The sequence below is a fragment of the Anolis sagrei genome, chromosome Y, assembly GCF_037176765.1.
Source record: "Anolis sagrei isolate rAnoSag1 chromosome Y, rAnoSag1.mat, whole genome shotgun sequence".
NCBI classification, from domain to species: Eukaryota; Metazoa; Chordata; class Lepidosauria; order Squamata; family Dactyloidae; genus Anolis; species Anolis sagrei.
The window spans coordinates 54,663,769-54,735,390 of NC_090035.1; the positions used below are offsets into that span (position 1 = coordinate 54,663,769).

At 42.6% G+C, this 71,622-nt stretch overlaps 1 protein-coding gene, 1 long non-coding RNA gene and 1 pseudogene across 2 annotated transcripts; 1 reads left to right on the plus strand and 2 right to left on the minus strand.

Annotated features, from left to right (window-relative positions):
* Positions 1-5,310: 5,310 nt before the first annotated feature.
* LOC137095122 (uncharacterized) lies at positions 5,311-5,656 on the plus strand. The gene is made up of 2 exons (XR_010908794.1): positions 5,311-5,419; positions 5,501-5,656. It is a non-coding gene; the product is annotated as an uncharacterized lncRNA (long non-coding RNA).
* A 19,728-nt stretch (positions 5,657-25,384) lies between these two features.
* Positions 25,385-42,662, minus strand: LOC137095627 (GPN-loop GTPase 2-like). The gene is made up of 7 exons (XM_067462389.1): positions 42,434-42,662; positions 32,851-33,087; positions 31,356-31,416; positions 30,820-31,243; positions 28,192-28,348; positions 27,518-27,678; positions 25,385-25,459 (listed from the first exon to the last, which is right to left on the minus strand). The coding sequence occupies exons 1-7, from the start codon at positions 42,660-42,662 to the stop codon at positions 25,406-25,408; spliced, it is 1,323 nt and encodes a 440-aa protein (XP_067318490.1). The 3' UTR covers positions 25,385-25,405.
* Positions 42,663-53,444: 10,782 nt separating this feature from the next.
* On the minus strand, positions 53,445-53,924 carry LOC137095628 (large ribosomal subunit protein uL4-like; annotated as a pseudogene).
* Between the last annotated feature and the right edge of the window lie 17,698 nt (positions 53,925-71,622).

A 71,622-nucleotide genomic window follows, 5' to 3' on the forward strand; every position in this document is an offset into this window, starting at 1 on the left:
GGTTAAATTTAGTCCTGTCTGTAGAGTTTTATTTTGGAGGTATTAAAGTACATATAGGGCATACCGATGGTCACTGGGCAAATAGCCAGACATGTATAGTTTTCTCATCAAACCTTCCCGGCGTGCCATTACATGAAGGAAGGGCCAAAGTTGGCCCATGCTTGCTCTAGGACCTATAACAGGAAATTGTAAGGTGAAGGAAGATAGAAATTTAATTCCCATTATCCTATATCGGTTACTGGAGGCAGCCTGCATTCCCTCATGCTTATTTATTTATTGTATCAGAAGTGAAGAATCCTAGAGTTGGAAAGGACCCCAGAGGCCATCTTTAATTAATAGGGACTTATCTATTGTATAAATCCCAACACTTGCTACCAAATATAAAGGATAGGGGATTATTTAAGTGTAAATCCCACCAGTTGACAACTACTTGAAAAGGAACATGGCTTCTTTAATTAAAAATCAAAAGCTGAATAAGCTGGAACTATCTTCTGGCTGAAAAACCCTTCAAAATAACACTGACTACCACCACAAATTAAAAGTAATGTTAAGCCCTTGACTTACTTGAGACATCTTTAGGCTAGAATGTGCGGGATTCACACTCAGGCTGAGGTAACACTGAAGAGATTGCTTTTTAAAATATACGCTGCCACTATTTAGCCTTTGATTTCTTTAGTAAATTGCTTTAAAGCTTCTCACACAGAGGCACACATGAGGCAGATGTTGTGAACAAATAACAATGGTTTATTTGAGAGAATTTCAACAAAACAGGCATTAAGCTTAATTGTTTTGATGTTGAGTAAAGTGTGCGGTTTCTTTAAACAGTTCAAAACTTAGTTGCACATAACACTCCTCTCTCCCTCCAGAAATTCCTTACAGGATTCCTCTCTGTATAATATAAATGGGTTCCTGAATATATACACACAACAAAAATACCACTTATACATAAAGTAAACAATAATAGAATTCAGCAAGCAGTTATATAGATATGTTGTACTGTTCAATTTCACAGTGATGTCGAACAAATAGAATGTAAATTTTGGTACACTCTCTTTAGAATAATATCAATGTTGTATCTTCTTATGTTGAGTAGCTTATGGATCAGCCGCCCAGGACCGGTTTCAGCCTTATTTCAGGCCTTCTTCTGGTGGATTGAAATTAATGTATAAATCAATATTTTGCTACAGTTACATACATATTAAATATCATATATTAGAATGCGCTCTAAGAAACTTGCTAAGTCTTCACACTTGTTATTAGAACAATATTTGTTGAACATATCTGTGCAGAAGTTATTAATACTTTGCATGTTTTGAACTGTATATATATGTGTTTGGGTTAGCTACAGTAACACTGGAGCAGCCTATTTCAGAGATCCTCAGTCAGCATTACCATGGAGACCAAGGCAAGCTGGCAGAAGGAGGAGTTGGAGGAGCCAAGTGGAGAGAGTTTTGAAAAAGGACAGTTTGAGAGTCAGTTAGAAGTTGATTTGGTATCTGAGAGGAGTAAAAGAGTGGACGTGAAGAGTAGAGTGGGAGAGAAAAGTGTGAAGCAAAGAATTGTGGCTTTGGGAAGCCTGAATAGCTACTGGAGGTTTCTCAGTCTAAGGATGCTGAAAGGAGAAACATAGCCAGTTTTCTTTAGTCAAGCGAAAGGCTAAAGGACAAGCTTGTTAATTTATTTGATCAAGGAAAGATCAAATAGGGAAGATAGTCCTGTACTGAACATATGTAAAAGACTGAACTTTGTAAGTATTTCTAAATGCATTTTATTTCATTATGTTCAACCTATACAATTGTAAAATGTATTTATGTATGTAAAATTACAGACCACCCGAAGAAGGCCTAAAGCAAAGGCCGAAACCGGTCGTGGGAGGCTGATTCATGAACATACAACGACATCACTAAAAGACTATACAGAACTTATTTCATATTGCTTAATTTTGTGACTACTGTGAATTGAACAGTCTAAGTTTCACAATTTACCTATTTGTTGGACTTATTCATTATGTTATCTTTATAAGTGGATTATTGGTGTTTAACCTGTTTACTAAGGAACCCATTCATATTATATTGTTCCAAAGCATTGCTTTGTTATGGCAGAATGGCTACAGGAATTAAGTTTTGATGATAAATTCAAGGAATCTTTAATTAAAGACAGATCACTTTTTGAAACTGGGGGATCCACCCCCAGTAACTCCAATAGGGAGACAAATATAAGGGAGTATGAAAAGTTGAAATGTAGAGAAATTAGGCTGGACTTGCATGCAACAACACAGGCGGAATATATTAGAGCCAATAGAATACCCAGGGGACTATGCATTTTCAAACCCCCAGGGATGTTTCAAGATGATGAGTCTTTTCATCAAAAATGGGTGGCAATTCTCAACAAATGTTCACAGGACTTGATGCTCCTGCTAATTGCACGTTCGAACGAGGAAATTGCCATCGTAAAAACTCAGTCTCAAGGTGTGCTAGAGAAACTCAACTCTGATGCGCAATTTAAAATTGATTTGGACACCCTCACAAATAAACTCAAGGAATTTTCCACACAACTTAGATCTTTTAAACTGAAAAAGTTTGAAAGGGACGAAAATGATTACAAGAACAACAAAGTTTACCAGTGGCTATACTCCAAACACTACCACTCCAGAAAACAAGTAAGGTTTAGTGAATTCACTTCTGAAGAAGACACAGGTTCTATGTCGGATAGTTCAGGACATAGTGTGGCCTCATACAGGAGGGACAACAGCCACATACCTAGACGTACGGGTCGTATCAGAAACAAACCTAATCGTTTTTTTCAAGAGGCTCCAAATGTGAAACGGAAAACTTAATAGTGAATTTATCCAACAGAGTTTTAACCCCTCAGAAAAAGCATGTTATTAATAAAGGACTAACATTTGTCCCTAAACCCAAATACAATCCATTTAAGATGCGTATAGAATTAGCTAGGCTATTTCGTACCATCAGATTAAGACAGCATTTTGGGACCACAATAAACAGCACTAATTCTACCTTCAAACCTCGTAGTAACTTTTTTCCTAGCACAGACCATATAGGACTTAGAGTTTTTGAAAAAACAATATGTGAGGAACTCTGTCACACATTCACAAAAAATAAAGGGACACACAGTAAAAACTTTTCTAACAGTGAGTGGAACACGCTTCGTAGTTTAGCCAATGACAAAAACATCATTTGGAAGCCGGCTGACAAGGGTGGAGCCATAGTGTTAATGAACCATACTGATTATATTAATGAGATCCATAGACAATTATCAATAAGAGAACACTATCTTAATATAGAACGGGATCCCACACATCACATCCAATCTATTATAAAAACGGTGACAATGGAAGGACTGTCGCTTGGATATATATCAGAGGATGTGTATAAGTATCTACACACTCCATGGCCCAGAACCCCTGTACTGTATATTCTTCCGAAAATACATAAGAACATCAGACCAGTTCCGGGCCATCCTATCATATCAGGATCAGGCTCCATTCTAGAACCATTAGCAAAATTTGTGGATTACCATTTACAACCCTTTGTAAAACAGACTTCATCTTATGTTAGGGACACTAAACACTTTATCAATATCATTGAACCCTTGGTGATTCCAACAGATGCTGTTCTGATGTCCATAGATGTAACTTCATTATACACTATCATTCCAATAGAAGAGGCACGCACAGTATGTGAGTCTACTCTGAACAGGAGATCAAACTGTCACCCTCCCACTTTCTTTTTGTTGGACCTCCTTGATATCATTCTCGAAAAAAATTTCTTTAAATTTGACCAAAAATATTATTTTCAAATACAAGGAGTGGCCATGGGCAGCCCTGTTGCACCTTCAATAGCAAATTTATTTATGGATAATTTGGAAAACAATATAATTCTGAATCGTGCATATAACCCTGTAGCGGATAGCATAATCAAATATTGCAGATTTATTGATGATATCTTCATCATTATAAACTCACATCATGAGGCAGAAACATTATTATCCTGGATCAATACAGTACACCACAATATCAAATTTACAGGGAACATCAGTGCCACATCCTTGGTTTTCCTGGATGTCATGATTATAAAAGAAAACGACCGATTGAGGGTGAGAAACCACCGTAAAACCACGGATAGAAACTCTCTGTTACACTACAATAGTTACCATCATTGGGCATTAAAAAATAATCTACCGTTTTCACAGATGCTCAGGATTAAACGTAACTCCTCGACCCAACAGGATTTCACTCAGGAGATTGAGGTAATGAAACGACAGTTTAGAAACCGGGGATATCCTGAACATATAATACAATCATCTTATCTAAAAGTAGCCAATATTCCCAGGTCTAAACTTCTAGAGAACAAGACTAGACCTAGAGTAGAAAGATTAATATGGCCACTTACTCTCACTAATATGTCCAGTTTAGCCATCAGTACAATTAAAAAATACTGGAACCTAATAAGGGACATCCCGGGCTGTGAAAGACCCCCATTAATAGCATATAAAAGAACCAAGAGCATCGGGGATTTTTTGGTACATTCAGATTTAACACATAATGTTCGGACCATGAAATCAAATCTGATTGGCAATTATCGGTGCCACCATTGCTCAGTGTGTAACCAATTGGTGGAGACAAAAATTTTTACACACCAACACCCACCATTGAATATTAAATTCTCCCATTTTGCTACATGCACAACTAAAGGAGTTATCTACATGATTATTTGTGAATGCAATCTGATGTACGTTGGTCAAACTCGTCGAGAAGTGAAATCTAGGATTATAGAACACCGGAGCAAAATTAGAACTAATTCCAGAGACTCCATACTGTATAAACATTTTGATGATCTACGGCACAATCCTGAATCTTTCAAATACCACATATTAGAAGTAGTCACACAATCCAAACACATGGACTTTAACATTAAACTCCTACAAAGGGAAACATATTGGATCTTCAGATTATGGACGGAACACCCACACGGTCTTAATGAATACAATTCATACAGTTGCTATATATAACCTGGAGATTTTTTGTATTATCCCTTATATACTACACATCCCTGGGGAGTACATTACTCACAACGCCATCTAGTGGTGACTTCCTCTACACCTATAACTTTAAATGAGCCTTTAATTAAATTCTCTGTCTCCTCTACATCTGATGTGCATTTTCCTCTTTAAATAGAGGAAACCCCCAGATCCTGTTCATACTCGCAATTAGAATCAAACTTAGAAGCAGAGTATCTTGTGAGTATACACCTATTTGGTGAAATATATTGGTAAAAGATTTATTTTGATATATGTAACGTTTAAATGTTAATAGCCACAATTTGTTCCTTTTACCTAGATCCCATTGCAAAAAAACTTAAGTATCTCTTATGAGAACATATGTAAAAGACTGAACTTTGTAAGTATTTCTAAATGCATTTTATTTCATTATGTTCAACCTATACAATTGTAAAATGTATTTATGTATGTAAAATTACAGACCACCCGAAGAAGGCCTAAAGCAAAGGCCGAAACCGGTCGTGGGAGGCTGATTCATGAACATACAACGACATCACTAAAAGACTATACAGAACTTATTTCATATTGCTTAATTTTGTGACTACTGTGAATTGAACAGTCTAAGTTTCACAATTTACCTATTTGTTGGACTTATTCATTATGTTATCTTTATAAGTGGATTATTGGTGTTTAACCTGTTTACTAAGGAACCCATTCATATTATATATGAAGCAGAGGAATACCCAGGAGAAAGTTCAGATTCTGAACATGAACAAGACCCTGTGCCTGTGTCAGAAATGGCTTTTAAATATAAACTGGAGATGAAACGATTAGAAATGGAGGAAAGACAAAAAGTTAGGGAACAAGAATTAAGGCGAATGGAACTAGAGAAATCCAGTCAGGCTCAGGAACAAGAGAGAGAATTAAGGCAAATGGAAATTGAATTGGAAAAACAGAGATTAGCCTTGTCTCAACCACACATTAGTAACCAAGAAGGGAGCTCTAGGGTGGACGCCACAGATATGTTTTTAAGGAGATTCCCTAAGTTCACTAAGGATGATGATGTGGAGAAGTTTTTAATTTCGTTTGAGAGGTGTTGTAGAGACTTTGAAATTGCTGAGGAGAAATGGATAACTTTCTTAAGACCTCAGATAAGCAGAAAGTTTTTAGAAATCTATGGAGACCTGCCTGAGGAGTCCCATAGAGATGATAGTTTATTTAAAAAGCAGGTTCAACAGAGACTCCAATTGATGCCTGAGTTTTACAGACTAAAGTTTAGAACTCTGAAAAGAGAAAGGAACCAGAGTTTTGCTCAGGTGGCCTCAAGACAGTCTCAGCTGTTCGATAGTTGGCTAAGAACGTCTGAGGTAGAAAATTACCAACAATTAAGAGAGCTAATGAAATTGGAAGTTATTTCATTTGGTGCCGGCAGATTATCGTTGTTTGGTGCAGGATGAAAAACCAGCGACTGCTGGAGAAGCAGCTGTCATGGTAGATCAATTAATTACCTTAAAGGAAGTATTTAAATAGAAGATGTGCCAAATGATAAAAAGCCAAACAAGCAGCCATTTTATCGTTATAAAACGCACCCACAGCAGGGAAGAGGTCCTGCAGTAGAAAACGCCACGTGGAGGAAGCAGAGTGTAATAAGTCAAACTGAGCCTGAGGGAAAAATGAGGTGTTTTCAATGTGGAAAATGGGATCATTTAAGATATCAATGTCCCCTTTAAAAAAAGGATAAGACATCCCTCTTTGTTAGCAAAGTAAATGAAACAAAGAAGGCAGAACCAGCTACTGTGTCTAAAGATAGCCTGGAAGCAGTACCCCAAGAGAAACAATGTCTGTTTATCCTGTCAAACACACCAACTGAGGAGTACTTAGAATCCATTTCCATTGACAACAAGTACATGAAGAGATGGAGAGATACAGGATCATACATCCAGATGTAATCCCTCAGAAATTTCGACATCCTACCTCAGAAATAAATTTAAAAGGCTTGGGACCTGCAATACCAACTGAAGTAGTTTCTCTGCCTCCACTATACCAGTTGGTGGCAGAATTCAGAAAAATAAACAATAATTCTCCCTCTACTCTCCTGTCACACGACAGCAGCGTGTGCGTTCTCTCCACTCTGATCACCTCCTCGCAAAATTGAACATATCCATTAAACACCCTGTGTTACAACACATTTAAGTTACTTACAAAGTTATATACTTGAGAATTTGTTCTCCTTGGGAGATACAGGTTTTTGACTCAGTGGTATCTAAATCAAAGGAACGAAATGTGGCTATGAGTGTTTGAAAATTGCTATGTTAAAAATAATTATTCTGTAAAAAATATTAAAGTGTTTTACAAATTAGGAGGGTACTCACATGATACTCTGCTCTATGTTGAGTTCTGGCTGCGAGTATGGAAGAGGTCTGTGGGTTTCCTCTATTTAAAGGGGAAAGAACTACTTCAGGTAAAAAAGAGAAGCTCATTTAGAGTCATAGGAGCAAGGGTTGTGAACAGCAAACACCAGATGGCACTGTGGATGCTCTCCATGTATTCAAGTAGGGATGTATAGTATAATTGATTGAGGTCCAGAGACTATGTGTACAAATTTAGTTCATTCAGACCATGTGGGTATTCCGTCCTTCATCTGAAAATCCAGTATGCTTCTCTACGTAGAAGTTTGTTGTTGAAATCCATTTCTTTGGAATGAGTAACCACTTCAAGGATATGAAACTTAAAGGATTCTGGGCTATGTTGTAAATCATCAAAGTGTTTGTAAAGTTATAGACTCCCTGGAATGATTTCTGATTTTACTCCTGTGTTCAATTATCCTAGATCTTATCTCTCTACGAGTTTGACCCAAATAAGAAAGATGCAACTACAATTAAGTAAATAAACTAATCTATTCGAGGTGCAGGTTGCAAAATGGAAAAATTTGACCGCAAATGATAGGTGCGGGTATATGAGAATTTTAGTTTCCACCAATTGGGGACACACTGAACAATGTTGGCAATGATAATTGTCCACCAAATTGGACTTGGTGGTCCAGGTCTTGTGGGTTACATCTGAGAGTACCGATATATCACCAATATTTTGAGTTCTTTTGTGTGCTATTAATGGGGGTCTCTCGCATCCCGGAATGTCTCCTATAAGATTCCAGTATTTTCTGACTGTTCTAATGGCCAAATTAGACATATTTGTGAGAGTAAGTGGCCATATCAATCTATTAACTTCTGGTCTAGTCGTGTCTTCTAAAAGTTTAGATCTGGGGATACTGGCAACCTTTGAAAAAGATATAATTTGTTCAGGATATCCTCTGTTTCTAAACTGATGTTTAGTCACTTCAATCTCATCATTGAAGTCTTATGGGATTGAGGAGTTACGTTTAATCCTGAGCATCTGTGTATAAGGTAAGTTATTTTTTTAAGGCCCAGTGTTGGTAACTATTGTAATGTAACAAAGAGTTTCCATCAGTGGTTTTACGGTGGTTTTTTACTCTCAATCGGTCATTGTCTTTTATAACCAATACATCTAGAAAAACAAGGGATGTGGAACTAATGTTACTTGTAAACTTGATGTTTAGATGAATGGTATTAATCCAAGATAATAATGTAACTGCCTCATGGTGTGAATTTACAATAATGAAAATGTCATCAATAAATCTACAGTATTTAATGATACTGTGTGCTACAGGGTTATTCATATGATTCAGAATTGTATTATTCTCCAAACTGTCCATGAACAAATTTGCTATAGAAGGCGTGACAGGACTGCCCATGGTTACTCCTTGTACTTGAAAATAATATTTTTAATCAAATTTAAAATAATTTTATCAAATTTAAAATAATATCAAGGAGATCCAGCAAAAAAAAAAAAAGTGGGCAGGTAGCAATTTAATATCCTAATTCACATATATTTCGCGCCTCCTCTATAGGAATATTGGTGTACAATGACGTTACATCTACAGACATTAGGACTGCATCCGTTGGGATCACCAATGGTTCAATAATATTGATAAAGTGTTTCATGTCTTTGACATTGGATGAAGTCTGTTTAACAAAGGGTTGTAAATAGTAATCCACAAATTTAGCTAGTGGTTCCAGAACGGAGCCTGATCCAGATACAATAGGATGGCCAGGAACTGGCCTGATATTCTTGTGTATTTTAGGAAGAGTATACCATACAGGAATTCTGGGACTTGTACACATCCTCTGATATATAACCAAGCGAAAGCCCTTCTAATGTTACCATTTTAATGATTGACGGGATATGATGTGTGGGATCCTGTTATATATTAAGATAATGTTCTCTGACCATTGTCTATGGATCTCATTCATGTAATCAATGTGATTCATTAATACTATGGCCCCACCCTTGTCTGCCAGCTTCCATATGAGGTTTTTGTCCTCCGCTAAATTCTGCAAGATTTGCCATTCATCTTTAGAAAAATTCGTACTGTGTGACCCTTTGTTTTTAGTAAATGTGTGACATAATTCCTCACATACTGTTTTCTCAAAAACTCTAAGCCCTATATGGTCATTAGTAGGGAAAAAAGTACTACTCGGTTTGAAGGTGGTGGTAATAGGATTTAATGTGGTCCCGAAATGGTGTCTTAGTCTAATTGTACGAAATAATCTAGCTAATTCTATACGCATCCTAAAGGGATTGTATTTAGGTTTGGGAACAAATGTTAGACCTTTGTTGATAACATCCTTCTCCTGAGTGGTTAATACTCTATTGGACAAATTCACTACTAGGTCTTCCGTTTCACATTTGGAGCCTCTTGAAAAAAATGAATAGGTCTATTCCTAATACGACCTGTACGCCTAGGCATATGAGTGTTGTCCCTCCTTGTTGAGGACATGCTGTGTCCTGAGCTGTCAGACATAGACCCTGTGTCTTCTTCAGAAGTGTACTCACTGAACCTTACTTGTTTTCTAGAGTGGTGGTGTTTGAAGTATATCCCCTTGTAAACTCTGTTGTTATAATCATTTTCATCCCTCTCAAATTTCTTAAGTTTGAATGCTCTAATTTGTTGGGAAAATTCTTTAAGTTTACATGTAAGGGTATCCAAATCAGTTTTAAACTGATCATCGGAATTGAGTTTCCCTAGCAAATCCTGGGATTGAGTTCTTACATTGGTAATTTCCTCATTTGAACATCAAATAAGAAGAAGCATTAAATCCTGTGAACATTTGTTGAGGATTCCTCTCTGCCCAGCAATCCCAAACTCCACACACACAGACAGTCCATTTTTCCCTTGGATCAGTCACTCCTCTCCCCCAGCTTTCCCAATAGCTGTAAATCTTCTCACTAACTAACTCTGCTGGCTAACTGACCAACTTCAGGCTTCCCTAACTTTTCTCTTCTTTACACCAAACTCTAACTCTTTTCCTCTGGGTGTCAGAGAAGAAGGAGATTGGATCTGGGTGTCAACCCAGATCCAATCTCCTTCTTCTCTGACACCCAGACCCAATCTGAGCTGTCAGATTTTAAAATGTCCCCTAAAAGACATTTTTTCTCAAGTTGAGCTCCGCCCATTCTCTCCCAGCCAATCACTAACTCCTCTCATTTCTCTCCAAGCTGCTCCTAAACACCCCCTTCAGGAAATGAGTATCCAAGATGGATGCCCCCAGGCATCCTTCTAAAATGACTGCTGGACTTCCTGGGCCTACTTTTCAGGGCTTTTCCTAGCCTAACAGGTAGGGAATTCACATCCCTCCCTCACCCAAGACATTTGCGGAGTAAAGAGGATCTTTTTCCCTCTTTCGTAGCAAAGGAACCTTGCTCCAAGCTATAAACCTAATTCCTAACTACCTCTCCTAAAACAAAACAGTTTACATTCCCACAGTAAACATTGCAATGCAAACATACAATACATTAGCAAGTTATTTTGCCAAAATCATCAACACATACAATGCATGAAATACATTACACACAAGAAATGCAGTTCCTGTAAAAGAAAAAAAAAACAGGTTAAATACAGTACATACATACAATTACCTATCCCCTGTGTTCTCCTGGACTCCTTCACTGTACTTTGCCTATATGTGGCAAGATGGTTCTTCCACCTTAGGAAAGATCCATTTCAAACACACCTTTTCCCTTTCTATGTAAGAAACCTCTCCCTTGGAAACCTTTCCTTACTAACTTTACCCTGGAGTAGTAAGATTTCAGCATGTTTATGTGCAATATCTTGCACCTTCCTCCCCCAGAATCATTTGAAACCACATAGTTCACCTCTGACACTTTAGACATAACAGTATAAGGACCCTTCAAAGCTACTTTGAGCTTTCTCTGGGATCTAGGTTTCAAAACACTTGGAATTATACTAAATGTCCTTTGACCAGTAGCTGGCCACTTGGAGTGCCTCTGGTGTTGATGTAAGAAATTCCTCCATTGTGCATGTGGCAGGGCTCAGAATGCATTGTAATAGCTGGTGTTTGATTTCCTCTTCTCCACAGTCATATGTTCAACCATTGCAAAGTTCCTTGCTTGGGCAGTAATGACATGGTTGACAGCATAGATGAAATTCTCTGTCCTGTCTGGCAGTGGCTAATCATTTGTGTAAATGTTAAACATTGATAAAGCAAGCACGCTCCCCTGAAGCAGGCCGTTCTTCTGTTTTCACCATCTGCTTCTCTGGCCCTGGGTTCCCTCATGCTTTTTATTTGTCGTGTCAGAGCAACCAGTCCATTATATTACATTTCTAACAGAACAAAGCCAACAAACAGAAAAATACACAACTTGTGAGTTTGGTAGCTGGTTAAATGTCCTTTGACCAGTATTTGGCCACTTGGAGTGCTTCCGGTGTTCCTGCAAGAAGGTTCTCCATTGTGCATGTGGCAGGGCTCAGGTTGCATTGCAGCAGGTGGTCAGTGGTTTGCTCTTCTCCACACTCGCATGTCGAGGATTCTACTTTGTAGCCCCATTTCTGAAGGTTGGCTCTGCATCTCGTGGTGCCAGAGCGCAGTCTGTTCAATGCCTTCCAAGTCACCCAGTCTTCTGTGTGCCCAGGAGGGAGTCTCTCATTTGGTATCAGCCATTGGTTGAGGTGCTGGGTTTGAGCCTGCCACTTTTGGACTCTCGCTTGCTGAGGTGTTCCAGCGAGTATCTCTGTAAATCTTAGAAAATTATGTCTAGACTTAAGTCGTTGACGTGCTGGCTGATACCCAAACAGGGGATGAGCTGGAGATGTCTCTGCCTTGGTCCTTTCACTATTGGCTGCTACTTCCCGGCGGATGTCAGGTGGTGCAATATCGGCTAAGCAGTGTAATTTCTCCAGTGATGTAGGGCGCAGACACCCCGTGATAATGCGGCATGTCTCATTAAGAGCCGCATCCACTGTTTTAGTATGGTGAGATGTGTTCCACACTGGTATGCATACTCAGCAGCAGAGTAGCACAGCACAAGGGCAGATGTCTTCACTGTATCTGGTTGTGATCCCCAGGTTGTGCCAGTCAGCTTTTGTATGATATTGTTTCTAGCACCCACTTTTTGCTTGATGTTCAGGCAGTGCTTCTTGTAGGTAAGAGCATGGTCCAGAGTGACTCCCAGGTATTTGGGTGCGCTGCAATGCTCCAGTGGGATTCCTTCCCAGGTGATCTTCAGAGCTCGGGATGCTTCTCTGTTCTTGAGATGAAAGGCACATGTCTGTGTTTTAGATGGGTTATGGATCAGCTGGTTTTCCCTGTAGTAGGCAGTAAGAGCACCTAGAGCTTCGGAGAGCTTCTGTTCAACCATCTCAAAGCTCCCTGCTTGAGCAGTAATGGCACGATCATCAGCATAGATGAAGCTCTCTGTCCCTTCTAGCAGTGGCTGGTCATTTGTGTAGATGTTGAACATGGATGGAGCAAGCACGCTCCCCTGAGGCAGGCCATTCTTCTGTTTCTGCCATCTGCTTCTCTGGCCTTGGAACTCAACAAAAAAGCTCCTTTTTTGTAGCAGGTTTCCTATGAGGCGGGTGAGGTGGTAGTCCTTTGTGATATTATACATTTTTCTCAGGAGGAGGCGGTGGTTCACAGTATCATAGGCTGCTGACAGGTCTATGAAGACAGCTCCTGTGATCTGCTGCCTTTCAAAGCCATCCCTCATGCTACCCTCCAAGGACTTGGGGGAAGGAAAAGCCTTGCCCAGAGACAGGATAATACTTGAAAAATAAGCTTCCTACCCTTGCTAGAAGTGCTCTCAAGGGGAGGAGGGACCATGCATGAAATTTGGGTCAAGTATTGCTTGAGCACAACTGAGACTTGTGCGCCAGCTGCGCCCGTACCTCGCTAAGGCTGATCTGGCCGGGGTGGTCCATGCCTTAGTCACTTCTAGACTGGATTACTGCAATGCGCTCTACATGGGGCTGCCCTTGAAAATGGCTCGGAAATTTCAATTGGTCCAATGGGCAGCAGCCAGGATGTTAACGGGGGCCCATTACAGAGAGAGATCAACCCTTCTGTTTAAGGAGCTCCACTGGCTGCCGTTTATTTTCTGAGCCCAATTTAAGGTGCAGGTGCTTACCTACAAAGCCCTTAACGGTTTGGAACCACCCTACCTGCGTGACCGCATCACAGTCTACGAACCCACACGCTCACTCCGGTCATCAGGAGAGGCCCTGCTCGTGATTCCGCCCGCATTGCAGGCGCGTTTGGTGGGGACGCGGGACAGGGCCTTCTCTGTGGTGGCCCCCCGCCTCTGGAATGCCCTCCCGAAAGATCTCAGACATGCCCCTACTTTGGCGGTTTTCAGAAAGAACCTGAAAACCTGGCTGTTCCAACGTGCCTTCTCAGATTAGGAACCCCACTACCAAAGCCCAGAAGCATTTTAGTAGAGTCAAGATCACCCTCACCGCACACTGCACTTATATTTTAATCCCATATCCCTCCGACACTTCAGCACTTTTTAATCCTGTACCCTACTCCGGCCGGCTCAGTTTTTAATAATGTCCTGTTGTACTGCTTTGTTATTGTTTTCTGCTTTAACTGTTTTATTTTCTATGTATTGTATTGTTGTGTTGGGCTCCGGCCTGTTGTAAGCCGCATCGAATCCCTTGGGAGATGCTAGCGGGGTACAAATAAAGTTATAATAATAATATAATAGTAATTGAGGCAATATTAGCAATGTCAGGAAAAAGCCTATTCTTCTACTCTGCACTTGGTTTGAAGCTGTCAGATCATGTGAGGAACATATATTTTTCTGCCTAATTCAATGGCAGGAACATATACTTTGCTGCTTATTTTAATATTTGTGCACTGTTATAAAATTTGTGCACTGTTATAAAAATCTTTTATTACCAGAGCCATTTCCTGATGGGATAGCTAAGAGGAACATGGTATAGCCCCGTCTGCACATAATCAAAGCTGCCAGACCAGTTGTGGCAGCTAGTTGTGATGAGCCTTGACCAAAAATCAGACATAGTGGAAATTTCTAGGAGCTACTTCAAACTTGAAGTGCATCCAGGTAGGAAAGTCTGTATAACACTTCAGCTTTCTTTTCTTCAATAAGATTTCATTATTTTTTATGTTTTATTATAAGAACTTTTTTATTGCTAAATCAAACTATACAATTCTGGACATAAGGTGGCAGGAAAGGTATAACAAATGCATATACAACAGTGGTTCCCAGCCTGTGGTCCATGGACCACCAGTGACCGCAAGAAAAAAAATATGGTCTGCGGCCTCACCATTACTACACTGTTGCCTTGAAACTATGTGTCAATGAGATCGACTGATCTTGCGAAACTCTCTTATTGTGCCAAGGCCATGAGGATGTTGGGAGGGGAGAGTGGTCCCTGGTCAAAGTGGAGAGTTGTGTCTGGTCAAAAAAAGATTGATATACAATGATATACAATGACTCCACTAAGGCTGAAAAATCCACTAATTTAAAGACCACTGTGAAGTTATTGAATGAATTACAATAAGAGTTTTTACTGGGACCAATAGTTAAGACTATGTATTGTCGAAGGCTTTCATGGCCAGAATCGCTGGGTGGCTATAGGTTCTAGAAGCATTCTCTCCTGACGTTTCACCTGCATCTATGGCAAGCATCCTCAGAGGTAGTGAGATCTGTTGGAACTAGGAAAATGGGTTTATATATCTGTGGAATGACCAGGGTGAGACAAAGAACTCTTGTCTGTTGGAGCTAGGTGTGAATGTTTCAACTGACCACCTTGATTAGCATTTGATGGCCTGGCAGTTGTTTGGTATGGCTTGTTAGTACCTGGAGAAATCTTTTGTTGAGACATGATTAGAACTCTCTGATTCTTTCCTCTCTGTTGTTTTGCTGTTGTAATTTTAGAGGTTTTTAATACTGGTAGCCAGATTTTGTTCATTTTCATGGTTTCCTCCTTTCTGTTGAAATTGTCCACATGCTTGTGGATTTTAATGGCTTCTCTGTGTAGTCTGACATGGTGGTTGTGAGAGTGGTCCACCATTTCTGTGTTCTCAAATAATATGCTGTGTCCATGTTGGTTCATCAGGTGCTCTGCTATGGCTGACTTCTCTGGTTGAAGTAGTCTGCAGTGCCTTTCATGTTCCTTGATTCGTGTTTGGGCGCTGCGTTTGATGGTCCCTATGTAGACTTTTTCACAGCTGCATGGTATACGGTAGACCCCGTATAGTGAGAGTATCCCTCTTGCCCTTTGCTGAACGTAGCATTTGTTGGATTTTCTTGGTGGGTCTGTAGATAGTTTGTATGTTGTATTTTCCTCATCAGCTTCCCTATGCGGTCAGCAAGACAAGTAAGTGTAGAATAAGTCTTTTATTGCACCACTCTTATTGCAGTTTTGTTATACTACCTGCCTTCAGATCATTCTGTAAATTGTTTCTTGGTTCTCAGCAGACTGGAAGTGTCCACACCATATAACACAGACATACTAGATTCAGACCACTTGGTCTGTCAAAGGCACATCCCAGAAAATCCTGGGATATGCCATTCCATGAGACACTAAGGGTGGTTCCATACAGCATTTTAATGTGAGTGCAATTGAGTTTTAAAAACGCAATTGGACTTGCATTGAAGTTTGCACACACCCCAAAAAGTGCGTGTTTTTTGGGGGGGTGGGGGGAGTGTCCACATGCTCTGCAGGGCATCTAGACACCAAGCATACCAAGAATACCACCCTCAGAAAAGCCCTAAAAATGGTGAACAACTTACCAGGGCACCATTAGACCTCAGAGCACACTTCCTGGAACGTACCATGATGTGAGGAAAGCAAGCGGGGACCCAATTGCTTCTGCCCACCTTGCTTTCTCATGCGTAATGGTACATTCCAGTAAATGTGCTCTGAGGTGTAATGGAGGCCCAGAAAATTATTTTATTTTTAAAGGGATTGGGGGAGGGGGGAATCTGGGGAGCGGTGTGAGCAATCTCAGTTTTCTGGGCTGATTCAGCCCCAAAAAACACAAGAGGGCTGTCTGGACTGTCCGCTCAGAAGGGAGCAGTGCAGACAGTTGCCAGACTGGATTTAACTTGGGTCTTTCAGGAAGACCTGTGTCTTTCCAGTGTTAAAATAACTCACCACAAAGCAGGGTTTTCCTGCTTTATTTATTTATTTATTTCTGCTACTTATACCCCGCCCTTCTCACCCCCGAGGGGGGACTCAGGGCGGCTTACACAGAAGGCACAATTCGATGCCCTTATACAAATACATACAGATATAAAAACAGTAATTAAATAATTAACAGATTAAAAACATCAATATATAGCACCATAGCACAACAGTAAGCAATCTCATGGTCAGTGTTTCGCGTTCCGTAGGTCCAATAGGTTGAAATAGGTTCCTACAATATTTGCCCTTCATGCCGAATGCAGTTGTGTTTACCTGAGGCGTTGCCCTGGGATGCCCCAGGGGAAAATGTGGGAGGGCGCGCATTTTGTGCCCTGTCTGGATGGCTCATAAACTAATAATTATCAAACCGCAATCCCCCCAGTGTTCATGATTTCAGTTCTCAGAAGACCTAGTGAGCTTGGTTAAATGTAAGGGATTTTGGAAGTTGAACTCTAAAACATCTCAAAGAACAGTCTAAGACAGGACCAAGTCTAAACATCTAACTTCCAAGTTCAATGTTGCTCCCTGAACTAGAATATGATATGATAAGGGGTGTGCACCGAACCTCATTGTGACACAGGCCACTCAACACTTTTTTCCCATCCAAAGTAATCTGGTGTGCTAACTTCTGTACTTAGTTTGTACATATCTCCAATGTGACTTGGGCGTACAAAGACACCACATTGGTTTTTCTTGGCAACATTTATTAAGAGGTGTGATATTGCCTTCCTCTAAGGTCGAGACTATAATGTCCAATGAGTTTCAGTGGGTGAGTGGATATTCAAACTCTGATTCCCCAGAGTCCCAGTCCAATGCTTAAACCAGTACACCATGCAAACTCAAGCCTGGAGTGTTTTCAAAATTGTCTTCCCACTATTTTCCATCTTTATGGCAGCTGCTCCTCTTACTCTTTCAGGCTCAATTCTTATTCTCATAGGATAAGAGGAAACACTGGAATTGTGTATGCAAAAATCTCCCCTTCAATAAATGTCCTCCACTCTCCTAAGACCATATTGGTAAAGAAGGGGACAAATGTAAGCAAAGACACTTCTAGGAGATTCTCTTGCAGGGAAAGCCAGTGTTGCTTCCAGTGTCTGTGCCCTTAATCCAGTTTAATCTTACTGGATTAGAAGCTAAGAAGGGACTGATTGGGCAAATGCTCTTAAAAACCTCTGAGTCCCACTTGTAATGTAAGATAGAAAACAACTATATTCTAAATGCAAAATGCCCAGAATAGTTGGGTTGCTGTGAGGAAATGTCTATTTCTTGGGAAGAGAGCAATGATCAATCTCGATAAAATAGTGAAGAGTACAAACATCATACTGGCAACCAAGATCCGCATAGTAAAAGCAATGGTATTTCCCATAGTCACCTACGGATGTGAGACCTGGGCCATAAGGAAGACTGAGCGAAGGAAGATAGATGCTTTTGAACTGTGGTGTTGGAAGAAAATTCTGAGAGTGCCTTGGAGCACAAGAAGATCCAACCAGTCCATACTCCAGGAAATAAAGCCCGACTGCTCATCAGAGGGAAGGATATTAGAGACAAAGTTGAAGTATTTTGTTCACATAATGAGGAGATAGGAAAGCTTGGAGAAGACAATGATGCTGGGGAAAATTGAAGGAAAAAGGAAGAGGGGCCAACCAAGGGCAAGATGGATAGATGGTATCCTTGAAGTGACTGGTTTGACTCTGAAGGAGCTGGGGGTGGTGAAGGGCCGACAGGGAGCTCTGGCGTGAGCTGGTCCATGAGGTCACGGAGAGTTGGAAGCGACTGAACGAATAAACAACAACAATGGCCATGTTCCAGAAGCATTCTCTCCTGACGTTTCTTGCACAACTATGGCAGGCATCCTTAGGGGTTGTGAAGTCTGTTGGAAACTAGGCAAGTCGGGTTTATACATCTGTGGAATAATGTCCGTCCCCCCCAACCCCACCAGTATTCAATCGATATCTATGCCAAATTTTGTCCAATAAATGAATATACATCCTGCATATCAGATATTTACATTACAATTCACAACAGTAGCAAAATTATAGTTTTGAAGTAGCAATGAAAATAATTTTACGGTTGGGGGTCACCACAACATGAGGAACTGTATTAAGGGGTGGCGGCATTAGAAAGGTTGGGAACCACTGGTCCAGACAGTCAATTACTTGTCTTTGGGACTAACTTCAACATAAGACACACCCAAAAGAGTCCCACCTGTTCTTTGCATCAATAGCTCCTCCTTGTGGCACCTTGGAAGCAATGTCAAATTCAGCAAAGTACTTGTTCTTCCATTGTCACATGGATGTATTGATACATGAGGACCCCATTATGTCATAAGGTGTTATTAGGCAAGGAATACTCAGAGGTGATTTTGCCAGTTCCTTCTGAAATATAGCCTGCAGCTCTGGCGTGGGCTGGTCCATGAGGTCACGTAGAGTTGGAGACGACTGAACGAATGAACAACAACACCTGGTGTTTGTTGTTGGTCTCCCTGCTTAGCTTCTGAGATCACACAGGATCTCATGCCCTTTAGGGTATACATAGGCCTCGCATTCATTAATAGTTCTGTACAATAGGAGTGTAGTACAGCTAGTGCTGCCAGGCATTTAACACAGCAATAAGGAAGTCAAAATTCATGATTGTACAGGGATTGCAATAAGGAATACTCTATTAATAGGTTTGCATTTTGGCTAAATAAAGGCAGTCCCCAAGTTACAAACATTGGACTTAGAAATGCCTTATAGTTAAGAACGGAGCTGAGACAACAGGAAGTGAGAAAAATCTACATCTAGGACAAATCAACTTGTCTGAATTGTGGTGCTGGAGGAAAGTTCTACGGATACCATGGACTTCCAAAAAGACAAATAAACTGGCCCCAGAATTCTCATTAGAAGCCAGCAGGAATAAATTGACACTTTCATAATTTGTAAATATCACAATACAGTGATTATAAGCAATCAAGATCAACTGTCACTATTTGGCAGGTATTACAACATTATGTTGTTGTTTCTACCTGATGGCAACCCTATGACAAACCTATCATTGTTGAGGGCAAACAAGATTTGTTCAGAGTGGGTCTTCCTTTGAGGCTGGGAGCATGTGACTTACCCAAAGTCATCTCTTGAGTTTCTATTGCTGGGTGGGGATTCAAACGCTGGTCTCCAGAGTCCTGGCGCAATACACAAACAATTACACCATGCGGACATGGTTATTGAAAAGTGGATCCCTAAAGTAATTAAATAATCATTAATGGATTTATATTAAATATATTTTCCAGATAATCTCACAATGCCAGTAGATTGTCTCCCTATGTTTTGCCATTTCAATAAAGCCAAGCAGGCTATGTCTACTCCCCCCACCCCCCACCCCACCCCCACCCCCGTGACTGTGGAAAACTACCTAGCCCCTGCACATGTGTAACAAATCCTTTCATAATGGATCAGGAAAAACCATTTAATATATGCATAGATTCCAAGCGCACCCCGGCGCCATTGATTAAATCTCTTCTGTATTCATGAACTGAAACTTCTATTGACAGACTCTTATTTATTTGAAAAATTTCCCACAGTCATTGTGAGGGGTTTCCTGGCTTCCATTGATTAAATTGGGATTTGTTTGCTGCTGGGCATTAATTCTTGAGTTACGGGCAAGCTTAGTCAACTGAATTGTTGATTACTCCCAAACATCCTTTGTGTTTTCTGGACTACTTCTTGGTGTTCACCTGAACTAGATGCTAAGTGAGTCATGAACTCATTTACTGTTTACATCAACACATACTGTGCCACGTTTTAGCACAGCAGGCTAACCACCAACTGCAGTAAATCTTGCCAACTGAAAGGTTGACAGTTCAAAGCCCGGGTCAGGGTGACCTCCTTGCCTCTAGCCCAGCTTCTACTTACCTAGCAGTTTCAAAAACAGCAATGTGAGTAGATAAATAGGTACCACTTAAATCGGGGATGTATTTAAAGGCACCCATAAGAAAATATCAGAAAAATGTCAGCAATTCGATCAAGGCTCTTCGTCAGGCAAAGTGAAGCAATAGCACACCCTGTGGCCAGAACCAAGCACAGCCTCCAAGATGCCAAAGATGGGAAAGCCTATATATACCTCTAATATCTCTAATCTCTAATACCTTCGTCACAGAAATAAGATTTTGATTTAATACAAAGAAATTGGACAATATAAAAAGGAAGTATATAAAAAAGAGAGAGAAATTAACAAGAAGGAGAAGAGGAAGGAGAAGGGGAAGGAAGAAGAAAAGACAAAGGCCTCAGGAAGATACCAGGAAGTCAAGCTATCTTTTGTTTTTAAAATTCACATTATTAGTATAGTTTAATCAACTTACATACACATCTGTAATAGTAATTTCATAGTAATTTTCCCCTTTCTTTCTCTTTTCTCACTTCCCTTCCCATCTTTCTATTCCATCTCTTTTCATCTTTAAACACATCAATTTTTGCAGATACAAATCAAAGTTATATTATTGATTATTTATTTTGTTAATTGTTTGTTTTTAATTAAAATTCTAATTTTTTTAAATACCTCTATCTATGTACAGTTGTCTGTCTTGTCAGTGTATAATGGCATTGAATGTTTGCCGTATATATGTTCTTTGATCCACTCTGAGTCCCCCTTTGGGATGAGAAGGGCAGGATATAAACACTGTTAATAAATAAACAAATAAATAAATACTGCTGTTTGGACCCTTCACAGAGGTGAATCTTTAAACGGACCCACACTTCAAACCAGCAAATGACAACTCCTCAAATTTCCCACCACCAGGATGACCGATCACAGAACTGCTGCATGGAGCTCCTGGCCAACAGGAGCCTGGATCCTAGCCAGGGCGGTTTTCAGCCAATCGGAGGCTGGCATAGGTATTCTGAACAGCTGTCGAAGTGAATAAATATGCTCTGTATTTTCCAATGCTTTGTCAGTACTTTGAGCTAGCTTTGTTCTTTGGCCACTGAGAATTAAAGCCCTCTGTGTTTGCCTTCACACCTGTCTGGGCTTCTTTTGACCTTCTGGCTACTTAGCACTCGGGGCTCACGAACCTGCGGCTTAGCAGTAGCTGAAATCATTCAATGCTATCATACATGTCTTGACAAGCTGGTAACAGCCGATCGGCTGTTAGGAATTGTGGGACTTGAAGTCCAAAACACCCAAAGGACCCAAGTTTGCCCATGCCTGATCTATAGGCATACACATACATTCATACATATATAAATCAATAGACAGAGCATGCACAGTGGACAAGTATTGCCTGAACAATACTATGGAAGGCCTGTTAAGGAAATAAGCATTATTTACCTTATTTGAATGGATTTTCTCCGTAGTTTTGAGCAGGCTGTGCTTGGCTGCCCTAGCTGACACCAAATGTGCATTTTTTAAAATGTGTGCTTCACTCACACAAACACACTTTTGTGGCGTAAGAAGTGGAAAAGCAAATTGTACTGCTTTGCGGTGACGGGACTGGAGACTCCTTCCCATGATAATTAAGAGTTTCCCCCTCTCGTTGAAAGCAATCTCCATGTGACTTGCTGTGGCTGTCTGCCTCACTCTCCATTGTCTCTTCTTATGCTCTCATGTGCGCGTGTAACATTCATCCACTTTTGTTTTTACACTGCTTTTCTCCCAATATAGAGATCCATATTGCTGTTATATACAGCATTATATACTTCTCTCGTGCTCTGCCTTGGAAGGTGGTTACAATGGAAACATAACACCGCATCTGTGAACTAAAAGTAATATAAATAATATATGAATATATTCTGTATTCTCAAACTCAAAAGAATGAAAATAATGGATGTGTTAATATTTCTAATATTGTAATAGAAATGGGTATAATTATATGATGTAGATTATATATACATATATATAGGGCTGAGGTGGCACAGCAAGTTAAACTGCTAGCTGAAGGAAAGCTGCTGACTGGAAGGTTGGCAGTTCGAAGCGTGAGTCAGGGTGAGCTCCCTACTGTCAGCCCTAGCTCCTGCCAACCTAGCAGTCTAAAAGCATGCAATCCACATTATCTGCTTTGAACTGGATGATATGAGTCTACACTGCCATATAATCTGGTTCAAATGAGATAATCTCGATTTTATATGGCAGTATAGAAGGGGCCTTAAAGAAGATGCTGGAATATCCGAGATGGACCCAATGTTTGCATTACGCCACAGAGAGACACATACATATGTGTGGAATACATTTATTCAGCAGTCTCCTCATTAGAAGACAACTTTGAAAAGACTCAGTTCAAAGCCCTCGCAAAGGGTGGTTTTGAGGCCGCCTGTTTTTGAAAAGAGACTGGCATCACTGATTTTCATCTTCAAATTTGAAAACGTTGAAGAGGAACAAGTTGTAGAAGAAATGATGGTCTCCTGTGACAGGTAGCAAGATAAAGCAGTCTCCTCAAACTTGCAACTTTCTTATGCATAAGATTTCCACTCCTATCATCCACAGCTGTTCTGTGACAAGAGGGATTGAAGACCAGCACGTTTGAAAGGCAGAGGCTGTCAGGATCACCTTATCATCCTGGAACTGGCTGTTTTAGTTCTTTGTCATAGAGAAGATAGGTTGGGGAAAGGGAGGCTGGGTACAGTAAAGGTAATGTAAATAAGACATCTGTTTTGTGAGGGGAAATAGAAATTGCAGTTAACAGACTGTGGGCACAGTGTTTGGCCACTAGAGGGCAGATGGGAGTTGGGCTGTTATATTAAAGGGTATCTCCCTTTATGAACAAACGCGCTCCCTTTGTTCATCCGGAGAGGCCCTGCTCCCGATCCCACCTGCGTCGCAGGCGCATTTGGTGGGGACGAGGGACAGGGCCTTCTCTGTGGTTGCCCCCCGACTTTGGAACACCCTCCCCAAAGACATTAGACTAGCACCCACATTGGCAGTATTTAGGGAGAGTTTGAAGACCTGGCTATTCCGATCTGCCTTTCCAGAATAGGATGACTCCCAGCACTATGTCCCAGAAGCACTTTATCAGAGTTTAATGACTCTCTGCACAATGCACTTGCCCAGAATCCCAACATACCACCTGTCACACCCAGCACTTTTTAACCTGTACCCATCACTGGCCCGGCCCTGGTTTTTATTGCGTAATGGTGTAATGTTTTGTTATTATTTATGTTTTTAATTTGCTTTGTATTGTATTGTTATTGTTTGCTGTTGTTGTGTTGAGGCCTTGGCTTTTGTAAGCCACATCGAGTCCTTCGGGAGATGCTAGCGGGGTACAAATAAAGTTTAATAATAATAATAATAATAATAATAATAATAATAATAATTTGAGTGGGAAACTTTAGAACTGTCTTTCAGGAACTGAGGAAAGAAGGAAATAAATAATTTGTCTCCATATTGTTGAAGTGAGCTTGATTTCAACTCCAAGATCTTACAGAGTAGACTAGAATGGAGAATCCCAATGACAGAAAGGCAGAGATGTCAAACAGGTTTCCTCTAATGGAAATGTCTTTCAAAACAGTACTTATTATTTCCATTTTTGGGAAGATTTGAGCTCAAGTGTGACAACACTCTAGTTCTTCTGACTTCTGATCCACATGACACCACCCATTTTTCTTTAGCCAGACACAAATCAGGCAGAGGTCTATCATCTTCTGCAGGAAAAGCCATAGACTCATCTGTCTCTCAGCTATGGTCTGCAAGTGGGCTCACCTAAACAGGGCTCTCCAGGCCAATGGATACTCCATCTCAGACATCAGAAGAGCTGCAAGACCAAGAACAAGCCACGAGAGTAAAGATGAAGATCCACCCAAGGAAAAGTGTTCCTGCCATACATCAAGGGAACCACTGACTGCATAGGGAAGCTAATGAGGAAACACAACATACAAACAATCTACAAACTCACCAAGAAAATCCAACAAATTCTACGTTCAGCAAAGGACAAGAGGGATCCTCTCACCTCTGCAGGAGTCTACCGTGTACCATGCAGCTGTGGACAAGTCTACATAGAGACCACCAAAAGCAGCGCCCAAACACGAATCAAGGAACATGAAAGGCACTGCAGACTACTTCAATCAGAGAAGTCAGCCATAGCAGAGCACCTGATGAACCAGCCTGGACACAGCATATTATTTGAGAACACAGAAATGCTGGACCACACCAACAACCACCATGTCAGATTACACAGAGAAGCCATTGAAATCCACAAGCATGTGGACAATTTCAACAGAAAGGAAGAGACTATGAAAATGAACAAAATCTGGCTACCAGTATTAAAAAAACTCTAAAATTACAACAGCAAAACAGCAGAGAGGAAACAACCAGGCACATCTTAACACCTCTCAACAAAAGATTTTCCCAGGCTCAGCCAGGCCTTCAAATGCTAATGAAGGTGGTCAGTTGAAACATTCACACTTAGCTCCAGCAGAGAAAAGCTCTTTGCCCCACCCCAGCCATTCCACAGATATATAAACCCATTGTCCTAATTCCAACAGACCTCACTACCTCTGAGGATGCTTGCCATAGATGCAGGTGACGTTAGGAGAAATACCTCTAGAACATGGCCCTATAGCCCAAAAAACCCCACAAGAACCTAGTGATTCCAGCCATGAAAGCCTTCGACAATACATAAAACAGATCTTCATGTACAGGAATTACCTGTAAATGATTTTATTCACAATTTAATGATCGATTCTCATTGTCCATGTGCTGGCTTTTTAAAAATTGAAACATGATATTGAAAACACAGATTTTGAATATTTTGCATTATTGATATATGTATGAGCTAGGTTCTATACATGAAAGAGGATCTGTGGAAGAACCATGGAAAGGATACAATGGGAAGTGGAAATCTGCCTACTGCGGCAGACATTAGTTTCTGTGCTCCATGTCTCTGAAAGACTAGCTATTGGCTTTATCCACTGCCTGCATCACACGCCTCATGCTCTCCTTATCCTGGCAAGAGGAACAAACGTTAAAATCACATAATCCAAAAATGTTGGTCCAAAGCCGTTCCAAATATCAAATATCTATTAGAATCATAGAATTGGAAGAGACCTTATGGGCCATCCAGTCCAACCCCCTGCCAAGAAGCCAGAAAATTGCGTTTTGCACATAACTCTGATCATTTCTTGTATTGCTTACTGTCCAAAGACTTGGTCCCACAGACAAGTTTTTACTTTTTTCCTGAAGGCCAAGAGGGAGGGTGCTGATCTGACTTCATTGGGGAGGGAGTTCCATCGCCAAGGAGCCACCACTGAGGAGGGAGGTGGGACCAAGAGCAAGACCTCCCCCGATGATCTCAACCTCTGAAGTGCTTCATAGGGGGAGATGTGTTTGGATAGGTAAGTTGGGGAAGAACCATTTAGGGCTTAAAGCAAGCACTTTGGATTGTGTTTGGTAGCAAACTGTCAGGTAGTGGAGGTGACGCAACAAGAGAGTTGTATGCTCCCTGTACGCTGCTCTGGTGAGCAACCTGGCTGCTGCCTGTTGGACTACTTGAAGCTTCTGAACAGTTTTCAAAGGAAAACCTATGTAGAGCATGTTGGAGTAGTCTGTTCGAAATGTAACCAGAGCATGGACTACTGTGGCCAAGTCTAACTTCTAGGCCTGGGTAACAACGCAAAAATTTGTTTCTAAAATCGATTTGTAATTGGGGTGTTTTTTTGTTTCGATATTTAAAATAATTACAAAATTTTCCCTTAAAAAAGTTCGGTATTTACGAAATTTCGTAAATATTTACAAAACATTTTGTAAAGATGGCGCCCTTTTTTTTTTCAATATTTTTAAAATATTTTTTAAATTTAATTATTAATTTAGTAGAATAGGGAGGAGAAATTATTATTGAGGGAAGGCAGGCACTCACTCTGGCGGGCCCTCTCGCTCGCCGCTCGCTCGCCGCTCGCCCTCTCGCTCGCCGCTCGCCCTCTCGCCCTCTTGCTAGGATGGGTTCCTTCCAGGAGGGGCTCTTTTTCCCAGGCTGCCAAACTACAACTCCCAGGATGCTACAGCATTGAGTCAATGTGGTGCCAAACCTCATCCAGGCTGCAGTGTAGATGGCTGCAGGATGGAGGGGTTTCCTGCCTCGAATTGAGAGAGAGAGAGAGAGAGAGAGAGAAGAGGAAGCAAGTGAGACGTTTCCAAGGCTCTGCTGATCTGCTTCTGCCATGGCTGAGAAAGAAGGGCACAATGGGGGCTGCCTTTCCAACCAGGAGGGAAAGAAAGGGGAGCCTTCTTTGGAAGAGAGCTCAGAACCCCCCTGCGAAAGGTGAGAGAGAGAGAAAGAAGAGAAAAGGAAAGAAAGAGAAGGAGACCTCCCTCTCGCCCTCTCGCTCGCCCTCTCGCTCGCCCTCTCGCTCGCCGCTCGCCCTCTCACTCACCCTCTCGCTCGCCGCTCGCCCTCGCCCTCTCGCTCGCCCTCTCGCTCGCTCTCTCCTTCGCCCTCTCGCTCGCCCTCTCGCTCGCCCTCTCACTCGCTTGCTCAGTCGGCGCCGAGAGAGGAGAGCTCCCAGCAAGCCAGGCGGCCATCTTACGTATTTCCGAAATGGACGGAAATACAAAATTTTTTGGCGTCTGCCGTTTCGATATTTAAAAACACTTCCAGGTTTAAAAATAAGTTTTGTAATCGTTTTGTAATTCAAAAATTAACGAATTTTTTAACGAATTACGAATTAACGAAACGAATTGCCCAGCCCTACTAACTTCTCAAGGTATGGGCACAACTAACGCAAAAGCTCCTATGATATTTAATAGAGTTGATACTTAATGATACTTAATAAATTTCAACCAAATGCAAGTTCCAATTGATGTCAGGACTTTTAGCCAAGGAGTTATACAATATTTCTGCTTCATGTCATTTAGGGAAAATAATAATAAAACTTCAAGAATTCCCTGGTCAGCACGGCTGTTCTTACATGGTTACTTGAAACATTCCAAAGTTCCAACTAAGATGTATCTTAAGCATCTTGTGGGTGTCTATTACCAAACCATAACCTGCAAACTAGATGTCAGTACCTGGACATTGAGAGGAACAAAGGAGACCAAGCTGTAGTCCTCAATCACTCCCACAAGTTTCTCATTCAAGCGACGGTATTTCTTGAAAAAAGGATCTGAAGCCAAGTGATCTATGAGGTAAGACAGATCGAGAACCTCGGTGTAGTAATCTAGATTGAAAGCTGAAACAAAAGTGAAAGAAAATGTTGACAAAATTTCAAGACATAAGTTCACATCAAGTCAAATCACCAATGATACAAGACAAATGTCCCCATTCTGGCTGGAAAATTCTCAGAACTGTATCCACCAAAGATTTTTTTACAAGCTCTAGCTACAGAGAATGTTTAAATCCAAGATCCTGTTAACTGGAAATAAAGGGATCTAGCATTTGGCTAGACATCTTCAGGGAATAGATCATGATCTCCACATCTCTTTGCTGTTGTAGTTGTTTCCTTCAAGTTATTATGACAACTCTAAAACAGTCCTATAGTGGGTTTTTCTGGAGTTGAGAGTTTGTGACTCACCCAAAGCCAACTAGTGGATTTTCATGGCCATGCAGCAAATTGACTTTTGGACTCCAAAGTCATAGTGCAACGCTCAAATCACTACACTACTCTGGCTCTATTGGCACTTAATACAGGTCTAGACTTACCTACTTCACAGCCTTTTATGAACCCACCGTCACTAGCTTTTACCCAGTTTTCCATATTGTTTTATCAGATCCATTTTTGAAAGGACGTTGACATGGGGCAGCTCTACGTATAACATGGTGGTAAGGGAAGTGCAGAGAACAGAGATGAATTTGCCAGGATCTGTGCAATAATGAGAATCCACCAAATGAACTGCAGCCATCTGCAAAGAGCAAATGAGAAAAAAAGGGTCAAATGCAAAAAGAGATGCCACAAATTTTGCTTGGATTCTGTGCTCCTGCATGGCTTCTGGTGGTGCAATGGGTTAAACCCATGTGCCAACAGGACTGAAGTCCAAGAGGTTGGAGGTTCGAATCCAGGGAGAGCATGGATGAGCTCCCTCTGTCAGCTCCAGCTCCTCGTGTGGGAACATGAGAGAAGCCTTCCGCAAGGATGGTAAAACATCAGAACATCTGGGTGTCCCTTGGGCAACATCCTTGTAGACAGCCAATTCTCTCACACCAGAAGCAACTTGCCATTTCTCAAGTCGCTCCTGACATGAAAAAAGGGAGGTGGTTTGATAGCCCTTGTGGTCTCCTCTAGCTCTATGACTCTATGATTTGGGGCATTTAAATAGGTGAACATATTAAAATAGCGAAGTGGTTATGATAACGTCCTTTAACAGTTCTTTATACCAGGGAGTTGTTTCTTGGACTGCAACACTGGCTCTGTTGCCAAGGGCTGATGCAAGTTGTTTGCCTGAAACATGTAAAGAATCATTGTTGCCTATTCTTGCTTTACATCGATGCTTCTTTAACTGATGGGGATAAATACTAAACGAGGATGTCTGAGTTATGCTTCAGGGACAAGGAGTCTTGCATTGTTTCTTCTGCTCAGGGGCACTGATGCCCACAACGACCCACAATATTGTGTTAAATACAGTCAGTCATTTGTATTAGATGAGGTTAGGGGCACAGGACCATGTGAAAGGGGGAAAAACATTTTTAAAACCCACTACTTGTTTTAACAGAGGGGCTGTCTAGACAGTACCTTTATCCCAGGAGCTTCCGCAGCACACAGGAGGGTGGCCAGATGCTGTTGCCTGTAAATATGGAAGCAATTGCTACAAAAGGCAAAAAACACAAGATCTCCAGGTGTGGGAATATCGCAACTTTGAATATCTGGATCTTTGCATGCCTGTATGTTCATGCAATTGAAAATCATGGGATTTTTGTTTGTTTGTTCCTGGGTTTTAGATGTTTGTTCCTGATTGATCAGTTCCTAAAAAGAAGCGGACACTTGAGTAGAAGTCAACAACTTTGTTTATGTGCCAAAAACTTCATGAAATGTGTGGAGGGCACATTTTCTCTGGCCAGGACAAAGCTGTGGCCTCCTAATCAACATTGTACATCTTTTCACAAGAAGAGAAATTGGCCAGAGCCATGAATAACCCAGGAACAGCACACTGTTGTTTGATGCCACAAGTACACAACCAAAGCTGCCAGGCAGCCAGCCTCTAAAAAGTGTCAATAATGACAAAGTTATGTTCCTGGCTTAAAAGTGTGTGTTCCTGTTTGATTGTGCAGTGCTGACTTGGGCAGAAGGGGTCCTATCTCGTAAACTTTGTTTGTGTGGCAGATGTTTCATGAAATGTGTGGAGGTCATAGTTTTTCTGGCCAGGACAAAGAACAAAACCGATGTAGTGATTCTCCATATATCTGCATCTTGAGGCCAAAATTTCCAGTGAAAGTCTTGCAGCGGCCATCTTGGGAGCCTCTACATCTCTCTACATCTTGCAACAAAGCACGAAGTCTGGACAACGGGGGCAGAAATCCTGGGACCAACAGGTCTGTATGTGAACCTCTTCTGAAGTCCCAGGATTTTTTGCCCCTGTTTAAAACCCAGGATTTAGTGCTGTCAGGAAGCAACCTAGAGAATTATGTCCTCTAGCATGACTCTATGGTCAACTTCTGGTATAAACTGAACATAGAATTGTGCTACAGGACTTAGCAATTCTTAGAAAGAACATATCAAACAAATCCACAAATGTGGAGGGCCGTCCTGATATGAAAAGGGGAATGCACGTTTTAGTAAAGCAGTCCCATCTGGAGATGCCTCAAAAATGTAGCTAATCATTTAATCACTTCTTAGTGCTGTTCTTCATTTCTGAGCACTCAGCAATCTTACAGACTGTCAGAAAAATAAAACTTGATGAATTGCTATGAAAAACTGCCCTTGTATGCTCTGATATTGATATTGATAATAATGTCAGCAAATGGCCCATGAATTATAATTTAACAACCTCTTATAGTGGCTCTTCCAACCAATCTAATCCATGAAGATGAGGCTCATGCGTATGGCACAACTTAAATTACCTGAGCCACATACTCAGAATGTGACGTTTCATTCAAAAGGCTGTAATGGCACACAGAAGCTCCGTGAGATATTACTGCTTGCTGCATCAGCTTAACCCCACAGAATCTTCTCACTGGAAACCCATTCTTAAGCAAAGCCTTACTATATGATATGGTTTCAATTCTTTAGGCTCAGAGAAGACAACATGAGGGCCTCCAGATGTTGCTGACCTGCAATACATATGATCCTCCCCCACTGGCTTTGCTTCCTTAGGATTGATGTGGCTTGCAATCCTTCAATACTTGTCAGGACACAATTTGTTCTCTCTGCCAAACATACCCTTAAGTTGCACTTCGCAAACTGAGCAAAAAAGTTTCTCAAAGAACTGTGGTGGGTGCAGAGCTCCACTTGTCCTGGGCAGTCAAATAAAAAGTAATGGCCCTTAAACTGGGCCAGTTTCTCCTGCAGCCAGTCCAAATTAGCTTCCAAGTACTCCATGCAATAAATCAAGGGTCCCAGGTTCAGGTTCTCCATAACGTCAGCCAAGGTGATCAGTTCTGAGATGTCCACAGCGCACGGGTAAGGGGTCCCGTTGTTGGCAGGATCCAGATTCACCACCGCAATCTTGCGCGCAATTGCAGAAAGGAATTCCTGCATGCCGAGGGAGTGGGTCGTTTTCCCAGAGCCAGGAGGTTCGATGACTCCCTGACTAAAGGCTAATGTGGGCTGCTTCTGGCTTACTGCCATGACGCCAATCTTTTTCCTAGAAACGAGACGCAAAAAGTATACTATCAAATGTTCACACATTACTGTGTGGGATCCAGCTGCCAAACCCTGAAAACAAATCCACATCTACATCAAAAATAATAACACACCCCATGCAGTCATGCTGGCCACATGACTTGGAGGCATCTATGGATAACTCCAGCTCTTCGGCTTAGAAATGGAGATGAGCACCAGCCCTCAGAGTCAGACACAACTAGACTGAATGCCAGGGGAAAACCTTTACTTTTACCTATACTGCAATATTACTAGTAATATTATATTTAATACATAAAATACAATTTTCATATTTATATTATTATATTGTACTGTATTATTATACCACAATATGTATAATATAGGGCTGGGTGATTTCGTTCGTTAATTTCGTAATTCGTTATTAATTCGTTATTTTTTTTATAACTAAGCGATATTGAACCATTCAGGAGCAACTAGAAAACAAAACGATTTTTTTCAATTCGTTTGTAATTGTTTCGTAATTGTTTCGAAATCGATTCGTAATTGATTCGAAATCGTTTCGTTATTATTTCCACATGTCTGGTGCAAGTTTTAGGGTTGCTGTTTGTTTTCTCAGTGAAAAAATAAATAAATTATCACACCAACAGTCAACAACAGAGAGAGAGGGAAGCTTCCTGTCCCATTTGGAGGTTTTTTTTAGCGTATTGCGCATTCGCGCCCGCCATTAACAAATCGATTCGTAATTGTTTCAAAATCGATTCGTAATTGATTCGTAATTTATGAAATTTTGTAAATAACGAATTTTTTAAAGGAAAATTTCGGAATTCTTTTAAAAATCGAAACGCAAAAACCCCCTAAAAACGAATCGAGTTTAGAAACAAATTTTTCCGTGGTTGCCCAGCCCTAGTATAATACACTACCAGCATGTTATACTATTGTTGTTGTTTATACATTCAGCCACTTCTGACTTTTCGTGACCTCATGGACCAGCCCATGCCAGAGCTCCCTGTCAGCCGTTACCACCCCCAGCTCCTTCAAAGTCAAGCCAATCACTTCAAGGATACCATCCATCCATCTTGCCCTTGGTCAGCCCCCTCGTCCTTTTTCCTTCCATTTTCCCCAGCATAATTGTCTTCTCTAGCTTTTCTGTCTCCTCATTATGTGGCCAGTTAGGCTATTAGTATTATATGATATATAATATAATATATAAGGTTTATTATATTTTATGTTATTATTATTATATAATATATTGTACCATATCATTTACCCAATGGCTCGGTGGGTTAAACCACTGAGCTGCTGAACTTCCTGACTGAAAGGTTGGCGGTTCAAATCCTGGGTGTGGGGTGAGCTACCACTGTTAGCTGTAGTTGCCACCAACCTAGCAGTTTGAAAACATGCAAATGTGAGTAAATCAATAGGTACCTCTCTGTCAGGAAGGTAATGGTGCTCCATGCAGTCATGCCGGCCACATGACCTTTGAGGTATCTACAGACAATGCCGGCTCTTTGGCTGAGAAATGGAGATGAGTCCCACCCCCAGAGTCAGACACGACTAGACTTAATGTCAGGGGAAAACCTTTACCTTTACCTACCATATCACAAATTATATGGTTCTGGCCCAGCTTACTTGTCCGAACGTATCTCCCCCTATGTCCCACCTCGACACGATCTTCCAGGGAGGCCCTGCTCTTGATCCCACCTTCGTCGCAAATGCGCTTGGTGGGGATGAAGGAGAGGGCCTTCTTGGCGGTAGCCCCCCACTTGTGAAATTCATTCCCCAGTGAAATCAGGTCAACAGCTTCCCTCTTTTCACTCAGAAAAAAAGTTGAAGACATGGCTATGGGACCAGACATTCGGATAGCAGCTGACAATAGAAATGAAGATAATGCTATGGAAAAAGGACTATGGACAGGCTTCTGATTAAGTTATTGATCGTAGAACACAGACTTGACATGCCAACTAATACTATTTGTACTATTTTAAATGGGTTTTAATCTAATTTTAATGTTTAAGTTATTATGTAACTGTTGTTTATTGGTGTATATGTGGGACATTGAATTGTTGCCAGCTGTAAGCCGCCCTGAGTAGTGTAGAGAAGGGCAGGGTACAAATACAAGGAACTCACCTCCCAAACAGTTGCAGCACTGACCTTCTTCAGCATCGGACCGCGCCAGGCAAGGCTTAACAACTCCTGGACTTCCGCCCTCACCGCCATCACAATGGGTTCAATGCTGGACCGCTTCACTCAGGATCCGTGACTTCCGGTGTTCTCTTTATTCTCATCAGGATAGAAACAGAAGCCAAAGGGGAAAAAGGTTCCAAGGAGCCTCCAGGAAACCAGGAGGTGCTTCAGTAAAATAACCCACACGGTGAACGCCCTCTGCAGGGAACAGGCCGCATTACACCCCCCTCATAGAACTATTTATTAGGCCTGGGCGGTTTCGTTCGTTAATTTTGTAATTCGTTAAATATTCGTTATATTTAACAATTACAAAATGATTTCAAAATATATTTTCAAACCCGGAAGGGTTTTTCAATAACGAAACGGCATCCTCCATCCTTTTTACGAGCTTCCGCCCGTTTCGGAAATGGGATAGAGGATGCTGGGTGCCCTGGGAGCCAATCCGGCGCTCCCAAGCACCCAAGAAGTGCACCGTGGCTGATTGTGATTGGGCAGGCAGCCCTTTAAAAGCGGCTCCGCGTGGCCGCATTGCTCATTGTTGCGAAGGCGAGGGAGAAGACGGGAGGTCCGGGAGGGCGGCTTGGATTGGCTTGGCTTGGTTGGCTAAGCTTGGATTCATTTCTTGCATTGATTCATTTGCTTTCATTTTTGCATTCCTTAATTCTGTTGTTGGGAGAGCGAGGGCGGTTTTTGTTAATTTGTTAATTTTCCATTTTAAATATTTTTGAAAAATACCTTTCTTTTATTCTTAAAAAAAATAAAAAAATATTCTAAAAAAAGAAAAGACCCCTCTGTGGCTGTGTGCTATCGTTTGTCCCTGTCTTGTGGCTGTTTGCTCCACAGCAGGGTGAGCATTTTGTTAATTTTCCATTTTTAAATATTTTTGAAAAATACCTTTCTTTTATTCTTAAAAAAAATCAAAAAATATTCTAAAAAAAGAAAAGACTCTTCTGTGGCTGTGTGCTATCGTTTGTCCCTGTCTTGTGGCTGTTTGCTCCACAACAGGGCGAGCATTTTGTTAATTTTCCATTTTTAAATATTTCTGAAAAATATATTTCTTTTATTCTTCAAGAAATTCAAAAAATATTCTAAAAAAAGGAAAGAAACTTGTGTGCCTGTGTGTGCATTTGTCCCTGTCCTGCGGCTGTGTTCGCTCCACAACAGGGCAAGCGTTTTGTTAATTTTCCATTTTTAAATATTTCTGAAAAATATATTTCTTTTATTCTTCAAAAATTTCTAAAAATATTCTTAAAAAAGGAAAGAAACTTGTGTGCCTGCGTGTGCATTTGTCCCTGTCCTGCGGCTGTGTTCGCTCCACGACAGGGCAAGCGTTTTGTTAATTTTCCATTTTTAAATATTTCTGAAAAATATATTTCTTTTATTCTTCAAAAAATTCAAAAAATATTCTAAAAAAAGAAAAGAAACTTGTGTGCCTGCGTGTGCATTTGTCCCTGTCCTGCGGCTGTGTTCACTCCACAACAGGACAAGCGTTTTGTTAATTTTCCATTTTTAAATATTTCTGAAAAATATATTTCTTTTATTCTTCAAAAAATTCAAAAAATATTCTTAAAAAAGAAAAGAAACTTGTGTGCCTGTGTGTGCATTTGTCCCTGTCCTGCGGCTGTGTTCGCTCCACAACAGGGCAAGCGTTTTGTTAATTTTCCATTTTTAAACATTTCTGAAAAATATATTTCTTTTATTCTTCAAAAAATTCAAAAAATATTCTAAAAAAAGAAAAGAAACTTGTGTGCCTGCGTGCGCATTTGTCCCTGTCCTGCGGCTGTGTTCGCTCTACAACAGGGAAAGCGTTTTGTTAATTTTCCATTTTTAAATATTTCTGAAAATATATTTCTTTTATTCTTCAAGAAATTCAAAAAATATTCTAAAAAAAGAAAAGAAACTTGTGTGCCTGTGTGTGCGTTTGTCTCTGTCCTGTAGCTGTGTTCGCTCCACAACAGGGCAAACATTTCATTTGTGTAGTTCCAACCAGCGCGGTCCTTTTGCCAACAGAAAGTGTTATAATACAGTGCTCGCTCATTATTTGTGTAGTTCCAGTGTGCTCCTTTGGCCAACACAAAGTGCTATAAGACAGTCTAAAAAAAGAAAAGACCCTTCTGTGGCTGTGTGCTATCGTTTGTCCCTGGCTTGTGGCTGTTTGCTCCACAGCAGGGCGAGCATTTTGTTAATTTTCCATTTTTAAATATTTTTGAAAAATATATTTCTTTTATTCTTCAAGAAATTCAAAAAATATTCTAAAAAAAGAAAAGAAACTTGTGTGCCTGCGTGTGCATTTGTCCCTGTCCTGCGGCTGTGTTCACTCCACAACAGGACAAGCGTTTTGTTAATTTTCCATTTTTAAATATTTCTGAAAAATATATTTCTTTTATTCTTCAAAAATTTCTAAAAATATTCTAAAAAAAGGAAAGAAACTTGTGTGCCTGCGTGTGCATTTGTCCCTGTCCTGCGGCTGTGTTCGCTCCACAACAGGGCAAGCGTTTTGTTAATTTTCCATTTTTAAATATTTCTGAAAAATATATTTCTTTTATTCTTCAAAAAATTCAAAAAATATTCTTAAAAAAGAAAAGAAACTTGTGTGCCTGCGTGTGCATTTGTCCCTGTCCTGCGGCTGTGTTCGCTCCACAACAGGGCAAGCGTTTTGTTAATTTTCCATTTTTAAATATTTCTGAAAAATATATTTCTTTTATTCTTCAAAAAATTCTAAAAATATTCTTAAAAAAGGAAAGAAACTTGTGTGCCTGCGTGTGCATTTGTCCCTGTCCTGCGGCTGTGTTCGCTCCACAACAGGACAAGCGTTTTGTTAATTTTCCATTTTTAAATATTTCTGAAAAATATATTTCTTTTATTCTTCAAAAAATTCAAAAAATATTCTTAAAAAAGAAAAGAAACTTGTGTGCCTGTGTGTGCATTTGTCCCTGTCCTGCGGCTGTGTTCGCTCCACAACAGGGCAAGCGTTTTGTTAATTTTCCATTTTTAAACATTTCTGAAAAATATATTTCTTTTATTCTTCAAAAAATTCAAAAAATATTCTAAAAAAAGAAAAGAAACTTGTGTGCCTGCGTGCACATTTGTCCCTGTCCTGCGGCTGTGTTCGCTCTACAACAGGGAAAGCGTTTTGTTAATTTTCCATTTTTAAATATTTCTGAAAATATATTTCTTTTATTCTTCAAGAAATTCAAAAAATATTCTAAAAAAAGAAAAGAAACTTGTGTGCCTGTGTGTGCGTTTGTCTCTGTCCTGTAGCTGTGTTCGCTCCACAACAGGGCAAACATTTCATTTGTGTAGTTCCAACCAGCGCGGTCCTTTTGCCAACAGAAAGTGTTATAATACAGTGCTCGCTCATTATTTGTGTAGTTCCAGTGTGCTCCTTTGGCCAACACAAAGTGCTATAAGACAGTCTAAAAAAAGAAAAGACCCTTCTGTGGCTGTGTGCTATCGTTTGTCCCTGGCTTGTGGCTGTTTGCTCCACAGCAGGGCGAGCATTTTGTTAATTTTCCATTTTTAAATATTTTTGAAAAATATATTTCTTTTATTCTTCAAGAAATTCAAAAAATATTCTAAAAAAAGAAAAGAAACTTGTGTGCTGTGTGTGCATTTGTCCCTGTCCTGCGGCTGTGTTCACTCCACAACAGGACAAGCGTTTTGTTAATTTTCCATTTTTAAATATTTCTGAAAAATATATTTCTTTTATTCTTCAAAAATTTCTAAAAATATTCTAAAAAAAGGAAAGAAACTTGTGTGCCTGCGTGTGCATTTGTCCCTGTCCTGCAGCTGTGTTCGCTCCACAAAAGGGAAAGTGTTTTGTTAATTTTCCATTTTTAAATATTTCTGAAAAATATATTTCTTTTATTCTTCAAAAAATTCAAAAAATATTCTTAAAAAAGAAAAGAAACTTGTGTGCCTGCGTGTGCATTTGTCCCTGTCCTGCGGCTGTGTTCGCTCCACAACAGGGCAAGCGTTTTGTTAATTTTCCATTTTTAAATATTTCTGAAAAATATATTTCTTTTATTCTTCAAAAAATTCAAAAAATATTCTTAAAAAAGAAAAGAAACTTGTGTGCCTGCGTGTGCATTTGTCCCTGTCCTGCGGCTGTGTTCACTCCACAACAGGGCAAGCGTTTTGTTAATTTTCCATTTTAAATATTTCTGAAAAATATATTTCTTTTATTCTTCAAAAAATTCAAAAAATATTCTTAAAAAAGAAAAGAAACTTGTGTGCCTGTGTGTGCATTTGTCCCTGTCCTGCGGCTGTGTTCGCTCCACAACAGGGCAAGCGTTTTGTTAATTTTCCATTTTTAAACATTTCTGAAAAATATATTTCTTTTATTCTTCAAAAAATTCAAAAAATATTCTAAAAAAAGAAAAGAAACTTGTGTGCCTGTGTGCGCATTTGTCTCTGTCCTGAGGCTGTGTTCGCTCCACAACAGGGCAAGCGTTTTGTTAATTTTCCATTTTTAAACATTTCTGAAAAATATATTTCTTTTATTCTTCAAAAAATTCAAAAAATATTCTTAAAAAAGAAAAGAAACTTGTGTGCCTGTGTGTGCATTTGTCCCTGTCCTGAGGCTGTGTTCGCTCCACAACAGGGAAAGCGTTTTGTTAATTTTCCATTTTTAAATATTTCTGAAAAATATATTTCTTTTATTCTTCAAGAAATTCAAAAAATATTCTAAAAAAAGAAAAGAAACTTGTGTGCCTGTGTGCGCGTTTGTCTCTGTCCTGTAGCTGTGTTCGCTCCACAACAGGGCAAACATTTCATTTGTGTAGTTCCAACCAGCGTGGTCCTTTTGCCAACAGAAAGTGTTATAATACAGTGCTCGCTCATTATTTGTGTAGTTCCAGTGTGCTCCTTTGGCCAACACAAAGTGCTATAAGACAGTCTAAAAAAAGAAAAGACCCTTCTGTGGCTGTGTGCTATCGTTTGTCCCTGGCTTGTGGCTGTTTGCTCCACAGCAGGGCGAGCATTTTGTTAATTTTCCATTTTTAAATATTTCTGAAAAATATATTTCTTTTATTCTTCAAAAAATTCAAAAAATATTCTAAAAAAAGAAAAGAAACTTGTGTGCCTGTGTGTGCATTTGTCCCTGTCCTGCGGCTGTGTTCGCTCCACAACAGGGCAAGCGTTTTGTTAATTTTCCATTTTTAAATATTTCTGAAAAATATATTTCTTTTATTCTTCAAAAAATTCTAAAAATATTCTTAAAAAAGGAAAGAAACTTGTGTGCCTGCGTGTGCATTTGTCCCTCTCTGGCAGCTGTGTTCGCTCCACAAAAGGGAAAGTGTTTTGTTAATTTTCCATTTTTAAATATTTCTGAAAAATATATTTCTTTTATTCTTCAAAAAATTCAAAAAATATTCTTAAAAAAGAAAAGAAACTTGTGTGCCTGCGTGTGCATTTGTCCCTGTCCTGCGGCTGTGTTCACTCCACAACAGGGCAAGCGTTTTGTTAATTTTCCATTTTTAAATATTTCTGAAAAATATATTCCTTTTATTCTTCAAAAAATTCAAAAAATTTTCTTAAAAAAGTAAAGAAACTTGTGTGCCTGTGTGTGCATTTGTCCCTGTCCTGCGGCTGTGTTCGCTCCACAACAGGGCAAGCGTTTTGTTAATTTTCCATTTTTAAACATTTCTGAAAAATATATTTCTTTTATTCTTCAAGAAATTCATAAAATATTCTAAAAAAAGAAAAGAAACTTGTGTGCCTGTGTGTGCGTTTGTCTCTCTCCTGTAGCTGTGTTCGCTCCACAACAGGGCAAGCATTTCATTTGTGTAGTTCCAACCAGTGCGGTCCTTTTGCCAACAGAAAGTGTTATAATACAGTGCTCGCTCATTATTTGTGTAGTTCCAGTGTGCTCCTTTGGCCAACACAAAGTGCTATAAGACAGTCTAAAAAAAGAAAAGACCCTTCTGTGGCTGTGTGCTATCGTTTGTCCCTGGCTTGTGGCTGTTTGCTCCACAGCAGGGCGAGCATTTTGTTAATTTTCCATTTTTAAATATTTTTGAAAAATACCTTTTTTTTATTCTTAAAAAAATCAAAAAATATTCTTTAAAAAGAAAAGACCCTTCTGTGGCTGTGTGCTATCGTTTGTCCCTGTCTTGTGGCTGTTTGCTCCACAACAGGGCGAGCATTTTGTTAATTTTCCATTTTTAAATATTTCTGAAAAATATATTTCTTTTATTCTTCAAGAAATTCAAAAAATATTCTAAAAAAAGAAAAGAAACTTGTGTGCCTGCGTGTGCATTTGTCCCTGTCCTGTGGCTGTGTTCGCTCCACAACAGGGAAAGCGTTTTGTTAATTTTCCATTTTTAAATATTTCTGAAAAATATATTTCTTTTATTCTTCAAAAAATTCAAAAAATATTCTAAAAAAAGAAAAGAAACTTGTGTGCCTGCGTGTGCGTTTGTCCCTGTCCTGTGGCTGTGTTTGCTCCACAACAGGGCAAGCATTTCATTTGTGTAGTTCCAACCAGCGCGGTCCTTTTGCCAACAGAAAGTGTTATAATACAGTGCTCGCTCATTATTTGTGTAGTTCCAGTGTGCTCCTTTGGCCAACACAAAGTGCTATAAGTCAGTGCTCGCTCATTATTTGTGTAGTTCCAGTGCGTTCCTTTTGCCAACACAAAGTGCTATAATACAGTGCTCGCTCATTATTTGTGTAGTTTTCATAATAACATTATTTTTATATATTAATAATTTATAATTTAATTTTATATATTATTTTAATATTATTTATAATTATATTTTATAAATATTTTGTAAATTTAATTATATTTTATTTAAATATTTATATTATTATTTATTTCATTTATATAATATATATAATAATATATTATTATATTATATAATTTTATTTTATATTGTATATATTATATAATTTTATATTATTTATTATATTTATTATTATTATTTATAAATTATTATTATTTATATTTTATTTATTTAAATTTTATTATTATATTATTGTTTTTTTCATTATTGACTCAGTTTTGGCTACTTTATCTTATTACTTTTTTATTTAATATCTTTATCTTAATATCTTGTTTTATTTGATTATTTTTTGATTTATTTTATGAAATGATTTTGTTTATAGAGTATTTAGCATTGCGCAATCGCGTCCGCCATTTTAACGAATCGATTCGTTATTATTTTAATAACGAATCGATTCGTATTTAATAACAAAGTTCGGAAGTCGTTTTTGCGCATGCGCAAATCGCATCCGCCATTTTAACGAATCGATTCGTTATTACCTTGACGAATCGACCCCGCATCAATAACGAATTTTCGGAAGTGATTTGTGCATGCGCAAATCAATTCGTTAATAATAATGAAATTTCGTAAATACCGAACTTTTTTAAAGGAAAATTTTGTAATTATTTTAAATAACGAAACGCAAAAACTCTCCAAAAACGAATCGATTTTAGAAACGAATTTTTGCCTTGTTACCCAGGCCTACTATTTATTTATCGTGTCAGAAGCGAATTGAGAATACAGTTATAATGCACTAGCTTTACCCGCCTCACGTTGCTGTGGCCAGCCTTATCTCCCTCTTTGTCTGCTTCTTTCACTCCTTCCCTCATTCCGTTTTCTTCTTTCCTTTCTTCCTTCTCTACCTGTTTACTTCCTTCCTTAGATGTTTGCTTTCATCTTTCCTTCTCCTTATTTCTTTCCTTCCCCGTGCCTTTCTCTCCTTCCTTCTCTTTTTCCTTTGCTGCGTCTTTCCTCCCCTTTTTTCTTTCCTTCTCTCCTCCTTCCTTCTGTACCTCTTTCCTCCCTCCTCCCTTTTTCTTTTCCTTCCTCTTTGTCTCCTTTCTTTCTTCTCTTTCTCTTTCCTTCCTTCCTTCGCTCTGTAGTTCCATACTTCCCTTTCTTTCTTTCTTTCTTTCTTTCTTTCTTTCCCTCCCTTTCTCTTCTTCATTTGCTTTCTTTCCTCCCTTCCCCTTTCTTCTGTCCTTTCTTCCTTCCTTTCCTTCATTCCTACACCTTCCCTTCTGCTCCTTTCTTCCTTCCTTCCTTCCTTCTTTCCTTCCTTCCTTCCTTTCTCCCTTCTTTCCCATGCTCCTGTAGGGGCAATGAAACCAAAATATTTTCCAAAAGGCAGAAGCCCCCTTTCCAATAGGGAAGGCAAGGATGGACACCACGAAAGTTGAATCCTTTAAACTGCAAAAAACTATTTATTGCGTGGCCATAGCAATAATGACGAACAAGCATACAGGGATGCAATCAAAGGGTTTGTTGCAACCCCCAATGGGGCTGCAGAGCATTTAGAGTAAATGGAATATACATTTTCATTGGTTCCCAAAGACAAATAATTTCATTGGTCTAAGCTAGCTATGCAGTTGTTCATTAGTTGTTTATGATTTTGATTGACATTATAGCACACGTGGGATCCTAACAATGACACAACTATAACACAACTATGGTTCATTGTTCTCTGACCATGACTGTATCTTATCTGTTAGTGTATTGCAAACATGGCTTCAGAGCGACTGGGAAACTTGAGGGTTCTAACTAGCCAACAGATAGCTGGTTTTGTCCAGATATGCTGTTATCCTTGAATAGTAACTTCTTCTTTGGAGCACTGATTTCTCAAACAATCAGCATTTTCTGTGAACAACGGCCTACTGCAGAAATAGGCCAATATGGCAGTAAATCATGACATATGGGCATTGGGGAAATATCTGAACATTCCCTTTTTAAAACCACGTCTCCTCCACTCCTACTCTCTCTTTCTTCTTTCTTTCTTACCTTTCTTCCCTCATATACTTTCCCAACTTCTCCTTCCTTCCTTTTTTCATACACCTTCCCTTCCCCTTCCCTCCTTTTGTTTATTTCCTACCTTTCTTCTCTGATATACCTGCTTTCCTTCCTTCCTTCCTTCCTTCCTTCCTTCCTTCCTTCCTACACCTTCCCTTCCCCTTCCCACTTTTCTTCTTTGTTCTCTTCTTTCCTTCCTTCCTTCCTTCCTTCCTATTTACACCCCTTCCCCTCATTTCCATCCTTCCTTCACTCACCCGCTTCCTTCCCTCCTTCCCGTTCCTCATCATCCCCGATGGCGCCGTCCTTCCTTCCCTGGAGCCAGACGCTGGTGTGTGGGGGAGGACATGGCGGAGGCCAAAGGGCTGTCCTCGGGAGAGGCAGGTCGTGGCCTCTCCCGGTGGGCCACAAAGGCACGCAGCGGGGGCCTTCCGGGCAGCCTCCACTGGTCCAGCCCCGGGAAGGCCACCAGCTGTCCGGGCCCATGGAAGGTGGACAGCCCCCCGTGCTGCACATGCACCAGGCAGGCCCCTAGCACACACAGGCGGGCGAGCTCCCACTCCCAGGCTGGGGCTTCAGCATCGGCGCCTAGGCCGTGCTCGGTTTGGCATGGGGGAAGGAGTGGGGCAGCGATGGGAGGGGGTGTGGCTTGCGCGGAGCAGACGTGATGTGGCTATGTGCGCATGGCAGGCGACTCGTGCCGGGACGCCTCTGTGCATGCTCCATTTGGTTGTGTAATTGTGAGTTTGTTGTTATGTTTTTTGATGAGTGTTCTGCATACCTTGTGGTTTGAGGTATGCGTACGCCAAGTTTGGTGATTTTTCGTCTGGGGGTTTTCGCGTTTTGCGGCCCCTAACTACGCCCTTTTGAATTTTATATATATAGATTTAAAAAACCCCCCCAAAAAACCCAGAAATTAAAAACTTGGCATTCTACTCAATTTCCTTTGACCAGAAGTTGGCCACTTGGAGTGCCTCTGGTGTCACTGTGAGAAGGTCCTCCATTGTGCATGTGGCAGGGCTCAAGTTGCATTGTAGTAGGTGTTCTGTGGTTTGCTCTTTACACTCACATGTCGTGGACTCCACTTCTTGGGCCCATTTCTTAAGGTTGGCTCTACACCTCATGGTGCCAGAGCGCAGTCTGTTCAGCGCCTTCCAAGTTGCCCGGCCTTCTGTGTGCCCAGGAGGGAGACTCTCATCCAGTATAAGCCATGGATTGAGGTTGCGGATTTTGGCCTGCCACTTTTGGACTCTCACTTGCTGAGGTGTTCCTGTGAGTATCTCTGTAGTTCTTAGAAAGATGTTTCTTGATTTACGACAGCAGCGTGCTGGCTGATATCCAAACAGAGGATGCGCTGGAGATGTCTCTGACTTGGTCCTTTCATTGCTGGCTGCTACTTTTAGGCAGATGTCAGGTGGTGCAGTACCAGCTAAAAAGTATAATTTCTCCAGATTTCAAAATTTTGAAATTTCCGAAATTTCATTAATTACGAATCGATTCTTAATGGCAGACGCGATTGCGCAATGCGCTAAAAACACCTCCAAACGGGACAGGGGGAACTTCTGAAGCTTTCCTCTTCCTCTGTAGTTGACTGCTGGTGATAGAACTTACAACTAACTAACAGAAACCAAATTAAAATAAATTCTGGATGAAATTAAAATACATTAAGTTCGTAAAAATACAAATTAAAATCAATCCAATTAATTAAATAAGAAAATTAAAAAATTACAAAATAATAAAATAAAGTAATAAAATAAGTAGTAAGATAATAAAATAAAATGTAAGAAAATACACAAGTTAATAATAAAATACTATAAAATATAGAAATTAAATAAAATAAAGTAAAAAATTAATAAAAATTAATAAAAATTGCACTGCCACAAAGAAGTTACATTTCCTGACTCCGACCAGCTTGGCCCAAGGGGTCTAACCCATTCTGAAACATTACTGTACTTAGAAATCTCCTGCCACAAAGAAGTTACATTTCCTCACTCCGGCTAGCTTGGCCCAAGGGCTCTAACCCATTCTGAAACACCACTGTACTTAGAAATCTGCTGCCACAAAGAAGTTACATTTCCTGACTCCAGCCAGCTTGGCCCAAGGGCTCTAACCCAAATCAAATCAAAACATTTATTTCGGTCATTGACCAGCACAGGAAATAGTGTCACATTTCCTTACAAACCTGGCATGTTTGGTACATTAAAAATATAAATACAACTACTAAAAACACAATATGGGTGAGGGAACAGAAGGGGAAACAGGGTAAAAACATACAATGTCCAGATCCATCACCAAATTGTAGATTCAGGGAAGACGATTACTGGACACACAGTTGACTTTTGGAACTAGTCATTCCCTGGCGGATTTTGTATGCTGCTGCACAAAACTTTGCGACATTGTAGGTTGTAGCTGAATTAGTATCCGCAAGTAGCAGGGCTCTAACCCATTGTGAAACATTACTGTACTTAGAAATCTGCTGCCACAAAGAAGTTACATTTCCTCACTCCGGCCAGCTTGGCCCAAGGGCTCTAACCCATTCTGAAACACCACTGTACTTAGAAATCTGCTTCCACAAAGAAGTTTCATTTGCTGACTCCGGCCAGCTTGGCCCAAGGGCTCTAACCCATTCTGAAACACCACTGTACTTAGAATTCTGCTGCCACAAAGATGTTACATTTCCTCACTCCGGCCTGCTTGGCTCAAGGGCTCTAACCCATTCTGAAACACCACTGTACTTAGAAATCTGCTGCCACAAAAATTTTACATTTGCTTACTCTGGCCAGCTTGGCCCAAGGGCTCTAACCCATTCTGAAACACCACTGCAGTTAGAAATCTGGTGCCAAATTTTTAGGAAAGTGAATACACATTGAATCCAGTTCAACACAGATAATCTGACTGCTTGCCTGCTCAGTGACGGCCACTACCCATTCCGCCCACCTCCAACTCCTCCCGGGGGGCATCGGGTCTTAACCCCCCGGGACTGACTGACTGCTTGCCTGCAGTGAAGGCCAGCGGCCCATTCCGGCCACCTTCAAGCCCTCCCGGGGGCCATCATGCATTAACCCCTGGACTGACTGACTGACTGACTGCAGAGTGAAGGCCACTGCTCCATTCCGGCCATCTTCAAGCCCTCCCGGGGGGCATCGGGCATCAACCCCCCGGGAGTTTCTGAATGCATTCTACTTTCACTGCATTTCGGCCGACCTCCAGTGTGACTACTGACTAACTGACTGACTGACTGACTGACTGACTGCAGTGAAGGCAAACACGGCCCATTCCGGCCACCTCCATGCCCTCCCATTGGGGCATCGGGCCTTAACCCCCCGGGACTGCCTGCTTGCCTGCTCTGTGAAGGCCAATACTCTTTCTGGCCACCTCCAAGCCCTCCCAGGGGGCATCCATCCTGGCCCCCTGGGACTGACTGATTGCCTGCCTGCCAGCAGTGAAGGCAAATGCACCCCATTCCAGCCACCTCCATAACCTGTTGGGGGGCATCGGGCCTTAACCCCCCCGGGACTGTCTGCTTGCCTGCAGTGAAGGCCAATACACTTTCCGGCCACCTCAGCCCTTCCGGGGGGCATCGCACCTTTACCCCCCGGGGCTGCCTGCTTGCCTACCGAGTGAAGGCCCACGCCCCATTCCGGCCATCTCCAAGTCCTCCCAGGGGGCATCGGGCATCAAACCCCCTGGAGTGTCTGAATGCATTCTACTTTCACTGCATATCAGCCATCCTCCAGTGTGACTACCTCCAAGCCCTCCCAGAGGGCATCTATCTTGGCCCCCCGGGACTGACTGACTGACTTACTGATTGCCTGCACTGAAGGCAAACGTGCCCCATTCCAGCCAACTTCAAGCCCTCCTGGGGGGCATCAGGCCTTAACCCCCCGGGAGTGACTGCTTGCATTAAACTTTCACTGCATATTGGCCGTCCTCCAGTGAGACTATCTCTAAGCCCTCCCGGGGGGCATTGATCCTGGCCCCCTGAGACTTACTGCTTGCCTGCCGAGTAAAGGCCCATGCCCCATTCCGGCTGTCTCTAAGTCCTCCCAGGGGGCATTGATCCTGGCCCCCTGGGACTTACTGCTTGCCTGCCGAGTAAAGGCCCGTGCCCCATTCCGGCTGTCTCCAAGTCCTCCTGGGGGGCATCAGGCATCAACCCCCCGGGAGTGTCTGAATGCATTCTACTTTCACTGCATTTCAGCCATCCTCCAGTGTGACTACCTCCAAGCCCTCCCAGGGGGCATCCATCCTGGCCCCCGGGACTGACTGACTTACTGACTTACTGACTGCCTGCAGTGAAGGCAAACGCGCCCCATTCCGGCCACCTCCATGCCCTCCCATTGGGGCACCAGCCTTAACCCCCCCCCCCCCCAGGACTGCCTGCTTGCCTGCTCTGTGAAGGCCAATACCCTTTCTGGCCACCTCCAAGCCCTCTCGGGGGGCATTGGACATCAATCCCCCAGGAGTGTCTGAATGCATTCTACTTTCACTGCATATCGGCCATCCTCCAGTGAGACAATCTCTAAGCCCTCCCGAGGGGCATTGATCCTGCACACTGGGAATGTGTACTACCATCACTCTTTCCCTTCCCCCCGGGACTGACCGCTTTCCAGGAACGCGGCCACCTGTTTCCTTTGTCTTTGAGTGACAGTTCCCCTGCATCGATGGCATCTGTTTTCTTCCTCTTCCCTTTGACATCCAAAGCAGTGTTGGCAGACAAGGGATCCTTGGCACAACCAGTGACACCGAGGGAACATTCAAAATACCTCAAGAAAGGAACTGCTGCCGGCAACGCCAAATTCAAGGTGATCCACCATGGAGGAGTGCGGGAATACACACAGCAGTGAAGCGGACACCCCACAGACTCCTCTCTGGGTCTAGAGAAGGTCAGGGTATGAATACTCAAAGTAGAATTCACTGTACAGAAAAATTCAATTAACCAACATTGCAAATTTTTATTTCAGATGATAACATAAAATAAAACAAAGGACTAAATTGGGAGATTAAATTTTTTTCAAAGAGATATGAAGTAACACCACGAATGAGGAAGACAAGGAAGCCTTTCAGTGAATTTTGCAGCAGACCTTGTATCGGGTTCCACAAAACAGCAGACAAACAAACACCCCTCAAAGAAAGGAAAGAGAGAATACAGGAATGCACCAAAAGGGCATCATGGCAACATACAGGCAGCCACTGCAGAGCCGTAACGTTGCATTTGATAGGGACCACTACTTGTGGTCAATGAAGTAGAGACTGGAAGAAGGGAAGCTACTAGCAAACTCCGAACACGCTATTAATTGACCGTTCCAAGTCACTTTGCACATAGGAAGGCTAAATGTCCAAGGAAAAAGAACACGGTATAAATGCACAGGGCAGGAAAACAGGCACTAATTTCTCAGGGTTTGTAGGCCACCTGACAACAAGGCGCTTCATGGGAAAACATCAGAGTTTCTACCCATAAGGACTTTAGACTCTTTTCCTCACAGATTCAATTGAGAAAAGAGATGGTACATCCTCCGCGGGTTGCTCCCAAAGATTCAAAGTCACCCAGCAATCAAGCAGTAGCTCCCGGAGACAAAGGAGGTAAAGAGGAAAGGCTGCCCTGGACGGAAACAATCTAACCAAGACAGTATAGGTCAGGTATGGGGATGTAAAGCTGGCATGAGAAAATATATCTGGGGTCAATGGCACTCCATCAAACTGCAAAGGAACAGTCAGTCCCAGAAAGGGACGGCAACCCCGAGGCACTTACAGCAGGAATGGGGAAGTCAAGCTCGCGTTTGAGAGGGAATCCCTGCCCTCAATGGCACAGCACACTGCAGGGCACAGACAGAGGGATGCTCGGGGCCTCTCTGCAGGCATCTACACCTGGCAAGGCTAACTTGCACCCTTCTGGGGCTTTGGACTACAACTCCCACCTACCCTAACAGCCTCAGAACCTTTTCTTCTGATCTCACAATGGTAGCCTCGTGTCGAGAGGTAGGAGATGGTTGAGGACCACAGAGGTGGGGAAGATCCATAAAGAGAACACACTCATAACCTCCAGACAACCATGCAGTCCTGAAGGACACCCTTCAGAATAAGGCTACTCAATGTTGGGGCAATCAGCCAGTGGCTAATGAACTCGGAGATTTAATGTAACCGAACTGAAAGCTAAATCCAGATGTCCCCCCAACCCCCCACGTTCCCCCCAGAATGGCAGCTTAATTGTACTTGTTGAGCACTGGAGCTACTGAGAACCTTCTTGAACCGTTGTTCTCAGAGAGGTTCTAAAGTAATACTGTACTTTCTCGCCTGGATCAGGATAATCATTCCAGCAAGAGAAGTAGAAACCTACTGAAGTTGTAGTTGCTCTTTAGCCTACTCTGCGAGCGCCAAATGCCATATGAAACATCCAATTTGTGGAAAGCGCATTCTAACCAAATGCAGATTTGGCCAACATGGACGCGAGGAACCAGTCTCAAAATGCCCACCTTTTTTACATTGGGATCTGTAATTCCAGGGATGTTCCAGAAAACCTTTCATATCCCGTTATCCTCATTGAAGATAATGGATGCGCTGGATGCACCTGCGGTACTAGCTGTTCTCAGATAAATGCAAGGCCCTCCCTTTTGTATTGTTTTTTCTTTAGGGTTCTTTTTTTAAAGGGAAATTTTTAACGGATTTCTTTTTTTGGAGGTAGTTTAAGGATGTTCTTTTGAAGGTATTTTAGGGTCTTTGTTTGACCTTTCTTCTGTATGAAGGCAAGGAGTGCTAGTGGGGATCACAAAAGTATTGAGTGGTGCCCCATCCCTCATGAAGGATCATTATAGTGCCCCATTTTGAAAAGGAATCTACTTGGTGTCGAGGAACAATAAAGCAGAAGAAATATTGCACGGCACAGATCTGATAACTGAGCAGTGTAGATATTTTGAAGTCTATCATTCCAGGTTCTCGGAAACAAGACAGCAGTGATCAGCTGGACGTTGCTGTCAAAATCAATCTGTTTTTTGGGCGGTTGCAGGTCCCTATAAACAGTACGAAAACAGTATGGGTTTGTTCTCCTTGTGTGACAAACTCCAAGCCCTCCCAGGTGGCACCGGACCTTAACCCCCCTTGAGTTACTGACTGAATGCTTACCTGCAGTGAAGTCCAGCACACCATTCCAGGCACCTATAAGCCCACCAAGGGTCGCATTTCCCCTTAACCCCCCTGATGGAAGGAGAAGAAGGACAACTGGAAAAAGAAAAGCAGGGGCACAGGGAGATGGACACCAAGGATACAGTGGGCTTACTCTATGGAAAGACAACACTGCTTTGGATGTCAAAGGGAAGAGGAAGAAACCTGATGCCGGTGATGCAGAGAAAATGTCATTCAAAGACAAAGGAAACGTCGGACCACATTCCTGGGATTACTATTGAATGGCATGTGGCTGGGATAAAACAAGTAAGTGGATTTCTACTAAAAGGGTGCAGAACAGGCGTTGATGGAAGCAAACAGAAATAATTTGGCCACATCCTGAGGAAAGGGGAAGTCAAGCTGGGCTTTGACAGACAATCCCTGCCCTCAATGGCACAGCACACTGCACTGAAAAGATGCACTGAAAGCTAAATGCAAACATCACTCCGGCTGGCCGACTCGGCAAATGTAACTTCTTTGAGGCAGCAGATTTCCAACTACCGTGGTGTTTCAGAATGGGTTTGAGCCCTTGGTTCAAGCTGGCCGGAGTCAGCAAATGTAACTTCTTTGTGGCAGCAGATTTCTAATTACAGTGCTGTTTCAGAATGGGTTTGACCCCTTGGGCCCAGCAGAAGATGCTTTAAAAGTACTGAAGTAACAAACACCTACTGGTTCCGGGAAGGGGGAGGGTGCACTTCCTCAACTTGCAGCATTCCATTGTCCATTGGGAAATGAGGAGTCATCGGAAGGAATTGAAATAGACAATAGCATGGCAGATGGATGTTGGTGTGACGATGTGTAACTTTTATTCTCATGTTTATGTGTTGTTTAGACAGTGGTTGATAAATGGTAAGTATGAAGAAATATATTTTATTGGAGATGGTGGCTTGGCGTTAGCTGGGTTGCCATAGCAACAGGGGCGGAGCAAACTGCCTCTTCACAGGGCAGCTGTTTTGAAAGTCAGTCAGTAAGCCTGTGAGCTACTGGGAAGACTGAGTCTCTGGGTGGAGATTCAGGGAATGTGTCAGTAAGCCGGTGAGCTACTGGAAAGACTGAGTCTCTGGATGGAGATTCAGGGAATTAATTGGTGACCAAAGGGGTTAAGGAAAAGGACCCGGTAGTGATAAAACTACAGGGGGTTATTGATTCTGAGTTAAGAATCAAGGTTTGGCTGGGAGCCAATTCTGTTAATAAGCCTTTTAGCTTATTTGTTTTATTAGGACAGTTGTCCAGAAGAGTTACATCTGCTTATAGAAACCTCTTGAAGTCTGTGCCTGAGATTACTCATGAAACCTTACTAATGTAACCAATCAAGATTTGTGCCTCTTGTGAAGAAACAGTTAAACATGTTATACTCCTGTTAAAATAAATTTGTTACTGTTTTCCTCAAGCCTTGCCTGATACAGTTTCTCTTAAGACAAACAGCCTACATAAGAAGTAAAGTCAAGCCAGGGACAGTAAACACTATGCTATTAAATGTATAAAGCCTTCAGTAATTAATAGTCCCTTTATAAAATAGCTCCTAAGCTGAAATTGATCATTGACCGGCTTCCCTCACAGATTAGGTGGCAGTAAGTTCAACCACACTCCTTCACAGAGGGTTTTTGTACAAATCAAGAAAGTGGAGTCCTACTTCAGGACGAATAAGATGCAGTGAAAGCTATCTGCAAGCGTCACTTCCACAATTCCTTCCGGGGACTGACTGCTTGCCTGCAGTGAAAGCTAAATGCAAACGTCACTCCCCCCACCTTCCCCCGAGACTGGCAGATTAAGGTTTCATGCCGATCACTTGAGCTACTGATAACCTTCTGGAGCAGTGCTCTATGACAGCTTATACTGCTGTCTTATACTTTATTCCACGGATGATGATATTCAATCAAGCCAAGAAGTGGGGAACCTACCAGAGGGAACCTTCTGGAGATGCTGTGAAAGCTAAATGCAAATGTCAACCCGGCCAGTACCGCCCTGGAGAGACCGCTTCCTTGCCCTGAGGCCACCCTTACCAATGTCAGACTTATGGAATTAAAGAAACGATGCTTGCCAAGCTGTATATTGAACTTCTGAATTTCCCCAAAGAAGGTGAAGATGTTTTAAAACTACTGGATTAATGAACACCTACAGGCTCGGGGGGGGGGGACGATGGGGGGGGCTTGTTCAACTGGTAGCATTATACTCTCCTTTGGGAAATGAGGAATCTTCCAAGGGAATTTAAAAAGACAGCAGTGATCAACTGGACTTTGCTGTCATAATCAATTTATTTTTTGAGCAGTTGCAAATTTCTAGAAACAGTGCAGAAACAGTATGGGTTTGTTCCCGTTGTGTGACTAACTCCAAACCCTCCCGGGTGGCCCCAGGCCATAACCCCCGTCAGTTTCTGACTGAATGCTTGCCTGAAGTGAAGGCCAGCACACCTTTCCGGCCACCTCAAAGCCTTCCAGGGGCGCATTTACCCTTAACTCCTCTGGTGGAAGGAGAAGATGGTAAACATGAATAATAAAAGCAGGTGCACTGGGAGATGGACAGTGAGGGGACAGTGGTCTTGTTCAATGGAAGCTGGGAGGGCGGGATTCATCTGAGTATAAAGCCAACACTGCTTTGGATGTCAAAGGAAAGAGGAAGAAACCTGATGCCAGCGATTCAGAGAAAATGTCATTCAAAGACAAAGGTTACATTGGACCAGATCCCTGGGGTCATGAAGGAATGGCACATGGCTGGGATAATCCAAGGAAATGGATTTTAACTAAAAGGGTGCAGAACAGGCATAGAGGGAAGCGAAGTGCGGGATAAGCTATATCCTACCATCTCTCCTCCCATTCCCCTACTCAGTACGGTAGCTACCCACATCAACAGAAGCATAACGCCACATGAAAACAAGGGAAAGTACAACATACCCCAAGGACAGTACTGCTGCTAGCGCAGACAAAGTCAAGAAAGGAACCCGAGCAACGAGGCATACAAGGGGGCCTTGACAGAATAAACTGGAGACCTGAATGACCCATCAACACACAGCAATCAACCAGGCAGTCCTGAAAGTCAACCACAAGGTAACAGCTTGCAGTGAAAGGGAAGCTCAGATGTGAAGGAAAAAAGGGGGACCAAGTCACCTTCATGTCGATAAAGCCGTAACAGAATAGTACATAACTCAGGGCTACCTAGCTGGCCTTTACTCATGAAATACCTATGTTAAAAACCCAGCCATTAACTAACACGTAAGTAGGACTTCCACAGACGTGGGGAAAAAAGATGGCAAATCCACAAGACCGGGCCAGAAGTAAACACCGCAGGACAACTCAGCAGACAAGCAGACACCCCTCAAAGATAGGATAGGGACTGGTAGGCTCCAGAAGGGAAGTTCTACGGGATACTGGACAGGAGACAGGGAACAGGTGGTGTACTCTGAAGAAGCAGGAAGCAGTAACACACATAGAGCAGATAGTGTTGGTCCTCCCAAGGACTGTCAGAGATGAAGTACTGGCCTACACTCGGCAGCCAGGCAGGCAGCTCCAACAAGACAATTGGTACATCTGTAGAAGACGTCTCATTGAAGATGTCTTCTTTCAATGCCAGTCAGGAGCAGAGAAGTCACCAGACAAGCACCATGAAATGACAGCAAGGCACAGAACACAGCCAAACAGCAGTTTGGATATTGACACCACAAAGTACAGAGAGATGGAGGAAAAGTTTCCTTGCCCAGAAGATAAGGAATAGTCACCCAACAATGACAGCTCTTGCGTAGGGGTGTTTGAGTAACGCGATGCCACCATGTGCGGGAAAGGGTACACCCATCCCTCCGAAACGTACTGGAGGGAACCTTAAGGATATGCAGTGAAAGCAAAATGCAAACGTCACTCCCCCCATCTTCCCCCGAGACTGGCAGATTAGTGTTACATGCAGAGGACTGGAGCTACAGAGAAACTTCTGGAGCGGTGTTGTCAAAGAGCTTATACACCTTTATAGTACGTTTCGTACGTATGATATCGTACGGATCTTACGTAGAGCTTGGAGAGGGAAGACGCAGAATAACATTAAAGTAATACAAACATTTATTGAGAACAAATTATATTTAAAATGTTGAACCAATTTTTTTAAAAAATTATTAATTGGAGCAATCTACAAACAGACTAATTTTTTTTCTTCAACGACCCCAGGAAATTATGTGATCTCCTCATATCGATGGCCCTAACAAATCAGCAGTGCCGGAAGAGCTTTAGCTGCCCAAACAGAGCAGATGGCATAGCGCTTCAGTGGGATGTTATCCCAACGATGTCAGCATCGGCAACTCTTGTTCAGGGCAGAAATGCGTCCTTCCAGGGTTATATTTCTGAAGGCACCATGCCCAGAACAATGAGTTCCACCTCCGCAAACCCTTGGGATGTGGCACAGCTATGGCGGTGCACCAAAATTTAGGCCTGGTGTGATGCCCTGCAAGTTCACTCACAGCGTAGTTCAATCTCCTGTTCTTCCTCAAAATGGTGTGTGCAAAGTTCACAATCTCTGTGCAAATGGGGGCCTTGAACAGAGCTGGCGTGGTGACATTTTGACTTCCCCCTTTACAGAGTACACCAATATTAAAGGACGATTACAAGCCATGATGGCTCAGCTCTGTTGTCACGAAGGAGCTCCCCACACCACTGCGTACTGTGACACGTACTCAGGAGGAGGAGGATTTGATAAGTTGGAAATACTTTCCCAGTTACTATCTTCTATAACACAAATTAATTTGGGAAGAAATAACCACACGCAGAAGCGTTTCACAGAGAGAAATGCCTGGCTCCAGCTGAGTAATTTGTTTTTTGTGGTGAAGGGTGCCGCAGTCATTGCCGTGATTGGTTTTGGGATGGGGATTTGGATTGTACCATGGGATATAGGGTCATAGGGGGTGAGGTAGTTAAAGGGGGGGGGGTTAATTATTGGTGTGGTTGTTGTGATGGAGGTTTGGATTGTATCACGGGGTGAAGTGTCGGGGGGGATGAGGTAGTTGAAGTGGATTGATTAAAGATGAGATCAAAAGTTGATTCAGTGAGAACTCAATAGAGATCAATATTAATGTAGCAGCTGTTCTCTGGTAAATGCAGTGTTCTCCCTTTTCAAAGGGTTTACTTAAGGTGGTTTTTTTTAGGGTAATATTTTTTTTTAAAAAAATAGTTTTTTTAAGGTACTTTAGGTTTTTCAAATGACCGTTCCTTTGTATGCAGGCAAAGTCCGCAAGTGGGGATCACTACAGTATTGTAAGGTCACCCATCCCTCAGGAAGGATCATAATACCGCCCCGTTTCTAAAGTAACAGACTTGGTCTTGAGGAGCAATACAGCAGAAGAAATATTCTGCGGCACAGGGCTGATAACAAGGCAGTGTTGATATTTCTAAGTAGAGCATTTCTGGTTTTCAAAAACACAATCCAATAGTGATCTACGGGGCGTAACCCTCAAAATCAATATCTGGATAGCCCAAAAGTGGCAGGTTGGCCTTCAGAAAGACCAGCTTTTCCACCGCAAGGGGGTTGAGCAAGCTACGTTGGAGGCTCACGACATCGCCCGCCAGGCTGAAGACCCTCTCACTCTGCACGCTAGTTGGCAGACAGCTGAGTAACTTGCATGCGACGTTTGAGAAGTCAGGCCATGCCTTGCTTCAGGAGGACCAGTAAGACAATGGATCACTGGAGAAACACTCCTGAGGCTCCTCGAAGTAACGGTTTATGGAATACTCGGCCAAGTCTAACTTTGCCGCCTGGGCCGACAAAGATGTTCCTTCCTCTGAAAGAAAAGTGATGCTCTCCTCTAAGAAAGCTTTTCTGCTGCAGTGCCCAACCATCATCCCTTGTTGGTGGCAAGGTGGGGCTATCGGAAGTGTTGCTGGCGTAACCGCTGGGGTTCTGGGGAAGAACGGCAATGGTCAGTTGCTCAGAGTGTTCCCCCACCCTCTGAGAGTATGCTCCTCTCACGAGCGAGACAAGCTCTGCCTTCCACCTCTGAAAATCTTTGGGGCAGACGGTGTCCTTGATGCGAGGGTTGCAGAGTGCTGCCAAGACATGGCTCTTACTCTCCATCAGCGGGAGGAGACGTTTACGGACGGTGAAAGTCAACTTTCTGACCACCTCCTGTGCCACCATATGGAAGGGCTGGTGATCTAGAGCCATCATCTCTCCCATGCGACGTGTGATTTCCTTCACGGATGGCGGCTTCACTCCAGATCTCACCCTTGTTACTGGCAGGCCCCAAGCATCAATGGTTTTCTGCATCAATGGTTTTCCTCTCTTTTGGAGAGGTTGGAGTGCTCTGTGTACTGCTGCCGGTGATGCCGCCTTCCACTGTGTCTACATTAGGATGGTGTCTCTTGACGTGCATCCTTAGGCCTGTTGTGGCAAGATGCCTCACATCTTTTCCTCTGCTAACACTCACACCGCAATGCCTACATACTGCCAAAGTGGCCTTCTGAGGATGGATGTCGTAATGATCCCAGAGGAGCGATGTCAGCCTACCCACATGTACTACTGCTGTAATGTTGCTGTTTGGAGTGACAGTGTGGGTGGAAGGGGGTGGGATTGGGGGTGTTTCCTCAACCTTGGCCTCCAGCATGCTCACTAAGTCCTGAGGTGGAAGCAGATTCCATGTTGTCTTCCACCCATCCCTCTGACATGTCCTCCTCCTCCTCCTCTTCACAACCAGTGGTAGTTTGATCAGAGGTACTTTTGAGAACATCTCAACTGCGACGTTGAGACTGTAGAACAGATGAAGAAGTTTCTGCTCTCTCACAGTTTGAATAATCATTTGTGTCTGTTGCATTAACCATGTTGGTGGTGGAATGGTCCAAGATGGTAATCATCATTCCCCCACCTTTCGTATAAGTTCGTGAAACCCACACAGGGGCCTTCTGTCTCGAAGAGCTTGGAAGGAAAGGTCTCATCACACAAGTCAAAGGCAAAGGCTGCAAGCAGTGGTTGAGGTTTCCACTGAGTCTTTGAACATTTGTGATTGTAAGTAACAGCAGTGAAAGGGGAAACCTTATTACCAAATGGTATAATTTCCCCGCACAAGGAGTACTGTGTTTACAGAACGAAATAATAACTAAGAGGGAACATAAGGTAAGGCAATGGTGGTGTTTCAGAATGGGTTAGAGCCCTTGGGCTAAGCTGGCCGGAGGCAGGAAATGTAAAGTCTTTGTGGCAGTCGATTTCTAAGTACAGTGGTGTTTCAAAATGGGTTAGAGCTCTTTGGCCAAGCAGGCCGGAGTCAAGGAAAGTAACCTCTTTGTGGCAGCAGATTTCTAAGTAAAGTGGTGTTTCAGAATGGGTTAGAGCCCTTGGGCCAAGCAGGCTGGAGTCAGCAAATGTAACTTCTTTGAGGCAGCAGATTACTAAGTACAGTGGTGTTTCAGAATGGGTTAGAGCCCTTGGGCCAAGCTGGCCGGAGTCAGGAAATATAACTTCTTTGTGGCAGAAGATTTCTAAATACAGTGGTGTTTCAGAATGGGTTAGAGCCCTTGGGCCAAGCTGGCCGGAGTCAGGAAAAATAAATTCTTTGTGGCAGAAGATTTCTAAATACAGTGGTGTTTCAGTATGGGTTAGAGCCCTTGGGCCAAGCTGGCCGGAGTCAGGAAATGTAATTTTTTTGTGACAGAAGATTTCTAAATACAGTGGTGTTTCAGAATGGGTTAGAGCCCTTGGGCCAAGCTGGCAGGAGTCAGGCAATGTAACTTCTTTGTGGCAGCAGATTTCTAAGTAGAGTGTTGTTTCAATATGGGTTAGAGCACTTTGGCCAAGCAGGCCGGAGTGAGAAAATGTAAGTTCTTTGTGGAAGCAGATTTCTAAGTATGGTGGTGTTTCAGAATGGATTAGAGCCCTTGGGCCAAGCTGGCGGTAGTGAGGAAATGTAACTTCTTTGTGGAAGCAGATTTCTAAGTACAATGGTGTTTCAGAATGGGTTAGAAAACTTGGGCCAAGCTGGCCAGAGTCAGCAAATGTAACTTCTTTGTGGAAGCAGATTTCTAAGGACAGTTGTGTTTAAGAATGGGTTAGAGCTCTTGGGCCAAGCTGGCCAGAGTCAGGAAATGTAATTTCTTAGTGGCAGCAGATTTGTAAGTACAGTGGTGTTTCAGAATGGGTTAGAGCCCTTGGGCCAAGCTGACCGGAGTGAGGAAATGTAACTTCTTTGTGGCAGCAGATTTCTAAGTACAGTGGTGTTTCAGAAAGAGATATAGCCCTTTGGCCACGCAGGCAGGAGTCAGGAAATGTAACTTCTTTGTGGCAGCAGATTTGTAAGTACAGTGGTGTTTCAGAATGGGTTAGAGCCCTTGGGCCAAGCTGGCCGGAGTCAGCAAATATAACTACTTTGTGGAAGCAGATTTCTCAGTACAGTGGTGTTTCAGAATGGGTAAGAGACCTTCGGCCAAGCTGGCCGGAGTGAGGAAATGTAACTTCTTTGTGGAAGCAGATTTCTAAGTACAATGATGTTTCAGAATGGGTTAGAGCCCTTGGACCAAGCTGGCCAGAGTCAGCAAATGTAACTTCTTTGTGGAAGCAGATTTCTAAGTACAGTGGTGTTTAAGAATGGGTTAGAGCCCTTGGGCCAAGCTGGCCGGAGTCAGTAAATGTAAATTCTTTGTGGCAGCAGATTTCTAAGTACAGTAATGTTTCAGAATGCGTTAGAGCCATTGGGCCAAGCTGGCCGGAGTGAGGAAATGTAACTTCTTTGTGGCAGCAGATTTTGAAGTACAGTGGTGTTTCAAAATGGGATATAGCCCTTGGGCCAAGCTGACAGGAGTCAGCAAATGTAACTTCTTTGTGGCAGCAGATTTCTAAGTACAGTAATGTTTCAGAATGGGTTAGTGCCCTTGGGCCAAGCTGGCCAGAGTCAGGAAATGTAACTTCTTTGTGGCAGCAGATTTCTAAGTACAGTTGTGTTTCAGAATGGGTTAGAGCCGTTGGGCCAAGCTGGCCAGAGTCAGGAAATGTAACTTCATTGTGGCAGCAGATTTCTAAGTACAGTGGTATTTCAATATGGGTTAGTGCTCTTTGGCCAAGCAGGCCAGAGTGAGGAAATGGAAGTTCTTTGTGGAAGAAGATTTCTAAGTGCAGTCGTGTTTCAGAATGGGTTAGAGCCCTTGGGCCAAGCTGCCAGGAGTCAGCAAATGTAACATCTTTGTGGAAGCAGATTTCTAAGTAGAGTGGTATTTCAGAATGGGTTAGAGCTCTTTGGCCAAGCAGGCCGGAGTCAAGGAAAGTAACCTCTTTGTGGCAGCAGATTTCTAAGTAAAGTGGTGTTTCAGAATGGGTTAGAGCCCTTGGGCCAAGCAGGCTGGAGTCAGCAAATGTAACTTCTTTGAGGCAGCAGATTACTAAGTACAGTGGTGTTTCAGAATGGGTTAGAGCCCTTGGGCCAAGCTGGCCGGAGTCAGGAAATATAACTTCTTTGTGGCAGAAGATTTCTAAATACAGTGGTGTTTCAGAATGGGTTAGAGCCCTTGGGCCAAGCTGGCCGGAGTCAGGAAAAATAAATTCTTTGTGGCAGAAGATTTCTAAATACAGTGGTGTTTCAGTATGGGTTAGAGCCCTTGGGCCAAGCTGGCCGGAGTCAGGAAATGTAATTTTTTTGTGACAGAAGATTTCTAAATACAGTGGTGTTTCAGAATGGGTTAGAGCCCTTGGGCCAAGCTGGCAGGAGTCAGGCAATGTAACTTCTTTGTGGCAGCAGATTTCTAAGTAGAGTGTTGTTTCAATATGGGTTAGAGCACTTTGGCCAAGCAGGCCGGAGTGAGAAAATGTAAGTTCTTTGTGGAAGCAGATTTCTAAGTATGGTGGTGTTTCAGAATGGATTAGAGCCCTTGGGCCAAGCTGGCGGTAGTGAGGAAATGTAACTTCTTTGTGGAAGCAGATTTCTAAGTACAATGGTGTTTCAGAATGGGTTAGAAAACTTGGGCCAAGCTGGCCAGAGTCAGCAAATGTAACTTCTTTGTGGAAGCAGATTTCTAAGGACAGTTGTGTTTAAGAATGGGTTAGAGCTCTTGGGCCAAGCTGGCCAGAGTCAGGAAATGTAATTTCTTAGTGGCAGCAGATTTGTAAGTACAGTGGTGTTTCAGAATGGGTTAGAGCCCTTGGGCCAAGCTGACCGGAGTGAGGAAATGTAACTTCTTTGTGGCAGCAGATTTCTAAGTACAGTGGTGTTTCAGAAAGAGATATAGCCCTTTGGCCACGCAGGCAGGAGTCAGGAAATGTAACTTCTTTGTGGCAGCAGATTTGTAAGTACAGTGGTGTTTCAGAATGGGTTAGAGCCCTTGGGCCAAGCTGGCCGGAGTCAGCAAATATAACTACTTTGTGGAAGCAGATTTCTCAGTACAGTGGTGTTTCAGAATGGGTAAGAGACCTTCGGCCAAGCTGGCCGGAGTGAGGAAATGTAACTTCTTTGTGGAAGCAGATTTCTAAGTACAATGATGTTTCAGAATGGGTTAGAGCCCTTGGACCAAGCTGGCCAGAGTCAGCAAATGTAACTTCTTTGTGGAAGCAGATTTCTAAGTACAGTGGTGTTTAAGAATGGGTTAGAGCCCTTGGGCCAAGCTGGCCGGAGTCAGTAAATGTAAATTCTTTGTGGCAGCAGATTTCTAAGTACAGTAATGTTTCAGAATGCGTTAGAGCCATTGGGCCAAGCTGGCCGGAGTGAGGAAATGTAACTTCTTTGTGGCAGCAGATTTTGAAGTACAGTGGTGTTTCAAAATGGGATATAGCCCTTGGGCCAAGCTGACAGGAGTCAGCAAATGTAACTTCTTTGTGGCAGCAGATTTCTAAGTACAGTAATGTTTCAGAATGGGTTAGTGCCCTTGGGCCAAGCTGGCCAGAGTCAGGAAATGTAACTTCTTTGTGGCAGCAGATTTCTAAGTACAGTTGTGTTTCAGAATGGGTTAGAGCCGTTGGGCCAAGCTGGCCAGAGTCAGGAAATGTAACTTCATTGTGGCAGCAGATTTCTAAGTACAGTGGTATTTCAATATGGGTTAGTGCTCTTTGGCCAAGCAGGCCAGAGTGAGGAAATGGAAGTTCTTTGTGGAAGAAGATTTCTAAGTGCAGTCGTGTTTCAGAATGGGTTAGAGCCCTTGGGCCAAGCTGCCAGGAGTCAGCAAATGTAACATCTTTGTGGAAGCAGATTTCTAAGTAGAGTGGTATTTCAGAATGGGTTAGAGCCCTTGGGCCAAGCTGGCCGGAGTGAGGAAATGTAACTTCTTTGTTGAAGCAGATTTCAAAGTACAGTGGTGTTTCAGAATGGGTTATAGCCCTTGGGCCAAGCTGGCCAGAGTCAGGAAATATAAATTCCTTGTGGCAGAAGATTTCTAAATACATTGGTGTTTCAGAATGGGTTAGAGCCCTTGGGCCAAGCTGGCCGGAGTCTGGAAATATAAATTCTTTGTGGCAGAAGATTTCTAAATACAGTGGTGTTCCAGAATGGGTTAGAGCCCTTGGGCCAAGTTGGCCGGAGTGAGGAAATATAAATTCTTTGTGGCAGAACATTTCTAAGTACAGTGGTGTTTCAGAAAGGGATATAGCCCTTTGGTCAAGAAGGCCGGAGTCAGGAAATGTAACTTCTTTGTGGCAGCAGATTTGTAAGTACAGTGGTGTTTCAATATGGGTTAGAGCGCTATGGCAAAGCAATTCAGAGTCAGGAAATGTAAGTTCTTTGTGGCAGCAGATTTCTAAGTACAGTGATGTTTCAGAATGGGTTAGAGTCATTGGGCCAAGCTGCCAGGAGTCAGCAAATGTAACTACTTTGTGGAAGCAGATTTCTAAGTACAGTTGTGTATCAGAATGGGTAGAGCCGTTGGGCAAAGCTGGCCAGATTCAGGAAATGTAACTTCTTTGTGGCAGCAGATTTCGAAGTACAGTGGTGTTCCAGAATGGGTTAGAGCCCTTGGGCCAAGTTGGCCGGAGTGAGGAAATATAAATTCTTTGTGGCAGAACATTTCTAAGTACAGTGGTGTTTCAGAAAGGGATATAGCCCTTTGGTCAAGAAGGCCGGAGTCAGGAAATGTAACTTCTTTGTGGCAGCAGATTTGTAAGTACAGTGTTGTTTCAATATGGGTTAGAGCGCTATGGCAAAGCAATTCAGAGTCAGGAAATGTAAGTTCTTTGTGGCAGCAGATTTCTAAGTACAGTGATGTTTCAGAATGGGTTAGAGTCATTGGGCCAAGCTGCCAGGAGTCAGCAAATGTAACTACTTTGTGGAAGCAGATTTCTAAGTACAGTTGTGTATCAGAATGGGTAGAGCCGTTGGGCAAAGCTGGCCAGATTCAGGAAATGTAACTTCTTTGTGGCAGCAGATTTCGAAGTACAGTGGTGTTTCAATATGGGTTAGTGCTCTTTGGCCAAGCAGGCCGGAGTGAGGAAATTGAACTTCTTTGTGGCAGCAGATTTCTAAGTACAGTGGTGTTTCAGAATGGGTTAGAGCACTTGGGCCAAGCTGGCAGGAGTCAGCAAATGTTACTTCTTTGTGGAAGCAGATTTCTAAGTAGAGTGGTGTTAAAGAATGGGTTAGAGCCCTTTGGACAAGCTGGCCGGAGTGAGGAAATGTAACTTCTTCGTGGCAGCAGATTTCAAAGGACAGTGGTGTTTCAGAATGGGTTAGAGCCCTTGGGCCAAGCTGGCCGGAGTCAGGAAATGTAAATTCTTTGTGGCAGAAGATTTCTAAATACAGTGGTGTTTCAGAATGGGTTAGAGCCCTTGGGCCAAGCTGCCAGGAGTCAGCAAATGTAACTTCTTTGTGGCAGCAGATTTCTAAGTACAGTGGTGTTTCTATATGGGTTAGAGAACTTTGGCCAAGCAGGCCGGAGTGAGAAAATGTAAGTTCTTTGTGGCAGCAGATTTGTAAGTACGGTGGTGTTTCAGAATGGATTAGAGCCCTTGGGCCAAGCTGGCCGGAGTCAGGATATGGCCGGAGTGGCAGCAGATTTGTAAGTACAGTGGTGTTTCAGAATGGGTTGGAGCACTTGGACCAGGCTGGCCGGAGTCAGGAAATATAACTTCTTTGTGGCAGAAGATTTGTAAGTACAGTGGTGTTTCAGAATGGGATAGAGCCCTTGGGCCAAGCTGGCCGGAGTCAGGAAATGTAAATTTTTTGTGGCAGAAGATTTCTAAATAGAGTGGTGTTTCAGAATGGGTTATAGCACTTGGGCCAAGCTGGCAGGAGTCAGGAAATGTAACTTCTTTGTGGTAGTCGATTTCTAAGTACAGTGGTGTTTCAATATGGGTTAGAGCTCTTTGGCCAAGCAGGCCGGAGTGAGAACATGTAAGATCTTTGTGGCAGCAGATTTCTAAGTACAGTGGTGTTTCAGAATGGGTTAGAGCCCTTGGGCCAAGCTGGCCAGAGTCAGGAAATGTAACTACTTTGTGGAAGCAGATTTCTCAGTACAGTGGTGTTTCAGAATGGGTTAGAGACCTTGGGCCAAGCTGGCCGGAGTGAGGAAATGTAACTTCTTTGTGGAAGCAGATTTCTAAGTACAATGGTGTTTCAGAACGGGTTAGAGCCCTTGGACCAAGCTGGCCGGAGTCAGCAAATGTAACTTCTTTGTGGAAGCAGATTTCTAAGTACAGTGGTGTTTAAGAATGGGTTAGAGCTCTTGGGCCAAGTTGGCCGGAGTCAGGAAATGTAACTTCTTTGTGGCAGCAGATTTCTAAGTACAGTTGTGTTTTAGAATGGGTTAGAGCCATTGGGCCAAGCTGGCCAGAGTCAGGAAATGTAACTTCATTGTGGCAGCAGATTTCTAAGTGCAGTCGTGTTTCATTATGGGTTAGAGCCCTTGGGCCAAGCTGGCTGGAATCAGGAAATGTAAATTCTTTGTGGCAGAAGATTTCTAAATACAGTGGTGTTTCAGAATGGGTTAGAGCCCTTGGGCCAAGCTGGCAGGAGTCAGGAAATGTAACTTCTTTGTGGCAGCAGATTTCTAAGTAGAGTGTTGTTTCAATATGGGTTAGAGCACTTTGGCCATGCTGGCCGGAGTCAAGAAATGTAACTTCTTTGTGGCAGCAGATTTGTAAGTACAGTGGTGTTTCAGAATGGGTTAGAGCCCTTGGGCCAAGCTGACCAGAGTGAGGAAATGTAACTTCTTTGTGGCAGCACATTTCTAAATACAGTGGTGTTTCAGAAAGTGATATAGCCCTTTGGCCAAGCAGGCAGGAGTCAGGAAATGTAACTTCTTTGTAGCAGCAGATTTGTATGTACAGTGTTGTTTCAGAATGGGTTAGAGCCCTTGGAACAAGCTGGCCAGAGTCAGCAAATGTAACTTCTTTGTGGAAGCTGATTTCTAAGTACAGTGGTGTTTAAGAATGGGTTAGAGCCCTTGGGCCAAGCTGGACGGAGTCAATAAATGTAACTTCTTTGTGGCAGCAGATTTCTGAGTACAGTAATGTTTCAGAATGCATTAGAGCCATTGGGCCAAGCTAGCCGGAGTGAGGAAATGTAACTTCTTTGTGGCAGCAGATTTCGAAGTACAGTGGTGTTTCAAAATGGGATATAGCCCTTTAGTCAAGCTGGCCGGAGTCAGCAAATGTAACTTCTTTGTGGCAGCAGATTTCTAAGTACAGTGGTGTTTTATAATGGGAAATAGCCCTTTGGCCAAGCTGGCGGTAGTGAGGAAATGTAACTTCTTTGTGGAAGCAGATTTCTAAGTACCATGGTGTTTCAGAACGGGTTAGAGCTCTTGGGCCAAGTTGGCCAGAGTCAGGAAATGTAACTTCATTGTGGCAGCAGATTTCTAAGTACAGTGGTGTTTCATTATGGGTTAGAGCCCTTGGGCCAATCTGGCTGGAATCAGGAAATGTAAATTCTTTGTGGTAGAAGATTTCTAAGTACAGTGGTGTTTCAGAATGGGTTAGAGCCCTTGGGCCAAGCTGGCAGGAGTCAGGAAAGGTAACTTCTTTGTGGCAGCAGATTTGTAAGTACGGTGGTGTTTCAATATGGGTTAGAGCACTTTGGCCAAGCAGGCGGTAGTGAGGAAATGTAACTTCTTTGTGGCAGCAGATTTCTAAGTAAAGTGGTGTTTCAGAATGGGTTAGAGCCCTTGGGCCAAGCTGACCAGAGTGAGGAAATGTAACTTCTTTGTGGCAGCACATTTCTAAATACAGTGGTGTTTCAGAATGGGTTAGAGCCCTTGGGCCAAGCAGGCAGGAGTCAGGAAATGTAACTTCTTTGTAGCAGCAGATTTGTATGTACAGTGTTGTTTCAGAATGGGTTAGAGCCCTTGGAACAAGCTGGCCAGAGTCAGCAAATGTAACTTCTTTGTGGAAGCTGATTTCTAAGTACAGTGGTGTTTAAGAATGGGTTAGAGCCCTTGGGCCAAGCTGGACGGAGTCAATAAATGTAACTTCTTTGTGGCAGCAGATTTCTGAGTACAGTAATGTTTCAGAATGCATTAGAGCCATTGGGCCAAGCTAGCCGGAGTGAGGAAATGTAACTTTGTGGCAGCAGATTTCGAAGTACAGTGGTGTTTCAAAATGGGATATAGCCCTTTAGTCAAGCAGGAAGGAGTCAGGAAATGTAACTTCTTTGTGGCAGCAGATTTATAAGTATAGTGTTGTTTTAGAATGGGTTAGAGCCCATGGGCCAAGCTGACAGGAGTCAGCAAATGTAACTTCTTTGTGGCAGCAGATTTCTAAGTACAGTTGTGTTTCAGAATGGGTTAGAGCCATTGGGCCAAGCTGGCCAGAGTCAGGAAATGTAACTTCATTGTGGCAGCAGATTTCTAAGTACAGTGGTGTTTCATTATGGGTTAGAGCCCTTGGGCCAATCTGGCTGGAATCAGGAAATGTAAATTCTTTGTGGTAGAAGATTCCTAAGTACAGTGGTGTTTCAGAATGGGTTAGAGCCCTTGGGCCAAGCTGGCAGTAGTCAGGAAATGTAACTTCTTTGTGGCAGCAGATTTGTAAGTACGGTGGTGTTTCAATATGGGTTAGAGCACTTTGGCCAAGCAGGCGGTAGTGAGGAAATGTAACTTCTTTGTGGAAGCAGATTTCTAAGTACAGTGGTGTTTCAATATGGGTTAGAACTCTTTGGCCAAGCAGGCCGGAGTGAGAACATGTAAGATCTTTGTGGCAGCAGATTTCTAAGTACAGTGGTGTTTCAGAATGGGTTAGAGCCCTTGGGCCAAGCTGGCGGGAGTCAGCAAATGTAACTACTTTGTGGAAGCAGATTTCTCAGTACAGTGGTGTTTCAGAATGGGTTAGAGACCTTGGGCCAAGCTGGCCGGAGTGAGGAAATGTAACTTCTTTGTGGCAGCAGATTTCTAAGTACAATGACATTTCAGAATGGGTTAGAGCCCTTGGACCAAGCTGGCAAGAGTCAGCAAATGTAACTTCTTTGTGGAAGCAGATTTCTAAGTACAGTGGTGTTTAAGAATGGGTTAGAGCCCTTGGGCCAAGCTTGACGGAATCAGTAAATGTAACTTCTTTGTGGCAGCAGATTTCTAAGTACAGTAATGTTTCAGAATGCATTAGAGCCATTGGGCCAAGCTGGCCGGAGTGAGGAAATGTAACTTCTTTGTGGCAGCAGATTTCGAAGTACAGTGGTGTTTCAAAATGGGATACAGCCCTTTGGCCAAGCAGGAAGGAGTCAGGAAATGAAACTTCTTTGTGGCAGCAGATTTGTAAGTATAGTGTTGTTTTAGAATGGGTTAGAGCCCATGGGCCAAGCTGACAGGAGTAAGCAAACGTAACTTCTTTGTGGCAGCAGATTTCTAAGTACAGTCGTTTTTCAGAATAGGTTAGAGCCCTTGGGCCAAGCTGGCCGGAATCAGGAAATGCAAATTCTTTGTGGCAGAAGATTTCTAAATACAGTGGTGTTTTAGAATGGGTTAGAGCCCATGGGCCAAGCTGACAGGAGTAAGCAAATGTAACTTCTTTGTGGCAGCAGATTTCTAAGGACAGTTGTGTTTCAGAATGGGTTAGAGCCGTTGGGCCAAGCTGGCCGGAGTCAGGAAATCTAACTTCATTGTGGCAGCAGATTTCTAAGTACAGTGGTGTTTCAATATGGGTTAGTGCTCTTTGGCCAAGGAGGCCGCAGTGAGGAAATGTAACTTCTTTGTGGCAACAGATTTCTAAGTGCAGTCGTGTTTCAGAATGGGTTAGAGCCCTTGGGCCAAGCTGGCTGAAGTGAGGAAATGTAACTTCTTTCTGACAGCAGATTTCAAAGGTCAGTGGTGTTTCAGAATGGGTTAGAGCCCTTGGGACAAGCTGGCCGGAGTCAGCAAATGTAACTTCTTTGTGGAAGCAGATTTCTAAGAAGAGTGGTGTTAAAGAATGGGTTAGAGACCTTGGGACAAGCTGGCCGGAGTGAGGAGATGTAACTTCTTCGTGGCAGCAGATTTCTAAGTACAGTCGTTTTTCAGAATGGGTTAGAGCCCTTGGGCCAAGCTGGCCGGAATCAGGAAATGTAAATTCTTTGTGGCAGAAGATTTCTAAATACAGTGGTGTTTCAGAATGTGTTAGAGCCCTTGGGCTAAGCTGCCAGGAGTCAGGAAATGTAACTTCTTTGTGGCAGCAGATTTCTAAGTACAGTGGTGTTTCGAATATGGGTTAGAGCACTTTGGCCAAGCAGGCCGGAGTGAGAAAATGTAACTTCTTTGTGGCAGCAGATTTCTAAGTACGGTGGTGTTTTAGAGTGGCCTAGAGCCCTTGGGCCAAGCTGGCCAGAGTCAGGAAATGTAACTTCTTAGTAGCAGCAGATTGGTAAGTACAGTGGTGTTTCAGAATGGGTTAGAGCCCTTGGGCCATGCTGGCCGGAGTGAGGAGATGTAACTTCTTTGTGGCAGCAGATTTGTAGGTATAGCGGTGTTTCCGAATGATATATATCCCTTTGGCCAAGGAGGCCGGAGTCAGGAAATGTAACTTCTTTGTGGCAGCTGACTTCTACGTACAGTAATGTTCCAGAATGGGTTAGAGCCTTTGGGCCAAGCTGGCCGGAGTCAGGAAATATAACTACTTTGTGGCAGCAGATTTCTAAGTACAGTAATGTTTCAGAATGGGTTTGAGCCCTTGGGCCAAGCTGGCCGGAGTGAGGAAATGTAAATTCTTTGTGGAAGCAGATTTCTAAGTACAGTGGTGTTTCAGAATGGGTTAAAGCCCTTTTGTCAAGCTGGCCGGAGTCAGCAAATGTAACTTCTTTGTGGCAGCAGATTTCTAAGTACAGTGGTGTTTTATAATGGCTAATAGCCCTCTGGCCAAGCTGGTGGTAGTGAGGAAATGTAACTTCTTTGTGGAAGCAGATTTCTAAGTACAATGGTGTTTCAGAACGGGTTAGAGCTCTTGGGCCAAGTTGGCCGGAGTCAGGAAATGTAACTTCTTTGTGGCAGCAGATTTCTAAGTACAGTTGTGTTTTAGAATGGGTTAGAGCCATTGGGCCAAGCTGGCCAGAGTCAGGAAATGTAACTTCATTGTGGCAGCAGATTTCTAAGTGCAGTCGTGTTTCATTATGGGTTAGAGCCCTTGGGCCAAGCTGGCTGGAATCAGGAAATGTAAATTCTTTGTGGCAGAAGATTTCTAAATACAGTGGTGTTTCAGAATGGGTTAGAGCCCTTGTGCCAAGCTGGCAGGAGTCAGGAAATGTAACTTCTTTGTGGCAGCAGATTTCTAAGTAGAGTGTTGTTTCAATATGGGTTAGAGCACTTTGGTCAAGCAGGCCAGAGTGAGAAAATGTAAGTTCTTTGTGGCAGCAGATTTGTAAGTACGGTGGTGTTTCAGAATGGATTTGAGCCCTTGGGCCAAGCTGGTGGTAGTGAGGAAATGTAACATCTTTGTGGAAGCAGATTTCTAAGTACAGTGGTGTTTAAGAATGGGTTAGAGCTCTTGGACCAAGTTGGCCGGAGTCAGGAAATGTAACTGCTTTGTGGCAGTAGACTTCTAAGTACAGTGGTGTTTCAGAATGGGATATAGCCCTTTGGCCAAGCAGGCTGGAGTCAGGAAATGTAACTTCTTTGTGGCAGCAGATTTCGAAGTACATTGGTGTTTCAATATGGTTAGTGCTCTTTGGCCAAGCAGGCCGGAGTGAGGAAATGGAAGTTCTTTGTGGCAGCAGATTTCTAAGTACAGTCGTGTTTCAGAATGAGTTAGAGCACTTGGGCCAAGCTGCCAGGAGTCAGCAAATGTAACTTCTTTGTGGAAGCAGATTTCTAAGTAGAGTGGTGTTTTAGAATGGGTTAGAGCCCTTGGGCCAAGCTGGCCGGAGTGAGGAAATGTAACTTCTTCGTGGCAGCAGATTTCAAAGTACAGTGGTGTTTCAGAATGGGTTAAAGCCCTTTTGTCAAGCTGGCCGGAGTAAGGAAATGTAACTTGTTTGTGGCAGCAGATTTCTAAGTACAGTGGTGTTTCAGAATGGGATATAGCCCTTTGGCCAAGCAGGCCGGAGTCAGGAAATGTAACTTCTTTATGGCAGCAGATTTGTAGGTATAGCGGTGTTTCTGAATGATATATAGCCCTTTGGCCAAGGAGGCCGGAGTCAGGAAATGTAACTTCTTTGTGGCAGCTGACTTCTACGTACAGTAATGTTCCAGAATGGGTTAGAGCCTTTGGGCCAAGCTGGCCGGAGTCAGGAAATATAACTACTTTGTGGCAGCAGATTTCTAAGTACAGTAATGTTTCAGAATGGGTTTGAGCCCTTGGGCCAAGCTGGCCGGAGTGAGGAAATGTAAATTCTTTGTGGAAGCAGATTTCTAAGTACAGTGGTGTTTCAGAATGGGTTAAAGCCCTTTTGTCAAGCTGGCCGGAGTCAGCAAATGTAACTTCTTTGTGGCAGCAGATTTCTAAGTACAGTGGTGTTTCAGAATGGGAAATAGCCCTTTGGCCAAGCTGGCGGTAGTGAGGAAATGTAACTTCTTTGTGGAAGCAGATTTCTAAGTACAATGGTGTTTCAGAACGGGTTAGAGCTCTTGGGTCAAGTTGGCCGGAGTCAGGAAATGTAACTTCTTTGTGGCAGCAGATTTCGAAGTACATTGGTGTTTCAATATGGTTAGTGCTCTTTGGCCAAGCAGGCCGGAGTGAGGAAATGGAAGTTTTTTGTGGCAGCAGATTTCTAAGTACAGTCGTGTTTCAGAATGAGTTAGAGCACTTGGGCCAAGCTGCCAGGAGTCAGCAAATGTAACTTCTTTGTGGAAGCAGATTTCTAAGTAGAGTGGTGTTTTAGAATGGGTTAGAGCCCTTGGGCCAAGCTGGCCGGAGTGAGGAAATGTAAATTCTTTGTGGAAGCAGATTTCTAAGTACAGTGGTGTTTCAGAATGGGTTAAAGCCCTTTTGTCAAGCTGGCCGGAGTCAGCAAATGTAACTTCTTTGTGGCAGCAGATTTCTAAGTACAGTGGTGTTTCAGAATGGGAAATAGCCCTTTGGCCAAGCTGGCGGTAGTGAGGAAATGTAACTTCTTTGTGGAAGCAGATTTCTAAGTACAATGGTGTTTCAGAACGGGTTAGAGCTCTTGGGTCAAGTTGGCCGGAGTCAGGAAATGTAACTTCTTTGTGGCAGCAGATTTCGAAGTACATTGGTGTTTCAATATGGTTAGTGCTCTTTGGCCAAGCAGGCCGGAGTGAGGAAATGGAAGTTTTTTGTGGCAGCAGATTTCTAAGTACAGTCGTGTTTCAGAATGAGTTAGAGCACTTGGGCCAAGCTGCCAGGAGTCAGCAAATGTAACTTCTTTGTGGAAGCAGATTTCTAAGTAGAGTGGTGTTTTAGAATGGGTTAGAGCCCTTGGGCCAAACTGGCCGGAGTGAGGAAATGTAACTTCTTCGTGGCAGCAGATTTCTAAGTACAGTGTTGTTTCAGAATGGGTTAAAGCCCTTTTGTCAAGCTGGCCGGAGTAAGGAAATGTAACTTGTTTGTGGCAGCAGATTTCTAAGTACAGTGGTGTTTCAGAATGGGATATAGCCCTTTGGCCAAGCAGGCCGGAGTCAGGAAATGTAACTTCTTTATGGCAGCAGATTTGTAGGTATAGTGGTGTTTCCGAATAAGATATAGCCCTTTGGCCAAGGAGGCCGGAGTCAGGAAATGTAACTTCTTTGTGGCAGCAGACTTCTACGTACAGTAATGTTCCAGAATGGGTTAGAGCCTTTGGGCCAAGCTGGCCGGAGTCAGGAAATATAACTACTTTGTGGCAGCAGATTTCTAAGTACAGTAATGTTTCAGAATGTGTTTGAGCCCTTGGGCCAAGCTGGCCAGAGTGAGGAAATGTAAATTCTTTGTGACAGCAGATTTCTAAGTACAGTGGTGTTTCAGAATGGGATATAGCCCTTTGGCCAAGCAGTGCGGAGGCAGGAAATGGAAATTCTTTGTGGCAACACATTTCTAAATACAGTCGTGTTTCAAAATGGGATATAGCCCTTTGGCCAACAGGAGGGAGTCAGTAAATGTAACTTCTTTGTGGAAGCAGATTTCTAAGTACAGTGGTGTTTCAGAATGGGTTAAAGCCCTTTTGTCCAGCTGGCCGGGGTCAGCCAATGTAACTTCTTTGTGGCAGCAGATTTCTAAGTACAGTGGTGTTTCAGAATGGGAAATAGCCCTTTGGCCAAGCTGGCAGTAGTGAGGAAATGTAACTTCTTTGTGGAAGCAGATTTCTAAGTACAATGGTGTTTCAGAACGGTTTAGAGCTCTTGGGCCAAGCTGGCCGGAGTCAGCAAATGTAACTCCTTTGTGGAAGCAGATTTCTAAGTACAGTGGTGTTTAAGAATGGGTTAGAGCTCTTGGGCCAAGTTGGCTGGAGTCAGGAAATGTAACTTCTTTGTGGCAGTAGACTTCTAAGTACAGTGGTGTTTCAGAATGGGATATAGCCCTTTGGCCAAGGAGGCCGGAGTCAGGAAATGTAACTTCTTTGTGGCAGCAGACTTCTACGTACAGTAATGTTTCAGAATGGGTTAGAGCCTTTGGGCCAAGCTGGCCGGAGTCAGGAAATATAACTACTTTGTGGCAGCAGATTTCTAAGTACAGTAATGTTTCAGAAATGGGTTTGAGCCCTTGGGCGAAGCTGGCCGGATTGAGAAAATGTAAATTCTTTGTGGCAGCAGATTTCTAAGTACAGTGGTGTTTCAGAATGGGATATAGCCCTTTGGCCAAGCAGGCCGGAGTCAGGAATTGTAACTTCTTTATGGCAGCAGATTTGTAGGTATAGTGGTGTTTCCGAATGAGATATAGCCCTTTGGCCAAGGAGGCCGGAGTCAGGATATGTTTCTTCTTTGTGGCAGCAGATTTCTAAGTACAGTGGGTGTTTCAGAATGGGTTAGAGCCCTTTGGCCAAGCAGGCCGAAGTCAGGAATTGTAACATCTTTAATATCGCTTCTAATTAATT

Excerpts from the sequence above, each read along its gene's own strand:
- LOC137095627 (XM_067462389.1), bottom strand. The coding sequence starts at position 42,662 with ATGGGCCCGGACAGCTGGTGGCCTTCCCGGGGCTGGACCAGTGGAGGC. Across the intron at positions 31,244-31,355 it reads GGCCAGCATGACTGCATGGG|GAAAAAGATTGGCGTCATGG; the intron begins GTGTGTTATTAT and ends TCTCGTTTCTAG. Across the intron at positions 28,349-30,819 it reads TTGCGAAGTGCAACTTAAGG|ATGGCTGCAGTTCATTTGGT; the intron begins GTATGTTTGGCA and ends TGCTCTTTGCAG.